Source organism: Glycine max, chromosome 2, assembly GCF_000004515.6.
Source record: "Glycine max cultivar Williams 82 chromosome 2, Glycine_max_v4.0, whole genome shotgun sequence".
Lineage (NCBI taxonomy): Eukaryota > Viridiplantae > Streptophyta > Magnoliopsida > Fabales > Fabaceae > Glycine > Glycine max.
Window position 1 is genome coordinate 17,248,236 of NC_016089.4, and position 72,089 is coordinate 17,320,324.

General features: G+C 35.8%; 2 protein-coding genes and 1 non-coding gene across 7 annotated transcripts; all 3 read left to right on the forward strand.

Moving 5' to 3' along the window:
* The first annotated feature begins 9,075 nt into the window (after window positions 1–9,075).
* Window positions 9,076–29,497, forward strand: LOC121174139 (uncharacterized). The gene is made up of 7 exons (XM_041012706.1): window positions 9,076–9,148; window positions 26,981–27,034; window positions 27,135–27,200; window positions 27,463–27,560; window positions 27,633–27,670; window positions 27,771–27,861; window positions 29,408–29,497. The coding sequence occupies exons 1-7, from the start codon at window positions 9,076–9,078 to the stop codon at window positions 29,495–29,497; spliced, it is 510 nt and encodes a 169-aa protein (XP_040868640.1).
* LOC113001076 (small nucleolar RNA R71) lies at window positions 22,296–22,402 on the forward strand. The gene has a single exon (XR_003266407.1). It is a non-coding gene; the product is annotated as a small nucleolar RNA R71 (small nucleolar RNA).
* Window positions 29,498–32,581: 3,084 nt separating the features above from the next.
* On the forward strand, window positions 32,582–44,009 carry LOC100776328 (uncharacterized). 5 transcript variants are annotated; one of them, XR_001384892.3, is made up of 8 exons: window positions 32,584–33,203; window positions 33,614–33,864; window positions 34,222–34,257; window positions 34,596–34,715; window positions 37,918–38,005; window positions 38,085–38,217; window positions 39,379–39,591; window positions 42,839–44,009. XR_001384892.3 is itself a non-coding variant. In XM_014767449.3 (7 exons), the coding sequence occupies exons 1-7, from the start codon at window positions 33,053–33,055 to the stop codon at window positions 38,414–38,416; spliced, it is 888 nt and encodes a 295-aa protein (XP_014622935.1). In that variant the 5' UTR covers window positions 32,587–33,052; the 3' UTR covers window positions 38,417–39,584. The 5 variants fall into 5 exon arrangements, 3 of the variants coding, with proteins under 3 accessions (XP_014622938.1, XP_014622931.1, XP_014622935.1); XR_001384889.3 differs by lacking the exon at window positions 42,839–44,009 and having other exon boundaries at window positions 38,085–38,714; window positions 39,379–39,584; XM_014767449.3 differs by lacking the exon at window positions 42,839–44,009 and having other exon boundaries at window positions 32,587–33,203; window positions 38,308–39,584.
* Window positions 44,010–72,089: the final 28,080 nt, after the last annotated feature.

A 72,089-nucleotide genomic window follows, 5' to 3' on the forward strand; every position in this document is an offset into this window, starting at 1 on the left:
TGATAAACAAGTGTAGGTATAAGTATTTTTTTTACTTTTACCTACAATAATTCATGTCTGTAGGCAAAAAGCCTCTGTAGGTATATGTCATTTTTCTTGTAGTGACAATTTGCAACTAGCCAACACGGTCACCTAACCTAGTTAGCATTGGTTAACATACAACAGGAAAATAATAAGCCTCAACAAACCTTCATGGAACATTTCAGAAGATAACTTTAAATATTTGAAACCTGGACCCTGAAGTTGCTATGCATCATCTAATAATTGCTCTTAGACGGGGATCTTTTGTCAACAACCTATGCAAAAAACTAGCCTCTAACATGGACGAGCTTCATTGGAGAGCAACAAAGTATGTAAAAATGGAAAAATTAGTTGCATACATGAACCAAGTTTGAGTCAGAGCAACATTAATAAAGAAGGAATTAGACAAACCAAGATTTACTAAAGCAAGAGAGGGAGGGAGTAGGGATCGACCACCCAAAAAACCCAGTTACACACACTATACCCCCTTTAGTGTAAGTAGATTCCATATCTTGGACCAAGCTCTGGCAATCAACATCTTGGCGATGCTGAAAGGAGCTAACACTCCACCCAAGGCTGATTTTTCTAAACACTGCCAATACCAGTGAAATTGAGGACACTCTGGCGTCCTAAAGGATAAGATCGAGGATATCATCAAGCTAGGACATTTAAAGGATTTTTTTCACAAGTCTTAGTCCTATTGGCTAATAGAACCATCGACAAGACCATAAAAGGGGTAGGGAGTAGGACCATAACCATCATCCAAAGATTGAAAGGCATAGGAGTCAGCCAAAAGAAAAGAAGAAAAACTCCTTGACCAACCAAGGCATATACACGATTGTAGGAGGGTTCGTTGGAGAGGGGACAATAATTTATACCCGCAAAAGACATCTTTGGGTTGTTCGATCAGTTAAGATTGTTTCCTCGTATAAAGCCCCAAAAATGTCATCGATCACCTTCACACTAACTAATTTCAAAGCAATAGACCCAGTTCAGGATGATTTAGTTTTGATTAGTGTCGAAATCGCCAACTGCTTTGTACGAAAAAAACTTATTGACCAGGGTAGTTCGATCAATATCCTATTTTGGAATACTTTCAAACAATAAAATATCCAAGAGGTTGCATAGATTTATACATTATGTTCGTCTGTGAAGGGCCTGAGCACATGGCAATAAAAATCCTCTAAGTAATAGTAACAGGGCAATACCATCCTCTAAGTTATACATAGCTATGTTTTGATTTCAAGGTCACAAACAACCGAGGCAAGTACGAGGCACTACTGGCCGGCCTAAGGCTAGCAAAATAGGTTAGGGCCTGAAAGGTCAAATGTGAAAGTGATTCCATGATTGGTTCCAGACATATTAACAAGGTATTTCTAGTGAAGGATCCTTAATTGTTGAAATATTATCACTCTTTTAAAAATCTAAAGGAAGAATTTGATGAAGTCCAGGTAGCATACATCAACCAAGACCACAATGATCAAGCCGATGAGTTAGCAAGATTAGCGAGCTCACTAAAATCTAGGCAGTTAAAAACTTTCATACAACAGATTCTCCTTATTCCTAGTGTGTCGACTAAAGAATACATGTAGGTAGATGAGGGGGAGCCAAAAACCTGGATGATGGACATCACTGAATATCTGACTTAAGGAACACTCTTAGCAGTCAGAGGTGTAAACTTGAAGGGTGTATGAAAACTTTGTAATTCTTAATTTTTTGTTGATAATGAGTTGTAAACTTTATAAACACTAGATTATTAGGATGATTTTTATTTCTTTAATGCTTGATTGTGTGTGATATCATGCATACATGCATCCTAGACTAGGAGATGTAATTCAACATGTTCAAAATGATTGGCATTGCTTTGATTCATGGTTGTTAACCTTGAAGAGTTGAAACTCTCATAACTTAGTTTTTAAAATCATTAAGTTTCAACTCTGCATCAATATAATAAACTATATGCTGATATAGTAGAAAAAATCGATCCTTTGTTAGGATAGATTCACATTTAGTTGACTATATCAGGTTTCATGAGTTTCTACTAAAATATCAACAATCACACTAGAAGGGAGGGTTGAATAGTGTGTTAATCAAATAATAACTTTTTTGCAAATAAAGACTTGTATCAGCAGCTCAAAAGATAGATGCAATGGAGTCATTCACTGATAAGAAAAACAAGTTTGGTCGTCTAGTAATAATAAAACAATATTTTCGCAAAGGTTTTTCAAATAAACACTTGGTGAGACACGATGTCAAGATAAGCTTAAAAGAGTACTCAATAAAACCACTTAAGAGAGACGTAGAAACACTTGGTTTATACTGCTTCACTTAATTAGAACTACGTCTAGTTTTCCTTTACGTAACTGTAAAGGGTTTTACTAATCAAAACTTTGATTATAAACAAGTATCATGTCTTGCCACTCTTGGCTATACAGTATTCTCATTGCCACTCTTGGCACATCCTTAGACTCTCCATGAATCTAAGACCGCCCAAGTATTTTTTTAACACTAAGTCACTCCTAGCTTTCACAAACAAAAGTTTGAATGAATACAATGATTCAACAACACTCAAAGAGTGAATAAACAGTAAAGCTCAAATATAGAATAACTTTTCCTAGCAAAGGATAGGCAATATAAATGTAAGTGTATCATCCACTGATTTTGCAAAGTTTAGCTTTAGAGATCTTTTACTTGTTCCTTTTCTTAATGATTTTTTCGTTATTTGCTCTTGAGTAGAGGTTGCCTTTTATAGACTTTAGGGAAGGATACATTATGGGATCAACGCTAAGTCTTGATATGATTGTTGTCTCATATCTGGAGGTGAGGCAACGTGGCGTGCTTTGATTAGAGAATAAAAGAATAAAAATATAGACAACAACATGCGTTCCTCTTCTGCGACAAAAGCGACCTCTAGGGGAATATTTTGTAAATGCCTTCTATTCTCTTCTATTTTTTTCTTTTCCTTAAATTTCAAATGTTAGCAATTCAGATAAAGAGAGGCAAAACCCAAATTTGTAAAGCGAGATCTTATATCTTTAGTAAAATAGGTTTTTACTTGTGACTAGACACAAACTTACAATAGTTGTAGAGGTGATGTTATAGCATGTTAGCTCATTTGCGTAGATCATCCTATTCACTTAACAACAATTTATTAGATCAACAATAATTTTTACTTTTGTAAACATCAAAATCAAAGGAAGTGGATCATCTAGTAGTTAGTGGACCGTCCAAACCTAACAATCTCCCATTTTTTTTATGATGACAAACAATATAAATTTTGATATGAGATAGAAAGGATAATGCATGATTATGAGTTATGTAACATATTATAGTAGATATATATGAAAAGATTGTATGAACTCCCCTTAAATTCCATATAAAAAATGCACGAACATATATAATAATAACAAAAAATGCTCCAATACCATTTTTCATTAAAAGAGAAGACTTTTAGTTAGAGAAAAGTGCACTTTTACAAGATAGAAAATTCATTTAACTTTCTCCCCCTTTTGTCATTAATCAAAAGACCAAGGGTTAAATGGGAAAAATAAGGATAGAACATTAGCGTCACCCTTGAATTTATGGTGGTGGAAAGGTTTGCACTGGTGGTAGTGGTGTGGCTTCAACAGACGGAGGAACATTGGTTGAGGGGATTGGTTTAGAAATAAGTGGTAAAGGTTGTACGAGTGTTGGAGGAGCAGGGGTAGCAACAGGGGCAATGGCAAAAACAACACCTAACATAAATATTTAAGCTTGTTGTAGATTTTGGAGTAGAACAACACCAAGATTGGAGAATTGCATTGTAATAGCATTCTGCATGGGTATCTTGAATTGCTCATTTACTTGCCTTTGTTGTTTGGCAAAGGAATCCATTGCTTGACCTATCATCTCTTGGACTTGATTTCCAGTCATAGCAGTGGGATGAGCATAGTTGAGTGGAGTAGGATCTGAACTGATAGAGTAAATAATGATAGTGTCAGGTGCATCTTCTCCTTGATGTAGCTTTATTTGAGGTTGCAAAGTGCTTGGACGCATGTTCTTTCTCTTGGTGTATAAACTCATCAATAGGAGTTGTTTTGGGCACCTTAAGGGTCTCATCCATAACACTAGTGTTAGTGATGTCAATAATGACCTCATGAACAATGTTTTTTGTCCACAACTTTGGCAGAAGCCTCGACTTGGACTTGAGCATCTAGCTCCTTAGCAGTAATAGAAGAGACCAATTCTTCAATCCTTACTCTTCTTTCCTTTTAAGCATTATGGATCGAAGTCACATGATCTTTGAACTTTCTTTCCTCCATTTTGGTGAGATCATAAGTGGTGGTCTCATGATACATCCTGATTGGACACAACACTTGAATGAAGTCATGGTGATTAGCATTGTCACTTCCATCATAAACAGATGAGAAGGCCTTCAATGTGTCAACCCACACATTCTGATTCCAGAAGGTTTTTGCATCATATGCATTTCAAGCTTGAACTCGCTTCTTTCCATTGAACAAGGAACTCTAGTTCCTGGAATAGTTCACTACATCAACCTTTATCCGTCTTGTGGGAATTTCATCATAGAAGTAGAGTTTGAATTGCTTCTTTTAGCAACATCCCAAATAGGTAACCAAGGACACATCTTATTTGCAATTATCTTGATGTTGGTGGCCTTTGAGATGTGCAATCCAGGTGGATAAGTAGTTGCTTGATAGCGAACATATATTTGAGCGTAGTCCTCCAAGCATGGAGTAATCCGCTAAGGTGAGGTATAGGTCAGATGGGTTAACTAGTAGGAGCTTAGTCAAGGGTGTCTAGATATTGACCTTTTTTCTAAAAGTCAACCTTGGGGTATTCTACCTCTTACGAAGGGTCCCTCATGTGTTTCTCAAACAGATCCTGAGAAATACTATTTCGTGTGCTTTTCTTGTCTTTGTACTTTTAGAGGTTTCTCAACGCTATCTTCGATGTGACCTTAGTGGATGGATGAACACATTGTTGGGTTCCAGGAGCCAACCAATGTGGTTGCATTTTGATAACACTTGGTTGCATTGGATATGTCCATTGAGGGGGATCTAGATGAATTATGGCATCTAATGATAGAGCCTTGAAGGCCTCAAATGGTGTATGCACATAGTCATGCCTCATCCATTCTAGTGCTTGAACTAAAATGGATTGTCTGGAGATGGGTTCTCCTTTAGCTTCTTTAGATAAGGGAGATGAGGATTAAGGGTTACTTGTAATAAATGCTATAAGAAATATCTGAGTTTCATTAAAAGGTGCCTTCTTTTTCATGATACTTCTGAATCTATCTAGGTGTATGGGGGATGGAGGTGGACGTTATTTTGTTGTAGTGGGTGTGGACACTTGCATAAAGGAGAGACACAAGCATCTTCAGTAGATTCATTGTCCAATGAGGATGGAGGAGCCCATTCCTTGTTGCCAATTATGGGAATAGACCACTCTTTGTCACCATTCTTGGGATTAGCTTTGGTGGCTTTGGTCTTGACTCTTCATGGAACAGTGGAAGGAATGACAACTTCTTTTGTTGTAGGTAATTCTTGCTTTCTTTGGGGCAATTCTTGCTTTCTTTGGGGCAGGAGAGGTTTGAGCTTTGGAATTTGCCTTTCTTTTTAGAACAGCAACTTGAACATGTCTTCTTCATCATCAGTTTCATTGAGTTTTTCAACCTCTGAGGAACATTTTTCTCTAGACTACTCATGTCTTCTTTTTGTTTTGTGTTCTTTGGCCATTAGTTCTTCTTCCTCTTGCTCCATTTTCTTTCTTTAGAGGTTATTTTACATACTTGGTTTGATGAATGTAGAGTCCACTACTTGTTTGCTTTATTTGCAGTCCAAGGAAGAATTTCAGCTTTCCCGTCATGCTCATTTTGAATTTTGTTTGCATTAGCTTAGGAAAATCCTCACATAACATTTCATTAATAACACCAAAAATAATTTCATCAACATATACTAGTACCAATATAAACTGTGAGTTATAATTTTTATTGAATAGAGTTGCGTCAACTTTTCCTCGTTCAAAGCCATTTTTTAGAAGAAAAGAAATCAGTTTTTCATACCAAGTTCTAGGAGCTTGCTTTAGTTCATACAAAGCTTTGTTAAATTTAAAAACATGATGAGGAAGAATGTCACTCTCAAATCTTGGAGCTTGTTCAACATAAAATTTCTCTTGGATTATTCCACCTAGGAATGCGTTTTTACATCCATTTGATACAACTTCATATTTCTATAAGCCACAAATGAAAGTAAAATTTGTACTGCCTCTAGAAGAGCCATAGGTGCATAACAACATTACCATTTTCGTCTAGTTTGTTATGAAAGACCCATTTTTCTCTAACAACCTTTTTTCCTTTCAGTAGCTCTACTAACTTCCAAACATCATTCTTTTGGAATTGGTCAAGTTTCTCCCATATAGCTTTTACCCAACTATCGTCTTGCATTACATCATCAATATGTCTGGGTTCTACCTTTGAAATCAATGCAGTGTGCCCTCGTGATGATCTTGTTTGTACACAGTCTATTGGATCACCAATGATTTGGCTTTCTAGAAGATTTCTTCTCATGAAGAGTCTAATAGGTTTGCTTGCTTCTTCTTGAGGATCATCTAGATGTTGAGTGGACGCTCCAACTTCTGAACTTTGACTGGATGCCATATTTTCTTTAATACCATTGTCTAATCTTAGATCAACAAAAGACTCATCTAGCTCTGATAAATCTTTATCACGCTTGAAATACAATAAATCACACTAGAAGGGGGGTTGAATAGTGTGTTAGTCAAAATATAAAACCTTTTCAAAATGGAAGATGTTAGAATAAAAATGTTTATAAGAACCCTCGTCTAGTGACTAAAGGTGAACTGTCGTCCAATAATGTGTAAAACTTGTTTTTCAGTGAAAACCTTGTGTGCAGAATGTGTCAATAATGGACTTTGAAATATACTTTGATAAGCTAAAGAAGAACACTAAAAATACTTTGTTTTATACTAGTTTGCTTAACATGAGTTACGTCCAGTTCTCCTTCACCAACCAGTAAAGGGTTCCACTAATCAAACTTGATTACAAGAAATAATTTTTTTGCTACTTCTAGCTTACAAGTATTCTCAAGGACACTACTAGAACAATCGTTAGACTCCTCCTGAATCTAAGAACACCCAATATTGTTTTGTCACTAAGCCACTCCTATCTTTCACAAACAAAAGTTTGACATAGAATCCAAGATTCTTTACAACACTCAAAGAATGAATTTACAATAAAGTTCTAATGTCTCACGAATACTTTGTATATTACAAAGAATGGACTCTCTTAAGCTCAGTGTATTTCTTAACAAATGCTTTTCTTGTTCCTTGATTCATGACTCTTGTTTTTCTGTATGCGATCATTGTTATTCTTCAATCCTTAATCTAATTGTTTCCTGGAATAAGTAGATCCTATGCGTTTCTGTCTGGTAGGATCAGGACTTTCCATATTTTTCATTCATAACTCAATAGTGCCATTAGACATATAAAAGGAAATAAAGGATGAATTAATAGATATGTTCCTTTTAAACAAAATCATATAAATTGGAATAAGCTGATAAATTGAAATAAAGTGCATATTCCAATTGTTGTTTGGATGGACTGGCAAGTACTTCCCACTTTCGGTAGACAGGTTATATACAAATGGATAAGTCTCACCTGGTGTTGCTTTTACTAATGGATAAGTCTTACATGTAATAGAATGGTTAGTACAAATTTATATCATTGTTTTCATCAAAACCTTAAGAGATGTCTGGGTCGTCCAATGATGGATCATCTAGTGTTTAACAATATCCCCTTTTTGATGTTGACAAATAATGCAATCATATCCCCCAAGGGCATTGGATACAAGACTCCAAGAAGATTGGGCCAGAGATGCAAGAGAAGGCGCTAGGGTTCTCATGAGCCTTAGGGTAGATTTTGGGCCCATGGGATAAGTATGAGTCCACTTATCTTTGTACATATTAGATTAAGGTTTCATTATTTTTGGATATTGTATTTAGGGCTCCATAATGTAGGTAGGGTATCCTAGAAATGTAGGATTTTTCAGCCTTTGTATTTTAGGGCACCTAGACTAGTTTTTGTATTAGAGGTAGTTTTGTAATTTCACATACATTAAGTGAATATTTGATGTGTGTGTTGGGATATAAATTTAATTGAATTGGGAGAAGCCCAATCCAATTAAATTTTAGAGGGGGAGGTGAGCATTTGCTTGCTACACCCCATTGCCACATCATATAGTCACACTTTATGCATGTCCTTCATGCTTTACATGCCTCATGACACCTAAGCACACTTAGTGGATAATCTTGGACTTGATCATGGATTAGTGGGCTGAACCATAGCTAAAATTCACTAATCATAATTAGTGAAATTTTGGCTCCACAAATTCAATTTCAAATTCAAATGAAATTTGAATAGAAATTTAAATTTTCCTCCAATTTTGTGTGACACTTAGGCTATAAATAGAGGTCATGTGTATGCATCTTTTGAACTTTGATCATTTGAGAATTACACTTCAAAAGTTCAGATCTCATTTGATGCATAAAATTTTGTGATCCTTCTCTCCCTCTCATTCCACTCATATTCTCCTTTCTTCAAGCTCTTATCCATGACTTCCTATGGTGGTGAGCTTCTTCTTGACTCATCTTCTCCTTGAAGTGGCGTCTCCAATCATTTTTCTTCCTTCTCCATTCCACTGCCATTGAACTTCAAGAAGCAAAGGACTCCATTGATGAAGAAGATCCAAGGCCTAGAGGCTCCACATGGAGCTACATCAACAAACTATATAAATTTTGAGAAATGAATATAGCATTTATATATCAAAATAATTTCAGTATGAATGCAATAGATCAGAATGCTATATGTGGTGGCTTTCAACTCCCCCTCAGTCCAATATACTTATGCATGTGTGGATGCATCTGTAAACATAAACATATTGGACATTTTCAAAACACCTTATTTTATTAATTGACTGGTGTTTACATAAAAGAATCTTTCATATACTTCTCCCCTTTTGTTATTAGCAAAAAGGCAATGCGTTTGAAGGTGAAAGAAGTGATGGAAGACATCGTTGCGGATCTTAAGTGGGCAGTGGTGGAATATCAGAGTGAGTAGGTGGTGGCAAAAGTGGTTGAGGAATGGCTATTTGTGGGGGAGGGTTAAGGCTAAGTGTTTGTGTTTGGTTAGAGGGTGGAAGAGTGGGTTGAATACTTACTGGTGGTTGAGGTTGGACGGGTGGAAGTGGCATTGGGGGTAGCAATAACACTTAATAGACGTATCTGGGCCTATTGTAGATTCAGAATGAGAGATTCACCAAGGCTATTGAATTGAGTAGCGATAGCTTGTTACATGGTGCATTTGAACTCTTCATTCTTAGCCCTTTGCTTCTCAACAAAGCTGTCCATAGCCAGTCCAATCATCTCCTTTACTTTAGTTTTAGTTACTACTTCTGGAGGAGCAAAATTGATTTGAGTGTGTTAACGTTTTAATTACGTTAGGATTTATGTCAACCAAGAGCAACATTTTAAAACCTTTCGAATAAAGATATTTTTTGTGTTTTTATATTTTAAACTATCGAAAACTAAAACTAATCAAAACATAAAATAAAAGATGTTTTTTTAGAGATTAATGTGCTAAAAATTTAATAACCAAAATTCAAAGAAAAGGTAAAAAGTTACTTGTTGATGCGATAATAATTGTAGACGAAAACAATAATGTTGAGATGCTAAGATTGTACTAAGAATCCCCCTATTTGCTGAAATTCCTCACACTTTTGTGTTGTTATATCGTTCATCCCTAATTCACTAATGTATTCTATCCCTAATCCCTTGGGTGATAGATCCTAAATCACTTGGCTTGATTCCCAATCCCTTAGCTTGATTCCCAATTTCTTGGCAAACCAACACAAGCAATCAACATTATCATTTGAGAATTAGCAAGACTTAATCAAGATTATTCTATCACTATTAAGTATCCAATTCAGTTCAGGTTTCAACAAGACTCTCTAAATTGCACATCAATTTTTGGAATCATCTATGAGGAGCGTAGACTCACAAAGCATTATGTATAGAAGGAATATAATGAACTCAAACAATATATTAATACGAGAAAATTACATCAAATAGGATTCAATCCTTTCCTCTCCTAGCTAAGAAAGAAACTAGCCACTCATGAAATACAAGAAGAAAGAAGAGAAAAGGGTTTTTCAGTGAAGGGTGGTGTGTAGAGATGTTTTTTGGATGCTGCCTATGCCTTTCTATTTATAGAATCATAGATGTGTTTAATTCTAGCTTCAAGAAGCTTCACTACTTTTTTTTGGATTTCTTCTTTCATCACCAAGTTGAGTATCCTTTGCGGTTGTACTATTGCTTTGAAGTCCTCTTCAAGGTTGATTTTGTGCATGTAGATCGATGGACTTATTCCTTTGAGGTCAAAGATTTGTCATCCTAAGTCATGCTTGTGCTTCTTTAGTACCTCCACTAGTCTATTTTCTTCCTCTTTGCGCAACATGCTACTAATGATGGCTCGTTTCTCTTCCTTGTCCTCTAAAAAGACATATTTAAGGTGAGGAGGCAAGAGCTTTGATTTGAAGATAGGTTTTTCTTTTAATCAAGGTTCTTGGATTTTCTATTTTATTTTCCAGCACTTCCTTTGAGGAATCTAGGTGCTAGATGCATTTCCCCAACTCTTCATTATGCTCTGGTGTGAGGTCTTCCACGTTGTTGGTTAAAACAAGCTCTAATGGTGTTGGTGTTACGATGTGAGTTTGGTCTTCCATTACTTCATCAATTATATCCACCTTGAAGCAAGCTCCTTTATCCTTGGGGTGCTTCATAGCTTCACTCACATCAAATGTGATCTCCTTGTCATCCACTCATAAAGTGCATTTTCCCTCCCAACACTGGTGACAACATTAGCGGTATTCGTGAATGGTCTTCCTAGAATTAAAGGGACAATGATGTCTTCATTGATATCCATGATGACAAAGTCCACTTGTATGGTGAACCTCCCAACTCATACAAGCATGCTCTCCAATATTCCAAGAGGAAATTTAGTGGAACGGTCCGCTAGTTGTATCATCATACGTGTTGGTTTCATTGCTACCTTTCCAATTTTGTTTAGCAGAGATAATGGCATTTGGTTGATTCTAGATCCAAGATTAAGGAATACTCTTCCTAATGATAGATTCCCAATTGATATAGGAATAATAAAACTACCAGGACCACCTAGCTTCTTTGGATTCTCCAAGATGGCACTGCAATCCTCTTTAAGAGTCTCTACATCCTAGTTTTTCAAACTCTTCTTCTTAGTTATGAGGTCTTTTAAGAGCTTTGAGTATTCCGACATCATGTCCATGGCATTAGTGAAAGGAATGGTGACATTGAGTTGCTTAATCAAGTCTATAAGCCTTATATATTGTCGCTCCTTGTCTTTGTTTGTTTGCGAGGATACGACTTCTCAAGTCTAATTTCTTGTTAGCTTCTCGTGTTAGTTAGCTCTTTGTCTTGATTGGATCTCGTACTATTTCTTCAACTATCACGTCCTTCTCTTGTATGTCTTCCTTCACTCTATTGTCTAACTCCATGTCCTTTCTTACCGGCTTTTTAGTTTCTAACCCGCCTTTTGTTGTTACGATATTGCAGTCAACCTTGTCGGCGATTTCTTGTATTTGCATTGCTAACTCCTTTACCTAATCTTTTAACAAATTTATTACCTCCATAGTGTTCTCGAGGTTGGAGTAGGATGTGGTTCTAAGGTTGTGATGCAATCTCAGCCCCCAAGGGCATTGGATAGAAGACTCCAAGAAGATTGGGCAAGAGATGCAGGAGAAGGTCCTAGGGTTCTCATGAGCCTTAGGATAGATTTTTGACCCATGGGCTAAGTATGAACCCACTTATCTTTGTACATATTAGATTAAGGTTTTATTAATTTTGGGCCTTGTATTTAGGGCTCTATAGTGTAAGGAGGGTACCCTAGTAATGTAGGATTTTTTAGCCCTTGTATTTTAGGGCATCTAGACTAGTTTTTGTATTAGGGGTAGTTTTATAATTTCACATGTATTAAGTGCACTATTTGATGTGTGCGCTGGGAGAGAAATTTAATTGAATTGGGAGAAGTCTAATCCAATTAAATTTTGGACCATCCTAAGGGGGAGGTGAACATTTTCTTGCTACACCCCATTGCCACAACATATAGTCACACTTTGTGCATGTCCTTCATGCTTTACATGCCTCATGACACCTAAGCATATTTATTGGAGAATCTTGGATTTGATCTTGGATTAGTGGGCTGAACCATGGCTGATTTACTAATCATAATTAGTGAAATTTTGGTTTCAAATTTGGCTCCACAAATTCTAATTCAAATTTAAGTGAAATTTGAATAATTTCCCTCCAATTTTGTGTGACACTTAGGCTATAAATAGTGACCTTTTGTGTGCATTTTTTTTTCAACTTTTATGATTTGAGAAATTAGACTTCAAAGTTCAGACTTCATTCTCCCTCTTCTCTCTCTCAAAATTTCATTCCCCTCTCTCCCTGCCCCTCTTCTCATCTTCTCCTACCTTAAAGCTCATATCCATGGCTTCCTATGATGGTGAGCTTGTTCTTGACTTATATTCTCCTTGAAGTGGCGTCTCCAAACTCCTTTCCTCCGTCTCCATTCCACTACCATTGATCTTCAAGAAGCAAATGACTCCATTGACGAAGAAAATCCAAGGCCTACAGGCTCCACATGGAGCTACATTAGGTTGATTACGACTTTTTCTAATTCTGTATTGCATTTTCTCATGAATTTGGCTTCCTTAGTTACTTCCTCCATATAGTAACAGGTATAATGGTTATCTTCACACTCTTCACATGAGAGAATTTGTTGTTTTGGCAATATCAACCGTTGAAGTTGAAAAAAACAATGGGACTAACGAAACCAAGAGGGGGTGAATTTCTGTAAAATCAAATAGTCAAACACAGAGTTTTAAAACTTTTGTTGCCCAAGGGATCGTTGTTAGACTATTGGCATGCGTACCAATGCCATCGTAGGTTACAAATTTTATAAAAGAGATCATCTCCACAGGGACTTGAGTTACTCAGTTTCTCCAGATAAAAGTAAACAATTCAATAGTTATGTACTACAAATTTAATCAAAATCTCGGGTTTAGAAAAAATAATGGAAATAAAAAAGAAGTTGAAATAATAGAAATAACAAAATTAGTGCGTTAAAATACAAAATTACGAAAACAAATAAAATGATTTTAATTAATTCAAGAGAAAAGTAGGATTGGATTTCATCGTTTGTACCCTCATTATCCAAATAATATTAATACATATGAATTATTTGCTAACATCACTGATCCACACATCAAATCACCCCGAATAGATCCCTTGCATTCGAGAATCCTAAGAATATTTACCAAATATTGATTCCTCGCATATGAAATAAATATCCCAACATTACAATCATAATGTCGTGCTATTTGCAATCAAAATGTTATCCTCTATACCTAGTAACATAATGTAAAGAGTAAATTCATTCAGTTCAAATTCTAAGAGTACTTTTCAGTCAAACTTTAAATCTAATTTCATGAAACTAGTGATCAAATAGAATCAAGCATTACAAACAAAATGAAACCACCAGTAATGAGTAGAAAAGATTCATATATATATATATATATATATATATATATATATATATATATATATATATATATAAAATACCTAAAGAGATACATAAGGGAACAAAGATTACATCCAATCCTTTGGAGAAACTAGCTGATCATTGTGTAGAGCACAAGATCAACAGAAGAAATTATGAAAGGTGCAATCCACGGTCACTTCTCTGAAGCTCTAGCTCCATTTTTCTCTTTTCTCTCTCCTAACTTCGTGTTGTTCTTCCTCTGGTTTCTACACTCTACATTTGCTGGTTTGTGATTTTGCATGGCTTTTAAATGAAATGGTCCAAGAGTTGCCAAACCGACTCGCCCAGGCGAGTTGGTTCCTTCATGCCGAAGAAATCTCACTAGCCAGATGAGTTGATTGCTAGTCTGGGCGAGTGGCACTCTGAAATTCTTCAAAAATGATCCTTTTGCTCGTCATCTTTGCTTGGTTTCTGGATCTAATAAACAACCATCAAAACATAAGAAATGCCTAGATGAATCTTCCATATTTAAATAAAAACATTTATAAATGTACAATATATAAAACAACTAGAATTAAGGGAAGTTTTTAAGAAAATTGAATCAAAAGATAAGTGCTAAGATTCTAATCGCAAAAATAACTAAAATATTGCACTTATCAAGGCCCCCAACCTAGAATCTTGCTTGTCCTCATGCAAAGTATAGAACAAAAACTACAAATAACAATAGTATAAGTATTAAAAATGCTTCAATATTTCTACACCAAAATTATGAACATGATTTGTAAAAATCAACCTCCAACATGATCTGAACAACATTCTTCAAACACTTAACAATGAGAAATGAAAGCACAAAGAGGAAATTCATAGAACCAAATGAGATTAATATCAATTTGCATTTTGTTTCTAAAGAACATAGGAGAAAACACTTGATTTAATCAAATAGGGGAAAACCCCTCAGGTGTATAATTCTCACACAAGCAAGTGTTTCATCTCAATTCCAACACTGATATGTCATTGATCGAGACCGTACCCGAATCAAGTAAGCATTAAAATGCAGTAACTAGGAAGTGATCCTAGGTCGTTTCCCAACGAGCAATGATAAACCAAATGTTCACAACAGATAGTAGGAAAATAGTAACGAATTGGGGGGGGGGGGGTTGTTTGCTTTTGTAAATTAAATAGCAAATAGATGTGAATTAGAAAATATCAAAATTAAAACACGTTGTTTCCCCTTGATTCACAAGCAAGTCTCTTATCCTAGGTTACGAGAGTTTATCCTTTATCAGTTCAACCACTTAATCCAACCCTAAATTAAATTACTAAGCGAAATTTAACATAAGGCATTCATTATGTGATTAAGCAACACATACACCAATTAATCATAAACGATCATTAAGCATGAACGTAAATTAAGCGCAGAGACAATTAATCAAGCACTAAGCATTCATGAATTAATAGCAACAAATTCAGAGTAATTAGTGAAGAGGAAAAATTGAACAGAATTTAACAGTAATAATAGAACCTCAAAGAGAACTGTGCTTGATCCTCAAGACAAAACAACGCTGGAGACTTAGCCTTCCATTAATCAATAGAGAATGAAATTATAGATTGAAGAACGAAATTTTATTGCTGAAACGAAAAGTAAAAACTGGAATTGTAAAACGAAAAAGTGTCTAAAAGAAGAAGAGAAGCCTAAAACTAAAAACGAAAGAGGAAAGAGGAGAGAAGAGAGACTAAACTAGAACCTTGGTGCTGTTATATAGTTTTCAGCCCCAAAGCTTACAAATCTGTTTTAAATCCAAGCCCATAAATAAAATAAAATCTAGATAAGATAAGATCTAGATGAAATAATATCTAGATGAGATCAAATCTAAATAATATCTAGATAAGATAAAATTTGGTAGAATAAAATAGTCTCCTCTCTTAAAGTCCAAGCCCAATTTTGGATTCAAGCCCAAGCCCAATTCTGGATTCAAACCCAATTGCTTATAATTCTCCTGAAATTAAATTAAAAACACAAAATTAATCCAGTAGGCCAAATGATAAAACTGCATAATTAATTTGACAATTAAGGCTAATCAGTAATTAAAATGGTGACAAAAATGGTTAAGAAATATGAGAAAATGATGACACATCAAATCCCCTCACACTTAGCCTTTTGCACTCCTGGGCAAAATAAATAAAAAAAACAAAGCAAGGGACAAATTCAGAGACATTAAAGAGAAACAAACAGACACAACAACAATTACATATTTCTCAATGAATCTCAAGGAATGAAAAAAATGGGTAACATCTAACATGAAGAGATCCAAAGAGTCAAGACATTCGTGAAAATCTTCCAAGCAACCCAATCATGGCAAAATAGTTAATCAGCTCAAGAATAAAAAGTGATAAAGCCTCACAAGATATACACTCTATCTCTCAAGTGTCTACGCTACTATTTACCCTCAAAGCACCCATGAAAACCAACACCACATAAACTTGGCAAGATTCTAAAATTGACAATCAACCCATAAACACAAGCACATGAGGATCAAAAGGTCTTTTAAGGTTGTAATGGGGCCAAGGACAAGGTAGGGAAAAATATGGAATAAGTAGCTAAATCCCAAAGGAATAGAGGAGCAACGGGGAATAAGTGCATATTAAGAAAAAATAACAAAACCTAAAGATGAAATTTAAACGCAAAGAGTCTCATAATTCTTTTTCCATTTAAGATCTTATTCACTCAACTTTATTGCTTTTCTTTTTCTTTTTTTTGAATTGATTCAACTAAATTTTTTTTTAGTACTATAGCATTTGAGAAATAGCATATCATTCAGAATGTCCAACATTTAACCAGTATACAATGTACATCAAGTATGGCCCAAAATACATCATGAAGCATAGCCAACGAAATATGTTATCCAACAAAACCCCCCACACTTATTACTAAAACAATTCCAAAGCTCCAAAATTCCTTAAGGTTAAGGTGAGATCATGGTTTTTCACTTAAGGCTTGTAATGAGCTTCAAAACAAAGAAAGGGAAACATAGGCTCAAAGGGCTATCAAAGGGATTAATTCAAGGTAAGTCCATTTGACTAGAGGCTTATAAGAACAAAATTGCCTAAATCATTTCCAAATATGCATGTGAATTAAGAAGCATCAACAAGAATCAAGCCAAGGCTATTGTGCAAGCAATCAATGGGGCAAAACACACCAAATGATTATGATGATGACTCAAATTCTCACAAAGGTAAACTTATCACTTCCAAATTGAGATTTCAAAACTATCATGACATGTAGAGGAAAAACAAGGACTTCAAATCACCAAATGTCAAGCGACTTTTATTTTCAAAACAATTTACCCATTACTTGAACATATCCTATAATTCAAAGAAAAATATGCAAAGTTTTACATGCAAATAGAATTGACCTAAAATATTAAACTAGAAACCCAAAAAAACTAACAAAATTAACAAATTTAACACAACTAACAAAATTAACAAAACTAACAAAACTAGCAAAACCAAAGATCGTTCCCCCCATACTTAAACAACACATTGTCCTCAATGTAGCACAAGTAAAAGATTAAAAGCAATTAAACCATCAAATAGAATCGGACAAATGTAATAAAAGTAAAGAAGGAGATAGGAAAAGAAAAACTCCCTAAGTCATGGTGGAGGAAGAGTAGGGTGGAGTAAGGAAGTCTCTTCCACCACTACGTCCACTAAAGAAGGGTTTGTGAGGAATGACTTAAGTCGGTGTCCATTGACCTTGAAGCTCTAGTTTGTGGAGTTGCTTTTGATCTCGACTGTACCATAAGGAAAAAAATTAGTAACAACAAAAGGACCAATCCACTTAGACCTCAACTTACCACTCATGAGTCCAAGCTTAGAATTATACAATAACACTTTTTGCCCAACCATGAAGTCCTTCTTAATTATCATGCTATCATGGAACTTCTTGGTCTTTTCTTTGTAGAACTTGGCATTCTCATACGCTTCTAGGAAGATCTCATCTAACTCACTCAGTTGCAACTTTCTTTCCTCACCAGCTTGATCCATAGAGAAGTTGCAGGTCTTCACTGCCCTGTATGATTTGTGTTCAATCTCAACTGGAAGATGACATGCCTTTTCAAAGACAACCCGATAAGGAGACATTCCTATGGGTGCTTTGTAGGCAGTCCTATGTGCCCAAAGAGCATCATCTAGCCTGGTACTCCAATCTTTCCTGCTTGGCTGCACAATCTTCTCTAAAATTCTCTTGATCTCCCTGTTAGAAATTTCTGCCTGTCCATTGGTTTGGGGGTGGTATGGTGTGGATACCCTATGTACAACCCCGTACTTTTTAAGCAAGACATGCATTGATTTGTTGCAAAAATGGGTTCCTTGATCACTAACGATTGCTTTAGGTACTCCAAACCTGCAAAACAGATTAGATCTGACAAAATCTACAACAACCTTAGCATCATTAGTTCTAGTGGGCTTGGCTTCCACCCATTTTGAAACATAATCAACTGCAAGGAGAATGTAAACATAACCAAAAGATACAGGAAAAGGGCCCATGAAATCTATACCCCAGACATCAAACACCTCATAGAATAGCATAGGTTGCTGAGGCATTTGTTGTCGCCATGTAAGTGCACTTCCTGCTCTCTGACACTGCTCACAAGTGCTACAAATCTTCCACGCATCTTTAAAGATGGTGGGCCAATAAAAGCCACAGTCAAGCACTTTGCGAGCTGTCCTTTGAACACCCAGATGACCTCCCGGTGTGGAAGAATGACAGAACTGTAGGACTGAGTCAGTCTCATAATCTGGAATGCATCGTCTAATGACCTGATCACTGCACAATTTCCACAAGTAGGGGTCATCCCAAATAAAATGCTTAGCATCACTTTTAATTTTATCTTTTTGAGCCTTAGATGCTAAGGGAGGAAAAACAATAGCAACTAAATAATTGACAATGTTAGCAAACCAGGGAGTAGAAAGAGAATCAGAAATACTATACAATATATATAAATGATCATTCGGGAAATCATCCCGAATGGGTGAGTCCTCATCAGACACATGTTCGATCCGAACTCAAATGATCAACAACTAAATTTTGTGCTCTGCTCCTATCACGGATCTCCAAGTCAAATTCTTGGAGCCAGAGCATCCATCGGATCAACCTAGGCTTTGAATCAGCCTTCTTCAACAAGTACTTTAAAGCTACATGGTTAGTATAAACAATAATGCGAGTACCAAGCAAATAAGAACGAAATTTTTCAAGAGTAAAAACTATGGCTAGTAGCTCTTTCTCAGTAGTAGTATAATTCGCTTGGGCAGCATCTAAAGTCCTAGAAGCATAATATATCACCCTAGGCAATTGATCAATTTTCTGAGCAAGGACAGCCCCCAATGCATAATTTGATGCATCACACATAAGCTCAAAAGGGGCTGTCCAGTTGGGTGCCTGGATGATGGGGGTGGTAGTCAGTGCTTTTTTGAGGCAATGAAAAGCCTCTTTGCATTTATCATTAAAGTCAAACTCCACCTCCTTTTGCAACAAGTTGGATAGTGGAAGGGCTACTTTGCTAAAATCTCTTATAAAGCGCTTGTAGAATCCTGCATGACCAAGAAAAGATCGCACCTCTCGCACGCAAGAGGGGTAAGGCAATTGTGAAATAACAGAAATTTTTGCAGGATCTACTTCAATGCCCTTATTGGAAATAATGTGGCCTAAAACTATACCTTGCTCAACCATAAAATGACATTTTTCAAAATTTAGAACAAGGTTAGTTTCAATGCATCTATTCAAAACCTTTTCTAGACTATCCAAACAAATATCAAAAGAGGATCCATATATAGTGAAATCATCCATAAACACCTCTATGCAATTTTCTAAAAAATCACTAAAAATACTGATCATGCACTGCTGGAAGGTACTAGGGGCATTGCACAGGCCAAAAGGCATCCTCCTATAGGCAAAAGTGTCGAAGGGGCAGGTGAATGTGGTCTTTTCCTGATCCTCAGGAGCAATAGTGATTTGCATATAACCAGAAAAACCATCAAGGAAATAGTAGTGAGATTTACCTGCCAGGCATTCCAGCATCTGGTCAATGAATGGCAGGGGAAAATGGTCCTTTTTGGTAACCTGGTTCAGCCTCCTATAGTCGATGCAGACTCTCCAACTGTTCTGCACCCGAGTAGGAATCAACTCCTCCTTCTGATTTTTTATCATGGTGAGGCCGGTTTTCTTCGGAACTACCTGGACGGGACTCACCCAATGGCTGTCGGAGATAGGATAAATGATTCCAACTTGCAAAAGCTTGGTTACCTCCTTCTTCACTACATCAAGAATTACCAGGTTGAGTCTTCTCTGTGGCTGTCTTACTGGTTTAGCCCCATCCTCTAAATTTATTCGATGCATACATGTGGATGGGCTAATACCAGGAATGCCCGCCAGGGTCCAGCCTATAGCCTTTTTATGCTTCTTGAGAACTAATAATAGCTTCTCCTCTTGCTCATCAGCAAGGGAGGCAGATATAATTACTGGAAAACTTTTGTTATCATCCAAGTAAGCATATTTTAAATTTGATAGTAGAGGCTTCAATTCTGGTGTGGGTGGCTGGACAATGGTAGAAAGAGATGGTTTCTCAGCCTGTACCTCATAAAGAAAGTCAGAGGTATGTGTACTTCCTGAAACATGGTTAGTTCTATCTGACTCTAGAAAATCATTCTCATGAGGTAAAACATCACCAGACATGTAATCAATATCAATTTCAGATTCACTCTCAACATCAAATTCAGACATATGATCAAGTACAAATTTATATTCAATGCATGAAGAGTGACAGTCATGCAGATTAGAATGAAGATCAGTCATGTATTCATCAACAATATAGTCAATTATTTTAGCATGAAATATAGAAAGATCTTCAGATGGATGTTTCATAGCATTTAGAATATTAAAATGAACAGTTATATCACCAAACTCCATAGATAGTGTGCCTGCATAAACATCTATCTTAGTTCTAGCAGTTTTCATAAAAGGTCTGCCTAGAATGATGGGAACTGATCCTTGCGAAAATCCTTCCTCCATATTCAAAATATAAAAATCAATAGGGAAAATCAGTTCACCAACTCTAAGTAAGACATCCTCTATGAAACCAGCAGTATAGGCAACACTTCTATTAGCTAAATGAATCACCACATCAGTTGACTGCAAAGGACCAAGAGATAGAGAATTAAAAATAGACAAAGGCATAACACTAACAGAAGCTCCTAAATCTAGCATGACATTGTCAAACTTATTGTTCCCTATAATACAAGGTATGATGAATGTACCTGGATCTTTACATTTTTCAGGGATTTGGGGAACAGATTTACCAATCAATGCGGAGACATTTCTGCCCATACTAATTCTTTCACTTCCTTTAAGCTTCCGATTATTAGTGCATAACTCCTTCAAGAATTTAGCATATCTTGGAATTTTCTTTATTGCATCCAGCAGAGGTATGTTTACCTCTACTTTTCTAAATGTTTCCAAGATCTCTTTCTCTGCCTCTTCCATTTTTTTGTTGGAAATTGCTCTTAGAGGGAATGGAAGAGGGATATGCTGCTTCTGTAAATCAGAATTACAAGTGGAAGATTCACCTGCATAGAAATTGTTAGGTAACTTACTCTTTAAATTTTTGTCATCATCTTTTTCTGGAGTAGAGTGAAGTTGGCCAGGTTCATTTGTGGATGAGGAAGATGTTGTTGGTTGAGGTCCTTGACACTGCTTTCCCGACCTCAATGTAATGACACTCACATTTTTGGGATTCTGGACAGATTAAGAAGGTAATCTGACAAAATTCCGGGATTGTTGTTGATTTAACTGTGTAGCCAATTGTCCCATTTGATTAGTTAAGCTCTGAATGGAGGCTCTGGTCTCTTGTTGAAATTGCATGTTTTGCATAGTCATTTGCCTCATAATTTCTTCAAGGGAAGGTTGCGGAGGAGCCTCAACTGTTTGTTGTTGTTGTTGTTGTTGTTGCTGGATTGGTGGAGGAACGTATGGTCTGCTTGGGCCAGCAGCATTCTGAAAATAAGGTTGTTGTTGTTCTTGCTGCTGTTGTGAAGGATTCGACCATCTAAGGTTGGGATGATTCCTCCACCCGGGATTTTACCTATTGCTGGAGAGGTCATAATTGTTCTATTGTGGCTGATTTTGCTGCTGAGGTTGAGGAGGTCTATTGTAGATGTTTGCAGCATAAGCTTCAGGCTGTTCAATTGCTTCAGATTGTTGCACAAAAGGGAAAAGGTCTGTGTGGTGGTCGGCAGAGGAGCATAAACCACAGAGTCTGGCGACAGGTGCAGATTTTTGATTCAAGGCCAGCTGGGTTACCAGGTTAACCAAGGCATCTAGTTTACCTTCAAGCTTCTTAGTCTCGGCTGATGAAGATGAATTCGTGGCTACTTCATGCACTCCTCTAATGACAATAGCATCATTTCTGGCACTAAATTGTTGGGAGTTGGAAGCCATCTTCTCAATTAAATTTCTGGCTTCAGCAGGGGTCATGTCTCCAAGGGCTCCACCACTGGCAGCATCTATCATACTTCTCTCCATGTTACTGAGTCCTTCATAAAAATATTGGAGAAGAAACTGCTCAGAAATTTGGTGGTGAGGGCAACTGGCACAAAGTTTTTTAAATCTCTCCCAGTATTCATATAGGCTCTCTCCACTGAGTTGCCTAATGCCTGAAATATCCTTTCTGATGGTCGTGGTCCTGAAAGCAGGGAAATTTATTCTAAGAATACTCTCTTGAGGTCATCCCAGCTCGTGATGGACCTTGGAGCAAGGTAATATAGCCAGTCCTTTGCCACTCCTTCTAAAGAATGAGGAAAAGCCTTCAGAAATATGTGATCCTCTTGGACATCTGGGGGTTTCATGGTGGAGCAGACAATATGGAATTCTTTCAGATGTTTGTGCGGGTCTTCACTTGCAAGGCCATGAAACTTTGGAAGCAAATGGATCAGTCTAGTTTTAAGAACATATGGGACATCCTCATCAGGGTATTGGATGCACAAGCTTTCGTAAGTGAAATCAGGTGCAACCATTTCCCTTAGAGTCCTCTCACGGGGTGGAGGTTGTGCCATGTTCTCAGAATGTTCAAAATCAAAATGTTCAAAACTATAATGCTCAAAATCAGGATGTTCAAAATTACCAACCACAAAATGCTCAGACTCACCAATAACAGAATGCTTAGGATGCTCAAAAGGTACAACAAGATGCCTAACTAATCTATGAAATGTCCTATCTATCTCAGGATCAAAGGGTTGTAAGTCAGATGGATTGTCTATAGTCATACACTACATTCAACATGCACAACTAGTTGTCTTCTTATGCAAGTAACAGTGTAGGTTTGAACTACAATTACCCTCAAATGATATCCAAATGACTTGAAATTTTGTGAGCAACACTCTAAAATCATAAAAAGATGGCACCAAAATTTTCAGGCAAAAATTCAAAGTCTAACTATGGAAAATACCTAAGGAAAGTTTAGACAAATAAAACAATAAAACTTGAAAAATAAAAAAAAAACTAGTAAACAGGGGATTTTGGCTAGCTAGAGACCTTAGCTGGCCTTTGGTATGGGAAATTTTTTTCTACCCCAAATACATATATAATAATAGTCATTCTGATACCCGAAGCAAAAGTTATGGCCGTTTGAAGTTTTGGTAAACACAAGTTCTCAAATTTTTTTGAATCTCTCAAATCTAGCCACACCAAGTGTTCCTGGTATTTTTCACACAAAATATGAGTCAAAAGAACCTACCACACCAAAATTCAGCCAAAAATAAAAACCCTAACTATCAAAACAAAAATTGCCAATTAAATTGTCAGCAACAGTCACTAATTCAGTCGCTAATGGATTTGTACTACTACTTTGTTTCCCAGGTCAGCAAAAGTGGTCGCTCTATCCGTCGCAAAGCACAATTCACAGCAAAACACAAAAACTGAAACAGGGGAAGCGCTGAACAAAAAAACTAAAACAAAACACCACACTAAACAAAATAACAAGACACTAACACAACACTAACACAACACGAAAGCATAAAACACGAATCACTAGCTATTATGAACCTTTGGACACTGCTCCCCGGCAACCCCGGCAACGACGCCAAATTTGATCGAGGTCGTACCCGAATCAAATAAACATTAAAATGCAGTAACTAGGAAGTGATCCTAGGCCGTTTCCCAATGAGCAATGATAAACCAAATGTTCACAACAGATAGTAGGAAAATAGTAACGAATTGGGGGGGGGGTTGTTTGCTTTTGTAAATTAGATAGCGAATAGATGTGAATTAGAAAACATCAGAATTAAAACACGTTGCTTTCCCTTGATTCACAAGCAAGTCTCTTATCCTAGGTTACGAGAGTTTATCCTTTATCAGTTCAACCACTTAATCCAACCCTAAATTAAATTACTAAGCGAAATTTAACATAAGGCATTCATTATGTGATTAAGCAACACATACACCACTTAATCATAAACGATCATTAAGCATGAACGTAAATTAAGCGCAGAGACAATTAATCAAGCACTAAGCATGCATGAATTAATAGCAACAAATTCAGAGTAATTAGTGAAGAGGAAAAACTGAATAGAATTTAACAGTAATAATAGAACCTCAAAGAGAACTGTGCTTGATCCTCAAGAGAAAACAACGCTGGAGACTTAGCCTTCAATTAATCAATAGAGAACGAAATTATAGATTGAAGAACGAAATTTTATTGCTGAAACGAAAAGTAAAAACTGGAATTGTAAAACGAAAAAGTGTCTAAAAGAAGAAGAGAAACCTAAAACTAAAAATGAAAGAGGAAAGAGGAGAGAAGAGAGACTAAACTAGAACCTTGGTGTTGTTATATAGTTTTCAGCGCCAAAGCTTACAAATCTGTTTTAAATTCAAGCCCATAAATAAAATAAAATCTAGAAAAGATAAGATCTAGATGAAATAATATCTAGATGAGATCAACTCTAAATAATATCTAGATAAGATAAAATTTGGTAGAATAAAATAGTCTGCTCTCTTAAAGTCCAAGCCCAATTCTGGATTCAAGCCTAATTGCTTATAATTCTCCCGAAATTAAATTAAAAACACAAAATTAATCCAGTAGGCCCAAATGATTAAACTGCATAATTAATTTGACAATTAAGGCTAATCATTGATTAAAATAGTGACAAAAAGGGTTAAGAAATATGAGAAAATGATGACACATTAGTCATAAATCAATTTTGCAATTCATTTCCCATCAAATTAAAGATAAATTACATAATCATCATGGATCATAAGGACTTATAGGGTTGGGCCTGGCTTGAAAGAAATCTTGGTTTTCTGGATATTCAAAAATACCTTGAGAATAGGAGAGCAAACATAAAAACAAGTTAGCAACTCAAATGAATCATCACTTCCTATCCCTTCCCTTTTCAACCAAGTTATCACTACTTCCTATACCAAAATCCCAACTTATAAAATTTACAACAACTCTGTAGAGTTTATAACATAATGTACATAATTCAGACATTTATTTATTCACAAAAGAACTTGTGTTCCATTTTCTTTTTTTATTTCCGTACCTTTTCTTTTCTATACAATATTTAATTTACATGAATAACCACATTTAAAAACAAAGTATTTACATCACATTAGCCACAAAATGATAAAAATCCCAAACCAAACACCTTTGCTCTCCTAACCTAAGGTAAGTTAGGAAACTTTTATCCTAGGTTAATGTTCTAACAAAATATCAAGTGTTTGGCTCAAAGGGCATGCAAATGGTAAAACAATATACATTGGGATAACTTTTTGGCTAGTGGATTAAAATGTAAAGAAGGAAAGAATGCCTAAATCATATCCATGCATCATATGTTATGACAATTAGAAATTCATGCAAAATCAATTGTAGAACATATCAGTGTCAAATCTATGGTTGCACCCAACCACTAAAGCTTAAGGCATGTTTCTATGTTCAAATCAAATTAGTGTTTTGAAAGTTGTTTTTTATCAAGTCCATGCAAAAACTTCTAAATTCATTTGGTATTTGGGAAAGCCATTCATTGTTTTTCATTCTCAATGTTTCCAAAAATCACTTTGTTGTGTTTTGATCCAATTCAAAAGCAAGTTTCAAAATCACTGGTTGCTGATTCTTTCCAAAACATGTTATGTCCAAGAAAAATTTTCTGTTTAAGTCCCAAAAAGAGTTATATATATTCTACAACTACGCTAACAGAACAAAATTATTTAGTGGTGTGTACTACCAAAAAGAGGGTGTCAGACCCTAATTTCATCCGGGGAATGTTTTTATCGTTCGACACAACCCGATCAATCATATGCAAGAACCTTGCTCGAGTGAATGAGTGTCTTCTTGAACTCAGGAGAAATTCACAACTCACTTTTTACCATGAGATCATCAAAAATGAAGTTTAGAAGTTGTGAATCACACACTTTTTCTAAGCACTTAATCTTCTCTTTCTTTCACTTAGCACAAAAGATTTTTCCACACTTAGAAGTGAGAACACAAGTAGGTTATTTATAGAGAAAATAGTTATAACCACATGTAATAGATTATTTTGAAGAAGTAATTGATTATATTATCATTTCAATCGACTAAAGTGTTCTTCCAATATCTGGAAAAATTTCAAAAATAATGTAATCGATTAAATTCTTGATGAATTCAATTAAAGTGTTCTTAATCACTTTCAGGAACACTCTTAACAGAGAAGTAATCAATTACGATTATCTGGTAATTGATTAAAGCATAGACTCATGAAAAACCAATCATTGTCTCAACTGAATTGTGCAACCAATTACAATTAGCTTGTAATTGATTAAACCGAAACAAGAATCTCTTTATAGGATACAAACACTTGTGTAATTAATTAAAATAGAAAATTTTATGCATTAAAGAAGTTTCTAACTTTAGAAACAATCTTCTTACCTCTACATGATGATGGATGATGCACATATAAAAATATAGAGACTAAGATGCAACAATCAGTACAAATGACACTCAAAGAGTTGAGCATGCAAAAAGACAAAACTTCTTCAAGCTCTATCACTTAGTCTTCATGCCCCTATCTCTAACAATTTTCAGAAAAGAATGAACACTAGTTTATAACAGTGTGTTGAACACTGGATGAACACTGGATGTTACTCTTAATAAAACAAGTTCCACTATGATTGGATGTAACTAATAAGAGCATTAAGATAGAGAATTATTACCTTGTTTTCTCATATTGTTGAAACCTATTAAGCTAGTTGTTGGAACTAGGACAGCCAATTGGGCACACTAAGACGGGCATAAGTTCCAGGAAGTTCCAAAGCCAAAATATGATTGTCTTTTATTTGGTAAGCTTTCACGATCCATGCTGAATTTGTTCTCTCTTACTTCGCTTTATTGTTCTATGCTATATATATGCATAACCTTTTCTTTTTTATTTAATTTCAGATCTTGATGACCCCATTTATCCTTATAGTTCTGGAGTCTCAGTGCAAATAGCAAAAAATATTGATGGTAATGAATTTACCAGACAATTATCTCTATCTCTCGCTTTCTATGTTTTATCCTTTTCATATACATATGTCTGAAGAATATGCTGCAAAATTAAAGGGAATAACAAAATGTTGTCCAATTTTTGTTATCCCATTTTCATAGACATGAATCATACCCTTTACCCAATACCGGCCTTCTATATGCGAGGGTTCAAACGTGGGTAACATTATCTGGTATCAAAGTTGAATTTAATTTTAAAAAAATGGGTTTATTTTAATATTGCAGTGTATGATTCAAAAGTTGGGGATGGAGGCTGTCAAAGTTACCGAATTGAACTATCCATTTTATAAGACTTATGGGATGACGATGGCTGGTCTAAGGGTATGATTTAATTAACATTTCAAAACTGATGTTTAACAAGAACCATCATTTTGTCTCTTATTCTCTCACCAGGCAATTGGCTATGACTTTGACTATGATGACTTTAACAGGTAAATTTCCTCTACACATATTTATTTATTTTTTTCTATTTGGGTCATTCATTTCAATCAAGTTCAAACCATGTTAAATGAGGCATTTTGTTTTGAGCAGTTTTGTTCATGGGAGATTGCCATATGATGTGCTGCTGAAACCAGATCATGTTCTCAGGGGCATTTTGCAAAGCCCGCTTGTTAGGAAAGTTGTAAGTTTGTGTGTTATCTTTTAATGGTGAAATTATTACTTTAGAGAAGCCTCTCTTCAGTTCACTCTTGATGTATGTATGGTGAAATTATTACTTTAAAGAAGCCTCTCTTCAGTTCAATTTTATTATTTTTTTAAGCCTCTCTATGCAACTTTTCAAGCTTAGGCTTCAAGCCAGACATGTGGTGAAGAAATGCAACAGAAGAGTACAAATTTGGAAAGTCAAATGGCAACATAAAAAAGGTAAAAGCACGTGTATTCATGCATTTGGGTCTAAGGTTTCTCATGCTTTGCTGGAATTTGTGACGCCCTGTTGGTGAAATTATTGGCCATTATATTAAAACTAGTCCTAACTAGTTGGGACATTGATTTTATGAATGTGGATTATTCACTTGAATTGCACCGCAACTTGTTGCAAGCCACTTTGTATAAAATAATATATAATAGTATAAAATTATATAGGTTAGATGGTAAAATACGAAAGCAAAAATATAGAGATGTGTCACAATTATTATAGTAGGTAACTAACTTTTCATTTTGACCCCTTAAAATTGGTTAGTCTCTTTTTTAATTTTTGTGGTTATCATGTACTTTTCTCTATCCATTATATTATTTTCTCCCACCTGCTCCTTAATCATCACTCACATAAAATTCACTGTTTCATTATCTTACAACTCACAATTATTAGATTGAGTCATTCTCCAAAACCAAAATAAAATGAAACCTTTGGTTGTTGCAGTTTGGGAGTAAACCAGAGTGAAAGTCTAGTTATTTTTTTATTACTCTCGATCTTTCAATCTCTCACAAATGACAATAATAATATATAGAAAGAAATAGACAACTTCTTTATTATATATTTTTTATATAAACAAGTTCATTTAAATTGAAACTAGTTAATACATTATCCAATTCAATTTTAATTGGATACACTAATTAAAAAAAAAACTTAATATGTAAAAATGTAATTTGTGTTTGTAGGTTAGGCATAACCCGCTTACATCCCTATTTCTTATTATTTATAAATAGGAACATTATTAATCTCATTTCTATCTTAAATGATTTACACACATATATATATATATGTCTCATGTAGTTATATTGATAGGCTCAGATATTTCATCAATACTTATCAAACATATAGACGTATCCAAAAATATAGATATTGAATACCTAATGAATACGGATAAGTAAAAGAAATTGATGTATTGATAGTTCATAGGTCAACACTTTTCATATTGATAGAATTTTTTAATAATTAGTGCAAAATAATATTTGTCCTTTTGTCTTATATTCAGTGAAATAATTTTTTTTTGTTTATGTAATTTTATATTCATTTGCATTATTGAATTTGTTTCTTTGCCACGCCTAGAAAATATTTTGTCTGTAGATTAGACCACCAAGGAACGGGCATACAATGTGAAAAAGAAAAGAAGTGTAAGTAGGGACGTAGCCAATAGAATGATTGGACGTAGAATTAACGTTTTGCAAAACTTAGATAAGCCAATAGTATACTGAATTTTTGTAATGTTTGTTTTGTTTTATGTCAGGTGTTAAGTATTCCACAAATATATCGTATAGGAACTATGTTATGTTCTGGGATGACAAGTTTGGAGCACATGGATTATCTGCAGAAGTAAGTCCTTGTCTCCTCAACCTTACTTAGCTCTACTGGTTTTTTGTGCACAGCTTTTCCAAGCTTAAGATTATTCCTTGAATATATGAATTACGTATGTCCATCAAAAGGCTTAGGTGCTCCACTTTATCACCAAGGTACTTAATCTTTTGGTGGCTAGATTACAATAGAACAATTCAATAACCTTTTGGTACTTAATCTTTTGGTGGCTAGATTACATGCAATAGAATAATTCAACATCTATATTCCAATATATTGGTTCATCTTGGTTTACCCTTAGTGAATGTCGATATGTCAAGAAATGTCTAGAATTGGGAAACTCTTTAGCCATTTGTATGTTTTTCTCATCTCGATTTATGTCTCATTTGGATATCCTGGCAAGCCATAAAAGAATCAAACTTTGTATGAAATTTTCTTATAAAAAAAGCATATGTTGAGGAAAATTTCAATAATGTTTAATTTTTGAAATTTCTTTGATTTTATATACTTATTGATAGTGTTAAGTACTTGTGTGTGCCTTGCTTTGTTGTTGCTTATTAGTTAAGAGCAAATTCGTTTCCCATATCCTTGTAGAATATTAATTGTTATTTAGTTTGATTTGATCATTTAAAATTGTTTTCTAAGGTAGTTATTACTAATAACCGTCTTAGAATGTATATTTTCTAAGACGGTTATTAGAAATAATCGTCTTAGAATGTATATTTTCTAAGACGGTTAAATATAACCGTTTTAGAAAATGATATCAGACATGACTTTCTAAGACAGATATTACTAATAATTATCTTTAAAAAAATTTACTTTCTATGACGGTTAATTTTGAATTGTCATAAAAAATGTTTTGTCTTTAATGTCATTACATATAACAATGGTTTAAAAGCATCGTTAAAATGTCTTTTTAATCGTCGTTAAAAAGCCTTTTTGTAATAGTGATTATTGCGTCGCACCTATTTGTCCATATTTTTACTTCGCTAGTGCGTTTCTTTACTTTATGATTCGATTTTTTTTTATTTCCTTTTCTCAGAATATGGGAATTTTTAAATCTCAATCTTTACTTTTAAAAAATAAATGATTTAAAATTATAAAAGTCGTTTTTTAAAAAGTAGGTTTATAACTATGTTACCTTTCAAGAGAATTTTTTTTTTTGCTTTTAGTTTTTAAAATTTATTAATTTTTTTAAAACAAATAATTTTTTAAAAAGAATTCTTCTTTTATTTTTCTAAAATTTATTATATTTTTGTAAAAGAAATAAATATTTTAAATTTAATTTTTCTTAAAATATTTCATTTAACCAAAATGGTGAGTTTATGTAATTTAAAAAAATTAAAACTTGAAAGATGGATTAGATAAAGAGGTAGTTTTTCTTTATATCCTGTTTCAGTTCTAAAATTATGTTGCATTTCAAACATCTTTTTTTTTTCTTTCTTGATTCTAGTTTTGTAAAATTTATTTTTGTTTCAATTCTTTAATGACATCCAACATCCATTATATTTAATTATAGTTTTTGTAATAAAATTATATATAATTGAATAAACTGAGATTATGCATAGAACTAATAAAGAATTTTTTTCCCACTTAAAAATATAACAAGATTTTGCTATCGACCTACAATTCTTAGTTTCTTCTTAACTTCAAATATCACATTTTGCTATGAACTATGCATCACGAAATGACACAAACACATACGAGAGGAGGGTTTCAGGTATGATTCTTAATTCCTTATCTTCCCATCCAAGTAGTCTTGATCCACCTAATCCTCATCTTATTTTCTTCGTTTTCCTTGGTAGAACTGTCCTTGAGTCTGCATGCTTCTCATCACCCACATCCTTTTAGTTTCATTCATCACTTCTTCACGTCTAAACATGATAACATAAAAAAAAAAACTAAGGAACATATAATGAATGACTACTACCAATTTGAAAACATAAGACTCTTTTATGAGAACTGTGATCTCACCTTCTTATTATTATTATTATTATTATTAAAACTATGAATACAAAAAATTGTTTACTAAGTTTGTACCCCACTTCCCATATCAAGGACCTTTACATCTGATTTCATTTATTCAAATAGAAGAATTGATATCATTATTTCTAGAAATAGAAGTTGAAGCAGATAAATATGTAAACTAAAACTAATGAATGCAATATTTAAACTACATAAGATCTCACATGTTTACAAATTCACACATGGTAAGTATCCATGATTTTAAGTGTAATACTCAGCATCAAAGAAGATGTGAAATTTGTAAAATTTGCACACTCATTCAGAAGATGTGTCACATCAGCTTTGTAGTAACACTTTTTTACAATTAGTAAAATTTGCACACTCATTCAGAAGATGTGTCACATCAACTTTATCATTGCATAACATTTTCTTATGGAAAATACATTTACTTGCATTAAGGATGTTACCTAGAGAAGTGCAATGAGGACGGAAGGAGGGAGATGTTGAGGTACATCATGTACGAAAATTCCATGCGGTGGGGGAGTGGTTGTTACACAATGGGGAAGTTAATAGCGCCGAAAACAATTATAAAATTTAATTTACTGCATGTTAAAAAGGGATTTTGTTGTCGGAAGCAAGCTGGTGCTAATGTTACTGTGTTGTTAGGGAATGGTTAGTTACACTTCTTACAATGGAGAAAGAGAAAAGGAGTTTCAACGAAGCATATAGATATACATATAGAAAGAGAGAGTCAAAATGAATGAATGGAGAAATATATCTGATGTAGTATGGTCAATGAGTTGGAAGATATCCACCCGCGATAGAGAGAAAAGAAAGACAAGGAAGGAAGGAAAAAGGGGAGAGAAACAAAGGCAAATAACAAAATAAGGATGTAGGGGAGAAACAATGAGTGGAGTGGAAGAAAAAATGAGAGTGATGTGAGAATAAAGAGTGACAGTAACACTACTACAAAACATTGTTTCGCGCAATCTACGATGATTCTCGAGAATCAATTTAGTATATGGTGAGGTGGCAATTTTGTAATTAGAAATACAATTTTTTTACGTTGTACATTTTAAGGCGGTCATAAATAACCATCTTAGAATAGATGGTGGTGTCAATGTTGTAATTACCATAAATTAAGACAGCGACGGTGCTGCCCTAGGAATGTCTTTGTATACGATACTTATAATTACCTAAACGGCGTCGCTACTCCCTCACTCATTCTCTCAGCCATCGTTGTTCCTCTCAGCCATTCTCTCCCTCACCTAAACGGCTCACGCACCTAAACCTCACGCACCTTACCTAAATTTTGGTTGTTTGAAAACTCTATGCTCTGATTTTGAGAACTACCACTGAGGTTTTTTTTAACCCTGCTTTTTGTTTTTGTTTCATTGTTTGGATTCTGAAACGTTTTTGAGCTGGCTTTGTGGCCTACAACGTGATTTGAACCTCTGAAAGACATCGTACGTGGTGAGGATTGAGCGAATCGAAGCCGACACGCGTGGCGCCGACGTGAAGATTGACGTCTGGTGGTACTATCGGCCGGAGGAGTCAATCGGCGGCCACCGCCAGTTTCACGGCTCCAAGGAGGTTTTCCTCTCCTATCACTTCGATGTTCAGAGCACCGACACAATCAAAGCCAGGTGTACGGTCCACAGCTTCAAGAGTTACACGAAGCTCAATGTTGTCGGAAACGATGATTTCTTATGTCGTTTTGAGTACAATTCCTCCATCGGCGCCTTCAATCCTGATAGAGTTGTTGTGTGAGTCCATCACTACTCAATGTCGTTTTGGTAGATTCTCTTATAATCTCTGCTGCGCTAAATTCGAAATATAAATTGTTTTTGTTTTTGGTAGAATTTCATTTTGGAATGGAATTTGCGTCTTTATTTTATTCAGTAGCCATATATGATTAGCAATTAATTTAGAGTGTGTTTTGGTTAATGGCTCAGGTTACTGTGACTGTTCTAAAATATGTAGTGCCTAATATGTTATTAGGATTTTTATTTGTTTGTTCAGTTGGAAAATGGTAAGCAGTAGGTTTTTGTCAGAATCGAGAAGCTGTGGGATCTTATCTTGATTTTGACTTGTGTGATGTAAGTTGTTTAAAATTTTCATTGCAAGTATTTTGGGATCTTATCCTGTAGCTTTTTTATTTGTTTTGTTGAAAAAGTTATGGGTTTTCTCCTTGCTGCAAATGGTCTTTTGGTTCTTTACATTGCCATCAACTTGTTCAAGATTTACTATGGTGATGATTGGGGTGGTCTTTTTGAGGCCATCACTAGTTATGGTCTTGGTGGGTCTTCTATGGCTTTGTTTGGAAGAGTTGGTGGAGGTATCTATACTAAGGCTGCTAATGTTCGTGCTGATCTTGTTGGAAAAGTTGAAAGAAACATCCCCGAAGACGATCTAAGAAATCTAGCTGTAAGAAATATAATCCTGGAACTAGGCCCCCTTATTTGGTTTTTAAACATTCTCTAGTTAATCCTTTTGTATTTGTCTGAATAAATTACTGTGTAGACAGGTGATTGCTGATAATGTTGGAAATTCTCAATTAATGTTTTTGTCTTTTTTTTTGTTTAAGCATTGTTGTTGCTCATGCATTGAAACCAAATTATTCAGTAAGAAGCCACAGTCTATTTGTCTTGCCTTGTACATATTTATTGGCTTTATGCATTTTTTGGATTAGAAAGATTTTTAATCTAGTTAATTTCTTCCTCCAATTTTAATCATGCAATCAGCTCATTATTATTATTATTATTAATTTGGTGTATGTAACAGGTTTATAGAAGTGCCTTGGGGTTGGTGCGTTCTATGGTGAGTACACATTATTCTAAATTATGTTAGTGTACCAGGACCAACATTGCAATATGCAACACAATTTATCATTTAAATGACCTAAAAAAATTTGCTCTATCAAACTTTCTGAATTTTGTTTCACAATGAGTAACCATGCTGTTGTATTGGATTTCACCTCCCTTAAGTAGTACTTATAGTGAGTTAACCTATCTTCTATTTATTAGAAGTCAACTATGTCTTCTACTTGAATTGATATATGTCATCTGTTATTGTTGTTTCATTACTATGCCAATGGAGTGTTAGTTGATGGAATCATTCATTTAAATACTAACTTAGACAGAACTCAATTTTCACAGCTACCATTACCACACCTTAAAGTTGGATATTTAACTGCACCTCCTGTGGGGACATCGATTGCACCTCATAATGACTGGAAGCGATCAAATTTCCTTTTGGATCACGAAAAGCTTCAACAGGTAAGATGTGGCTAAAAGGTTGAAATGTTTTAATAGGCAAAGTCACATTTAGTATTAAAATCATTGCATAACCTCTCGGATCTAGTGTCACAACTGCGAAATTAAAAAAATGGAAATTTTATGTATGTTTTTTTCCTCTATAATATAAATGAGAATATTTATTCTTTTTTTAAAAAAGTTTACCCTTTACAGAGGTGAAATTCTTCTTAACTAGATTGTATTTTTAGTTTAATTTTTATATATTATTAATTATTAATGGGAAGTTTTTTTCTGGATAATAATGGGAAGATTTTTATATTGGATCATTAAATAAATGGGAATTATTTTGTATATAATTTTCAAATAATTATTATAAAATTAAACTAATTTTAAATATATGATAATTTATTATTAAGCACAATATATTAATTATTAGTTTCGAATTAGATTTACTATTTTTATGGGGTTTAGCAATTTAATACATATTCACCTATTTTATGGACCTTGAATTGCTCTTTTTTTCACAATTATGATTTTTACTATTTGATTTGTGATAATGAGGGTTTTAAAAAATAGTTTATCTTTTTGTTTTCTTTTAAGAAGTCCATTTAAAAATTAATAACGAACACTATTGTTGAAAATTATGATAAAAATCAGTTAAAAACATTAAGTATTATATATTTGATCCTGATAAAGAAAATATTATATATTTGGTATATTGTTGAACTTTTTTAACATATAAAAAATTAAAGATACAACATTTCCCTTATTTTAATTATTATTTTAATGTTGTTGTTGCAGTATTTAGTTTGAGCTTTACCATATTTTCCCATTAAAATTTTCCAACTTTCAAGTTTCAATTCAAGCAGCTTTGGAAAACCCAACCAGCCAACAGGTTTTTTTCAACTCTTGAAATTTCCAAGTTGTTTTAAATTTCTAGAGCAAACGGTTTTTCACTTTTTTCTACTCTTTTTCCTTTTTCGTGTTTTTTTGTTTATTTATTTATTTATTTCATTTTCACTTTCTGGGTTGAGCAAGTTAAGTTCTGGAGGGAACTGAAATGAAATCTTTATACAAGATTACACCTTTAGAAGAGTCTTGCCGAAGTGTGTGGAATCTTTGTGACAGGTCATGATCTTTGTATTCTGAGCAGTATTCAGAGTTTGATGTTGGTATGTAAAAAATAAGTTTTTATATATATATATATATATATATATATATATATATATATATATATATATATATATATATATATATATATATATATATATATATATATATATATATATATATATATATATATATATATATATATATATATATATTTGTGTACTTAATTTTTCCTTGAGTTTCAGCTTCCTGTCTTTTAAAAGTTTAGGTAAATGCGGGATACGAAGCAGGTTTATGCACAAGGGTGTTTTTTTTTTGCTCCTTTAGAAAAGCCTTTGGTATTTTTGGTTGCTTTTTCTCTGTTCAAAGTTCAGGGTCAAGAAATATTTGAATTAAATGAGTGGCTTTTTGACAAAATTTATGAGAGTTTGAATTTGCTATTTTTAAGCATTTTTCAAAATTTTCTTACCAAAGTATGTTTTGAGGTTGTAATAATATGGCAAAACATTTTTCTATTTTTGTATTTATTTGAATGTCTTTTTTTTTAGTCCTTTTTGTTACGAATCAAATTTCTGGTTTCAGTACTAGAAAGTTGAAAACTTGATAACTGAACAAGTACCCATTTTTCAGAGATGGAAACAGAAGGGAAAAAAATTAACTTTGTTAGAAGATAAATGCATTTCTTCCTCGTATGATTTTCTACTCAAACCCTAGAGTGTTGTGATCAGTGATTTTTGCAATTTAGTGCAAAGTTAAAAGTTTTAAATGAATCAGCTAATTCAGCTAAACAACTTTAAAAAAATCCAAATTTTGTGTCTTTGTTTTCTTTCTTCCTAGTATCTGGGTATCCTTTGATGAGTTTTCATTTTGGTTTCCTTGCATGTTTAAGAAGATTCAAATTTTTGGTTTTGCTAAAATACTCAAATTTTTGTTATGGCATGTTTTCTAATGAATCATTTTGTTTTCTGAGTACATTGTTTGTTGATCTCTGGCTTGTAGATGTTGGTTTGATTGTGTGGACTTAGGAGTGAGTAGTTTGATATATGTGCATGGAAGGAAGAGAAGGCTTCAGTTCTGGGGTTACAGTGATAGGGGCAAAATAGCTCCATCAGCCTATCATATGGCACCAAGGAGTGAAGCTCCAAGTCAGGTTCCTCCTCCTGTTCCTGAAGCAACAGTTGGAGCTATTGGTGTCTCACTTGTGAGTGTGGGATTGGATGGAACAACAGCTAAGAAGAAATCTGATTCTATTTTAGCAAGGGAGTGTTGAATTATGGTCTGCAACCACAATTTGTGGTTGCAATACCACATCAGCTGCACTTTGTCTGCCATTTTTCCTCTCTCACAATTTTAAGAGGTTTTGGAAGTTTTTGCTACTGCGACAATGATGACAATTAAAACCTTGAATTTAACATTTGTTCTCAAAATATATTATTTTATTGATTTATTGTAATAAATTTTCTACTAACTCCACTTAACATAGGAAAATACCAACATACTAATTGGTTTTTGTTTAATTTTGCTCAAACTAAGATAATTCATAATATATGTAGCCTCGGACAAATGTATGACTACTTTTTGTAGATATTATTATATTATGAGTAGTACTTGTTGAAATTATTAATTACTATAAGTTTCTACTAATTTCTGTTAATATCTATTGTTGATCCTATCTGCTAGTGGTGTAATTTCAAATGTTACACTTTGCCAGCCTGATTCTTCTGGGGAACCTTAACCTATGAGGTGTTGCAGTAAATTATCTCATAGTACATGTTTTATTTTATAATTTTTTAACTTGCCTTTTTTGTAGTTACATTTTCAATTTGTTTGAAATTTTCCTTGTCATGTTTTAAATGCTTGATGAGAAGTTCTTTGATGAGAAGTCCTTGTCATGCTCTAGTATTCTTGCCATGGCTGCTAGAGATGCAGTTTTTTTGTAAGATATTCAACTTAAATAATACATTACTGTTTTCTTTGTAACTAATTCCCCTTTTTCTCTTTTGTGGTGCAAGGAGATTGTCAAGCCACCTCAATTCTCTTCCAACATAACCTTCCCCATCTCTCTTTTCAAATTAATTTTTTTTTTTTTAATTTCATGCTTTAAATTTGGCAGCCTGGCCCGAGGGAACATGTACTTCAGTGCTTCATTAGGCGCAACAATGCCTCACAGACATATTATATGTTTCTCAGTTTATCTAGTGGTTAGTATTTAGTTAATACTACTCGAGCTTATTTTTTTTCTTCTTTTTGAGGCTTTGTTTGTGTTACTGTTAATTGCAGCACTAGTAGCTGATGATGGCAAGTTCCTTCTGGCTGCACGCAAGTTCAGACGCCCTACCTGCACAGATTATATTATCTTCGTTGATGCAGATGATATGTCCAGAGAAAGCAATGCCTCTGTTGGGAAATTGAGGTCCACTCTTAATCAGATACTGTTGCTAGCTATTCTTCTTTTCTTGTTTCTTAGTGCAAAGACTAACCCTTTATCTTCACATTTCATTAGATTGCTATTTTTGGGAACCAAGTTTACAATCTACGATAGAAAAAGTTGTTCCACTGAGCTGGTGGTGAATTCAAAACTTATATTTAATGTGAAAAAGTTGTTCCACTGAGCTATTTTTGGCAACCAAGTTGGTTGTTTCACCAGAAAATGGACATGCTGGACTGCAAGAGGATGAAGTCATCCTCCAATTTGGAAAAATTGGGAAGGACTTGTTTACAATGGATTACCAGTACCCTATCTCATCATTTCAAGCATTTGCAATCTGCCTCAACAGCTTCGCTACCACGGTTGCTTGCGAATGATGCATGTTTGAACATGTATTCATCTGAAAACTCAAACATTCTAAAATTAGAAACTATCTTTGGACAAGAAATGGATAGAGAGAAAACAAATGAATGGTCACGGAAGTAAGAAAGCTTAGATTAGTTCATTAACTATTTTTCCTTTTCTATTAATCACATGAACATCTTGTTACTGTTGTTGGTTTCCAACTATGTTGATAACTTCTTGATAATCCCATTTCCTTTAAAAATCAAACAAGAAATATAATTTTCCTGGCTGATGATTTGTTGAGTGCTTAGTTTTGCCTAAGTTATAAAATATACATGTGGATTAGAGAGGTGTAGTATACATGTAACAAGTAATATTATAAGGTGTAGTATCTACATATATATCATTATTCTTTAATGTGGATTGAGCAAAAACCTTGACACATTCTTAGAAGGAAAATGGTGCATGACAACTATGTCATCCTATTTTTACACTTTTAGAGAGATAGAAACATGATCCGGTAAGAGAAAGGGTAGAGAAAAAAATAATTAGGAGTGTCAATTAGGCATACATACTTTGTAGATGTTCATGTATTATTACTCATACTCATGTAGTAGTGATACCTAATTTTCTTACATCCAAATAGTGTAAATATTCTATCTCATTTTTTCTTTATCTTTCTCTTATGATCACATTTCCTAACCAATCATATCAATTACTTGTCACTATTCTTTTCTCATCTCGGGTATCTCGTTGGTTGTCCAAGGAATTTTTATCCCTATAGTAATCTGTTTTCATCAGGTCACATCATCGTACGAAAACATTCTTCATCATATGGAGAACATATCAATTGGTAATTTCGTCTTCACAACTCGAGAGAGTGGAAACTACTTAGCATGCTTCTGGGTGGGTCATAGTGAACGAGCTGGTGGAGACGTTAGTATGAACCTTGATTGGAAAACTGGAATTGCAGCCAAGGATTGGGATTCAGTTGCTAAAAAAGAAAAGATTGAGGTAATTAAACATTTCATCAATATTAATAATCTATTGACATGCCTGATGTTTTCATCTAGAATTTTTTTAGTTCTACCTCATAAGAGTTATACCATAACAGATACTTGAAAGGCCTATTGATTATTATAGAACGAGTCTCTGTGCTATTTTTATAAAGAATTCCATGATTTGTAATTTAGTACTTCCTTGAATTGAAGTCTACCTCTTTTCTTTCATTAACTTTATAATCCTCAATTTTGCTGATGGTCTTGGGTTATACCATGTACTTGGGTGTGTGCATTGCAATTTCAGTTCTGCAGTTGTTGCATTTGAAGCGATACTTTCCACAAGAAAAAGCTTATCTAGATGGTGCTAGTGTTGATTTAATTTTAAAGTAGGAATTTTATAACTCAGGCATTTTTATGAGCTTTGCGTTCTTAGTTACACTACTAAAAAAAGTGCATTTTTATGATTTATACAACTTTACTACACCGCTGCAACTTATTTCTTGTCCTCCTGAGATGAAGAATGGTGACATCGATCCAAACCAAAAATCAGATTCAAATTGGGGTTTATATAATAAGTCTTTATTGCTGAAATTTACTATTTTCATTTCTGAAATTTGACCAATGTTTATAAAATAAGTGTTATAGGAGACATTAGGTTTAATTATATTTGAATATTGTTATTGTCGTTCACGAAAAAAATAAAAAAAATAGTAAATCTACATCGGTTATTCAAAAAACCGATGTAGTATCCTGACAATTCTACATGGGTTACAATCAAAACCGATGTAGAATTCTTTATCAAGAGGTATCCTTCTACGACGTTTGTTGCCAAAACCCGATGTAGTATCATGGTCATTCTATATCGATTATCAGCACAACCGATGTAGAATTGTGGAATTCAAAGACAGGTTTAGAGATCAACCCATCGTAGAATGAAGAGAATCTACATCGGTCCTCTTAATAACCGATGTAGAAAGGTCAGGATGCTGATGCAAGCTCCATTGGAGCTTGTAGGCCTAGGATCTTCTTCATCAATGGATTCCTTTGCTTCTTGGAAGATGAATGGCAGCGGAATAAAGAAAAGAAGAGAGAGAGGAGACGCCACTTCAAGGAGAAGATGAGTCTAGAAGAAGCTCACCACCATAGGAGGCCATTGATAAGAGCTTGGAGGAAGAAGGAGATGAGTGAAGGGAGAGGGAGAGAAGAGCACGAAATTTTATGCTCCAAATGAGCTTTGAAATCTGAAGTTTAATATTCAAATGATCAAAGTTCAAAAAATGGCACACACATGACCTCTATTTATAGCCTAAGTGTCACACAAAATTGGAGGGAAATTCAAATTTCACTTGAATTTGAAATTGAATTTGTGGAGCCAAACTTTGGAGCCAAAATTTCACTAATTATGATTAGTGAATTTTAGTTATGGTTCAGCCCACTAATCCAAGATCAATTTTAAGATTCTCCACTAAGTGTGCTTAGGTGTCATGAGGCATGAAAAGCATGAAGGACATGCACAAAGTGTGACTATATGATGTGACAATGGGGTGTAGTAAGCAAATGCTCACCTCCCCCTCTAAAATTTAATTGGATTGGGCTTCTACCAATTCAATTAAATTTATTTCCAACCACACACATCAAATATTCACTTAGTGCATGTGAAATTACAAAACTACCCCTAATACAAAAACCAGCCTAGGTGTCCTAAAATACAAGGGCTGAAAAATCCTATATTTCTAGGGTATCCTACCTACATTATGGAGTCCTAAATACAAGGCCCAAAAATAGTGAAACCTTAATCTAATATTTACAAAGATAAGTGGGCTCGTACTTAGCACATGGGCCCGAAATCTACCCTAAGGCTCATAAGAACCCTAGGGTCTTCTCTTGCATCTCTGGCCCAATCTACTTGGAGTTTTCTATCCAATGCCCTTGCGGGGTAGGATTGCATCAGATGCTACATCGGGTTTTGGTTGAAATCCGTCTTTGAACACTACCCATTCTATGACGGTCTGTTACCGTCGTAGTAAGACGACGTACTTTCTACATCGCCGACTACGATGGCACGTCAAAACCGATGTAAAAAGACTTATAGAATCGATATAAAAAACCTACTTTATAGTAGTGTAAGCACAGTTTATTAGCAGATGTGTGCGAGTTATTTTAATGTATCAATTCCACCTTTTGTACCCATTATTCTTTTTCCATTTTATCCTTTAATTAATAGATATTATTGTTGCAATTGAGAATGAGTGAGATATGGAATATAATTGAGAAGCATAAATGTATACCAAAATGTGGAGATAAAAAAGAAGTTATAAAGTTGCATGCTATTTATCTATTGTTATAGATGTTATGGATACCCTCCATACTAAAACTTTACCCTTCTTAGTTCCTTTTATTGGTTCTTTTCTGGCAACCCATACATTGTCTCCAATTGCTCCTCCACCACCTCCGATGGGTCAGTCGAGACTCACGACCCCAAACGGTGCCATCCCCCACCGACCCTCGACTTCCCTCTTTCCCTTCAGTCCCAAATCCCACAATCCCATTGTAGGGAAAAGAAAGTGGAAGAGAGAAGAACTGTGTGGAACCCCACGCTATGTTGAACTTCGATACCACTGGCGAGTTCATATATTGTGGAGCAGGAGAATTCATATATTGTGGAGCAGGAGAATTCTTAAATTGCATATGCGGCCTGATTTCTCAAACTGCGGCTATTGTAATAGAAGCACACACTGCACCAATGTCACCTTAGATCAATCTTTAACGTGCAAAAAATTGGTCTTTCTTTGTTGAATTCAATTTCTTTAGGTTCCTTCATCCTTACATCCCCACCAGCATGCAAGTTCCACCCCCTTCTTCAAACAAACACAAATCCATATTCGACTAGTCTTTGTGCCAATGGTCTCATTCTCTCTCCAATATCCCACTTTTTTGCAAGCCACCAACTCAAGCGTTGACTCCTTTGTTGCTAGATGGCTCGATTGCGGCAAACGAAATTGTAAAGGAGTGATTTTGATTGTAATCTTTTTATTGTATTTTTTTAACCACAATTTCTTTGTTGATCGCGTTTTGCGATTTTTGATTCCTCAATCTAATTAGTTCACTTCATTAGGGATGAATCTTTGATTTTGAGGGTTTGAATGTTATTTGTTATTGATTCTGGATTTGTTTACTGAACCAGAGTATGGCTTCTCCATCTGATTTTCATGAATGATTGGATCTGATTTATTATTATCTTTTATCTAAAACAATTTTAGATATGATTTTGAGGGAGGAGATTCATTTGCATCGTTTGGGGATGATTGTGAGCGCATCTCAATGGAGCAGCCAAAGATAGTGGAGGTGCAGTCAGAGAAGGAGGGGAGAGTTGGAAGGATAAAGTTTCAGTATGAAAGGTATATAATATAAGGGCCATTATTAATTAATGATATATGGTGGACCACTTACAAAAGTTACCGGTAAGTGGCCCACCTTAAAAGCAGCCATTACAAAAGATGAGTATAATTACAGAAGAAAATAGAAAGAAACACAAGTATGTCAAAGGCAAAGCCTAAAACATTTGCTTAGGTCGATCTCTAAAATTTTTGCTAATGATTACAACTTTTATTTACAAAAGAAATTGAAGCAAAGCTATTCATTAATTTGTCAATAATATTATTAGTAAATATTTTTCTTCTAAACATAAGTCAAGCATCTTATTATGACTCTCTTTTTCTTAAATAATATTTATTTTATTTGTTTAATAAATTAAATTTTCATCTCCTATTAATCTAATTTAAAATAAATATCTTTCATGATTTAAAAATGTAAATTTAGAATAGATCTAACTCAATATAGCATAAATGTTATTTTCTTCCCCCAAATTATTGTATTTTCATAATTAAAACTCATAAATGAAATTTGCTAATGAATAATAATATAAATGAATGAGAGAAGAGCCTATGCACTCCAATCTCAAATATATATATATATATATATATATATATATATATATATATATATATATATATATATTAAATTTGTTAACATTTATGATAAATTTCAATGTAACAATTTCAATTATAAAATTCATTTTTAAGTTGGGATCACACGCCTTTTTCTTTGTTGGTGGTTACTCGCTTGATACGAGGGTTTAAGAACTAAACTTGTTTAGATATACCACCTCTTAGAATGTTTAGAAGTGGTTGGTTTAGCGAGTTATCTGTGAGGTGCTGGAATGGATTGTGTGGTGCATTGGGAGGGCTAAGGCGAACAAGCTAGGTCATTACATGGTGTTGCCAGAGAGTTGATGCAGAGGCAGTGGAAAGAAAATACAAAGATAATACATGGATGGTCACTCATTGTATTCAGGTCTTTGTGATCAATTAATAAACAATCACTTCTTATCAACAGCAATGCAAAATATATGTACTTGTTTTCTTTGTGATATATAGATGATTACTCATTGAACTTTTTATTAAGAAAAATACTAGTATGAGTAAAAGTGGAGCACCATTTAACACAATATGTGTCAAGAAGAAGCACATAGAGATACAAACCAGAAGGTATATGGAAATGAAGCACTAATTACAATACCCATCAAACGCCCACATAAGAGACTACTAAAGACTTATACTCTGAAAAAAATGCTAACTTTACAGTCCTTGACCCATATAGAGCCTTTAATTTGGTTACTTGTAGCTCATTATATGACCTAATCAAACCCCTTTAATTTGGCACAATGTGCAGTGTGGCCCCACCAGCTTGAGAGTTGCATTCATGACAAATTGGTACACTCACCATTAAAAGGACTGCAAATAAAGTACACCATACAAAGCTGTAACGTCTTAGCACAAATAATGTTGCTAGATTAAACCATGTAGAAAGCATTTAATCTACAATCTTATGTTGTTTCTTAAATATTATGGTTTTGCTGATTTAAGTTTGCTACTCCCAGCAATTTGTTCGCAATACTTTTCACAAGCTGGGCCACATACCTCGATGGTGGCACCCTTCTCTTTCAAACACACAGGCATGCATTGTTTTGCACAGTCAGATAGAGTTTCAGCGCTTTTAACACAGGCCATAGTAATCACCAAGCAGATCAACAACGAAACTATTGTTTTCTTTGAGACCATCATAGTTGATTTTTTTTTTCTCTTTAAGGTTTCGAAGCAGGTAATTAAAATTATTAAGTACAAGAGTTTTGATTAATTTGCCAGATTTATATATAGGATAAAAAGGTTGTGCTTTGCAAGGAAACTTTTGGGGAGAAGTGGGGTTGTCCTCTTGTTTGTAAGTGGTGAAGAGAAAACTACGGCTATATTTTAAACTTTTAAGGTTAACAAGGAAATACATGAAGTGCATGACATAATTTTAGATGGTTAGAATCTTTCAAGGTCTTTCTCTCACCTAAATAGGAATGCTATATTAAGATGTAATTTTCCCTGGAAATTAATGCTTTATATAGATAACATACTACGTAACTCATTTGTTGTATGGTTGTACCTATGATTATTGCTCATTAATAATTCCTATTTTAAAGCACTTTCCATGCATTGTATTTCCTTAGTAATATGGTAAAGTGCATGTGTCTATAGCTTTATACATTAGTCATGTTTTAAAGGTTAAGGTGCTTGCATCTATCCTCTATACTATATACTATATATAAAGTAGAATGTTTTTAAATAGAAAAGTTAAATATGCCAATCTTTTGGGTGATTCTTCAAAGAATTTTTTCCCATTTAGCACATAGAGAAGTTTCCTCTTTTTTATTTTTAATTGTGAGTCTCACATTTATTTGCAGACAATTCAAATTATGCATAATTATTTGCATACAAAATAGATTATGAACAATTATGACATACAAAATTAGGACATCAATCTTTCCAGTATGTTCTGATTGAGCACCATTTTAAAATAACTCTTATACACAAATGTAGATACCCAATTTTGTTTAGACTAGAAATGTGTAAAAGCAAAAGTTGCAAAAGTTTCACAGAAAATGTAAAAGAAATGAAATATAAATTAAGAAAATTTCAAACAAAAATAACAATGAATATCCATAAAAAAGAGAAAAAATAAAAGTAAAAAATGATAAATAAAATAAAATAAAAATGACAAAAAAGGCCCAAGCCATAATCATGAGCTACAATGCAAATGACATGTTTCAGTGTGTGCATAAGGAAACAAAAGCTCATTTGATGAAGTTTGATTTCCATAACCAATGGATAGCTGTTGCTTCAACAAGAAAGCAAGCACTCGATTGATCTCTAAGCATACTTCTTAGGTCCAAAGTTGTAAGAAAAAAGTGAACAAAGAAAATGCAGGTAGTGATGGATCAAATGCTGGTCAAACGTTACCTTGTTTGGTCTCGAGGCATCTTGCAAGTTGTCCTATGCCAAAACATATGCAATGAGACTGTTAGTGCTTAGCTCTACTGAGTTTTAAAAGATTGGCTAAGATTTTGTTAAAACATAAGCACTTAGACAATGAAGGAAAGCTGGAGTTGCTGCACATGATGTCCAACGTTATGTCAAGGAATCAGATCGGGCTGCACAATGCACAAGGCAAGATAAAATGTCAAATGAAGAATTGAAGCTGCAGGATCCACGATGTCGGATACAATGTCCTGACATCCTGCCCGAAAATACTGGACACATAAATCTGTTATATCTTTAACAGAGTGAGCAGGATCCACGATGTCGGACACGATGTCCTGACATCCGGCCCGAAAATACTGGACACATAAATCTGTTATATCTTTAACAGATTATTGTGCAGTTAGCAACAGATTTGGTGATCTATCTTTAGGAACGAATTAAAAGATAATTAAAGTTCGAATTACAAATTTGAATAGTTCGTTCAGGGATTAAAGATTAAAGATAAAAACTGAAAGATCAAACTTGATCTTTTAGATCTCTAAGTGCAGATTTTCAGGAAAGAAGATAGATCTCATCCAGCATCAAGAAGTTGCAGCCCAGAAACGCACACTGCTATATAAACATGGAGGCTGCACGAGTTCTGTACCAAGTCCGGGATTGAAGAGTTATTTTGTGAGTTTTGGGACTTGAGTCTTTTGTGAGCCACCTTGATGTTATCCTAACATCAAGTGTTGGACCTGAGTGTGTAGAGTTGATCTCTAGTGTGAAGAGTTGATCTCTAGTGTGTAGAGTTGATCTCTAGTTTGTGTAGAGTTGATCTCTATTGTTCAGAGAGCAATCTCTGGTGTGTCTTTGATTTGTTTGTAAACACGGGAGTGTGATTGAGAGGGAGTGAGCGGGGTTTCTCATATCTAAGAGTGGCTCTTAGGTAGAGATCGCACGGGTAGTGGTTAGGTGAGAAGGTTGTAAACAGTGGCTGTTAGACCTTGAACTAACACTATTTTAGTGGATTTCCTCCCTGGCTTGGTAGCCCCCAGATGTAGGTGAGGTTGCACCGAACTGGGTTAACAATTCTCTTGTGTTATTTACTTGTTTAAACTGTACACACTGTCAAATATAATCTGCATGTTCTGAAGCGTGATGTCGTGACATCCTGTACGACATCTGTCCCCAGTATCAGAATTTCAATTGGTATCAGAGCAGGCACTCGAAATCACTGAGTGAGATCTAGGGAGATAAATTCTGATGAACATGGAGAAAGAAGGAGGACCAGTGAACAGACCACCTATTCTGGATGGAACCAACTATGAATACTGGAAAGCAAGGATGGTGGCCTTCCTCAAATCACTGGATAGCAGAACCTGGAAAGCTGTCATCAAAGGCTGGGAACATCCCAAGATGCTGGACACAGAAGGAAAGCCCACTGATGAATTGAAGCCAGAAGAAGACTGGACTAAAGAAGAAGACGAATTGGCACTTGGAAACTCCAAAGCTTTGAATGCTCTATTCAATGGAGTTGACAAGAATATCTTCAGACTGATCAACACATGCACAGTGGCCAAGGATGCATGGGAGATCCTGAAAACCACTCATGAAGGAACCTCCAAAGTAAAGATGTCCAGATTGCAACTATTGGCTACAAAATTCGAAAATCTGAAGATGAAGGAGGAAGAATGTATTCATGACTTCCACATGAACATTCTTGAAATTGCCAATGCTTGCACTGCCTTGGGAGAAAGGATGACAGAGGAAAAGCTGGTGAGAAAGATCCTCAGATCCTTGCCTAAGAGATTTGACATGAAAGTCACTGCAATAGAGGAGGCCCAAGACATTTGCAACATGAGAGTGGATGAACTCATTGGTTCCCTTCAAACCTTTGAGCTAGGACTCTCGGATAGGGCTGAAAAGAAGAGCAAGAATCTGGCGTTCGTGTCCAATGATGAAGGAGAAGAAGATGAGTATGACCTGGATACTGATGAAGGTCTGACTAAAGCAGTTGTGCTCCTTGGAAAACAGTTCAACAAAGTGCTGAACAGAATGGACAGGAGGCAGAAACCACATGTCCAGAACATCCCTTTTGACATCAGGAAAGGTAGTGAATACCAGAAAAGGTCAGAGGAAAAGCCCAGTCACAGCAAAGGAATTCAATGCCGTGGGTGTGAAGGCTTTGGACACGTCAAAGCTGAATGTCCCACTCATCTCAAGAAGCAGAGGAAAGGACTTTCTGTATGTCGGTCTGATGATACAGAGAGTGAACAAGAAAGTGATTCTGACAGAGATGTGAATGCACTCACTGGGAGATTTGATTCTGCTGAAGATTCAAGCGATACAGATAGTGAAATCACTTTTGATGAGCTTGCTATATCCTATAGAGAACTATGCATCAAAAGTGAGAAGATTCTTCAGCAAGAAGCACAACTGAAGAAGGTCATTGCAAATCTGGAGGCTGAGAAGGAGGCACATGAAGAGGAGATCTCTGAGCTTAAAGGAGAAGTTGGTTTTCTGAACTCTAAGCTGGAAAACATGACCAAATCAATAAAGATGCTGAATAAAGGCTCAGATATGCTTGATGAGGTGCTACAGCTTGGGAAGAATGTTGGAAACCAGAGAGGACTTGGGTTTAATCATAAATCTGCTGGCAGAATAACCATGACAGGATTTATTCCTGCCAAAAACAGCACTGGAGCCACGATATCACAACATCGGTCTCGACATCATGGAACGCAGCAGAAAAGGAGCAAAAGAAAGAAGTGGAGGTGTCACTACTGTGGCAAGTATGGTCACATAAAGCCCTTTTGCTATCATTTACATGGCCATCCACATCATGGAACTCAAAATAGCAGCAGTGGAAGGAAGATGGTGTGGGTTCCAAAACACAAGACTGTTAGTCTTGTTGTTCATACTTCACTTAGAGCATCAGCTAAGGAAGATTGGTACCTAGATAGCGGCTGTTCCAGACACATGACAGGAGTTAAAGAATTCCTGGTGAACATTGAGCCCTGCTCCACTAGCTATGTGACATTTGGAGATGGCTCTAAAGGAAAGATCACTGGAATGGGAAAGCTAGTCCATGATGGACTTCCTAGTCTGGACAAAGTACTGCTGGTGAAGGGACTGACTGCCAACTTGATCAGCATCAGTCAGCTGTGTGATGAAGGATTCAATGTAAACTTCACAAAGTCAGAATGCTTGGTGACAAATGAGAAGAGTGAAGTTCTATTGAAGGGCAGCAGATCAAAGGACAACTGTTACCTATGGACACCTCAAGAAACCAGTTACTCCTCCACATGTCTATCCTCCAAAGAGGATGAAGTCAGAATATGGCATCAAAGGTTTGGACATCTGCACTTAAGAGGCATGAAGAAAATCATTGACAAAGGTGCTGTTAGAGGCATTCCCAATCTGAAAATAGAAGAAGGCAGAATCTGTGGTGAATGTCAGATTGGAAAGCAAGTCAAGATGTCCCACCAGAAGCTTCAACATCAGACCACTTCCAGGGTACTGGAACTACTTCACATGGACTTGATGGGGCCTATGCAAGTTGAAAGCCTTGGAGGAAAGAGGTATGCCTATGTTGTTGTGGATGATTTCTCCAGATTTACCTGGGTCAACTTTATCAGAGAGAAATCAAACACCTTTGAAGTATTCAAGGAGTTGAGTCTAAGACTTCAAAGAGAAAAAGACTGTGTCATCAAGAGAATCAGGAGTGACCATGGCAGAGAGTTTGAAAACAGCAGGTTCACTGAATTCTGCACATCTGAAGGCATCACTCATGAGTTCTCTGCAGCCATTACACCACAACAGAATGGCATAGTTGAAAGGAAAAACAGGACTTTGCAAGAGGCTGCTAGGGTCATGCTTCATGCCAAAGAACTTCCCTATAATCTCTGGGCTGAAGCCATGAACACAGCATGCTACATCCACAACAGAGTCACACTTAGAAGAGGGACTCCAACCACACTGTATGAAATCTGGAAAGGGAGGAAGCCAACTGTCAAGCACTTCCACATCTTTGGACGTCCATGTTACATTTTGACAGATAGAGAGCAAAGGAGAAAGATGGATCCCAAGAGTGATGCAGGAATATTCCTGGGATACTCTACAAACAACAGAGCATATAGAGTATTCAATTCCAGAACCAGAACTGTGATGGAATCCATCAATGTGGTTGTTGATGATCTAACTCCAGCAAGAAAGAAGGATGTCGAAGAAGATGTCAGAACATCGGGAGACAATGTAGCAGATACAGCTAAAAGTGCAGAAAATGCAGAAAACTCTGATTCTGCTACAGATGAACCAAACATCAACCAACCTGACAAGAAACCCTCCATCAGAATCCAGACGATGCACCCCAAGGAGCTGATTATAGGAGATCCAAACAGAGGGGTCACTACAAGATCAAGGGAGATTGAGATTGTCTCCAATTCATGCTTTGTCTCCAAAATTGAGCCCAAGAATGTGAAAGAGGCACTGACTGATGAGTTCTGGATCAATGCTATGCAAGAAGAACTGGGGCAATTCAAAAGGAATGAAGTTTGGGAGCTAGTTCCTAGACCCGAGGGAACTAATGTGATTGGCACCAAGTGGATCTTCAAGAACAAAACCAATGAAGAAGGTGTTATAACTAGAAACAAGGCCAGGCTTGTTGCTCAAGGCTACACTCAGATTGAAGGTGTAGACTTTGATGAAACTTTCGCCCCAGTTGCTAGACTTGAGTCCATCAGATTGTTACTTGGTGTAGCTTGCATCCTCAAATTCAAGCTGTACCAGATGAATGTGAAGAGCGCGTTTCTGAATGGATACCTGAATGAAGAAGTCTATGTAGAGCAGCCAAAGGGATTTGTAGATCCAACTCATCCAGATCATGTATACAGGCTCAAGAAGGCTCTCTATGGATTGAAGCAAGCCCCAAGAGCTTGGTATGAAAGGCTAATAGAGTTCCTTACTCAGCAAGGGTATAGGAAGGGAGGAATTGACAAGACTCTATTTGTCAAACAAGATGCTGAGAACTTGATGATAGCACAGATATATGTTGATGACATTGTGTTTGGAGGGATGTCGAATGAGATGCTTCGACATTTTGTCCAACAGATGCAATCTGAATTTGAGATGAGTCTTGTTGGAGAGCTGACTTATTTTCTGGGACTTCAAGTGAAGCAGATGGAAGACACCATATTCCTCTCACAAAGCAAGTATGCAAAGAACATTGTCAAGAAGTTTGGGATGGAAAATGCCAGCCATAAAAGAACACCTGCACCTACTCACTTGAAGCTGTCAAAAGATGAAGCTGGCACCAGTGTTGATCAAAGTCTGTACAGAAGCATGATTGGGAGCTTACTATATTTAACAGCTAGCAGACCTGACATCACCTATGCAGTAGGTGTTTGTGCAAGATATCAAGCCAATCCCAAGATAAGTCACTTGAATCAAGTAAAGAGAATTCTGAAATATGTAAATGGCACCAGTGACTATGGGATTATGTACTGTCATTGTTCAGATTCAATGCTGGTTGGGTATTGTGATGCTGATTGGGCTGGAAGTGCAGATGACAGAAAAAGCACTTCTGGTGGATGCTTCTATCTGGGCAACAATCTTATTTCATGGTTCAGCAAGAAGCAGAACTGTGTGTCCCTATCTACTGCAGAAGCTGAGTATATTGCAGCAGGAAGCAGCTGTTCACAACTAGTTTGGATGAAGCAGATGCTAAAGGAGTACAATGTCGAACAAGATGTCATGACATTGTACTGTGACAACATGAGTGCTATTAATATTTCTAAAAATCCTGTTCAACACAGCAGAACCAAGCACATTGACATTAGACATCACTATATTAGAGAGCTTGTTGATGATAAAGTTATCACACTGGAGCATGTTGACACTAAGGAACAAATAGCAGATATTTTCACAAAGGCATTGGATGCAAATCAGTTTGAAAAACTGAGGGGCAAGCTGGGCATTTGTCTGCTAGAAGACTTATAGCAATTACTGTTATTTGAATGTGCTCAAACGTTAATAGCACATTCACTACTGGGCCAAAACAGATTCGACCGTTGCTTCACACGCCCCTCTACATTCCTCATTCAAATTTATATTTCAGTGGTAATATCGTTTTCAGCACTCCACAACCGCTCTCAGATTTTCACGAAATCATTTCAAAAGCTCTGCTTCTCCATGGCTACCGCACCAAAAGAGACTTCATCTCCTGGTTCACCTTCTGTACCATCATCTCCATCATCCACCAAAGCACCATCAAACCAGGAACAACCTGAATTCCATATCCAACCCATACAAATGATTCCTGGTCAAGCCCCTGTTCCTGAAAAACTGATTCCTAAAAGACAACAGGGAATGAAGACCTCTGAAAACCCTAGCCTTGCAACAAGTCCTAGGGAAGTAGACATGGAGATGGATAAGAAGATTCGCAGTATTGTGAGTAGCATTTTGAAAGATGCCTCTGTTCCTGATGCTGAGAAAGATGTTCCAACATCTTCCACCCCAAATGTTTCTGTGCCTGATGCTGAGAAAGATGTTCCAACATCCTCCACTCCAAATGCTGAAGCCCTCCCTTCACCCAGTGAAGAGGAATTAACAGAGGAAGAGGATCAAGCAACAGAGGAGACCCCTGCACCAAGGGCACCAGAACCTGCTCCAGGTGACCTCATTGACCTTGAAGAAGTAGAATCTGATGAGGAACCCATTGCCAACAGGTTGGCACCTGGCATTGCAGAAAGGTTACAAAGCAGAAAGGGAAAAACCCCCATCAAGAGGTCTGGACGAATCAAAACTATGGCCCAGAAGAAAAGCACTCCAATCACTCCTACCTCATCCAGACGAAGCAAAGTCGCAATTCCTTCCAAGAAGAGGAAAGAAATTTCCTCATCTGATTCTGATGATGATGTCGAACTAGATGTCTCGACATCAAAGAGGGCCAAGAAATCTGGGAAAAAGGTGCCTGGAAATGTTCCTGATGCTCCATTAGACAACATTTCATTCCACTCCATTGGCAATGTTGAAAGGTGGAAATATGTATATCAACGCAGACTTGCTGTTGAAAGAGAACTGGGAAGAGATGCCTTGGACTGCAAGGAGATCATGGACCTCATCAAGGCTGCTGGACTGATGAAAACTGTCACCAAGTTGGGAGATTGCTATGAAAGTCTAGTCAGGGAATTTATTGTCAACATTCCCTCTGACATAACAAACAGAAAGAGTGATGAGTATCAAAAAGTATTTGTCAGAGGAAAATGTGTTAGATTCTCCCCTGCTGTGATCAACAAGTACCTGGGCAGACCAACAGATGGAGTGGTGGATATTACTGTCTCTGAGCATCAAATTGCCAAGGAAATCACTGCCAAACGAGTCCAGCATTGGCCAAAGAAAGGGAAGCTTTCTGCAGGGAAGCTGAGTGTGAAGTATGCAATCCTGCACAGGATTGGGGCTGCAAACTGGGTACCCACCAATCACACTTCCACTGTTGCCACAGGTTTGGGTAAATTTCTGTATGCTGTTGGAACCAAGTCCAAATTTAATTTTGGAAACTATATTTTTGACCAAACTGTTAAGCATTCAGAATCTTTTGCTATCAAATTACCCATTGCCTTCCCTACTGTATTGTGTGGCATTATGTTGAGTCAACATCCCAATATTTTAAACAACATTGACTCTGTAATGAAGAGAGAATCTCCTCTATCCCTGCATTACAAACTGTTTGAGGGGACACATGTCCCAGACATTGTCTCGACATCAGGGAAAGCTGCTGATTCAGGTGCTGTGTCCAAGGATGCTTTGATTGCTGAACTCAAGGACACTTGCAAGGTGCTGGAAGCAACCATCAAAGCCACCACAGAGAAGAAGATGGAGCTGGAACGGCTGATCAAAAGGCTCTCAGAAAGTGGCATTGATGATGGAGAAGCAGCTGAGCAAGAAGATGAAGCAGCTGAGGAAGAGGTAGAAGCAGCCGAGAAAGAAGAAGAAGCTGCTGAGGAAGAGGAAGATGCAGCAGAGGATACTGAATCAGATGATGATTCTGAAGCCACCCCATGACCATCAGAACTTTATTTTTGCTTTTTACTCTTAATAGCTATAGGGGCATGTTCCCTTTGAACAATTGATTACTATTGGTCTGTAATATTTGCATGCATTCTACTTTTGTCAAATTATGTCTAAAAAGGGGGAGTAATAGTATTAATAGTATTATGCATGATTCTGAGTAGTAGGACTCTATGTATAGTAGTCATGATGTATGAGGATACGGTGTATGCATGATTCATGATTTTGAGGGGGAGTTGTATGATACGATGTATGCATGATTCATGACTTTGAGGGGGAGACTGCTGCTGCTGATGATGACTGATGTAAGCTACTGTAACTACGAGTAGCTGATAGAAGATGTTGCAGCTAGAGCATGAAGAACAAAGGGAGCAGAAAACTGATGTCACATGAGATGTCTTGACATCCTGGTAAAGACTAGTAGCTGATAGAAGAAGCTGCAGTGAACTGCTTCACAGCAGTAAGAGCATGGAGACAGGGGGAGCAGAAAGCTGATGTCACGTGAGATGTCTTGACATCCTGGAAACGACTTGCAACTTACCAATTCCGCTGTGCTTGATTACTCTGATAATGGAAGTTGCTGATCCCACTTGCATAACTGCTCGAACCTGCTCAAGAAGTGTCTAAGTATGTTTTAGACAAAATTTGCCAAAGGGGGAGATTGTTAGTGCTTAGCTCTACTGAGTTTTAAAAGATTGGCTAAGATTTTGTTAAAACATAAGCACTTAGACAATGAAGGAAAGCTGGAGTTGCTGCACATGATGTCCAACGTTATATCAAGGAATCAGATCGGGCTGCACAATGCACAAGGCAAGATAAAATGTCAAATGAAGAATTGAAGCTGCAGGATCCACGATGTCGGATACAATGTCCTGACATCCTGCCCGAAAATACTGGACACATAAATCTGTTATATCTTTAACAGAGTGAGCAGGATCCACGATGTCGGACACGATGTCCTGACATCCGGCCCGAAAATACTGGACACATAAATCTGTTATATCTTTAACAGATTATTGTGCAGTTAGCAACAGATTTGGTGATCTATCTTTAGGAACGAATTAAAAGATAATTAAAGTTCGAATTACAAATTTGAATAGTTCGTTCAGGGATTAAAGATTAAAGATAAAAACTGAAAGATCAAACTTGATCTTTTAGATCTCTAAGTGCAGATTTTCAGGAAAGAAGATAGATCTCATCCAGCATCAAGAAGTTGCAGCCCAGAAACGCACACTGCTATATAAACATGGAGGCTGCACGAGTTCTGTACCAAGTCCGGGATTGAAGAGTTATTTTGTGAGTTTTGGGACTTGAGTCTTTTGTGAGCCACCTTGATGTTATCCTAACATCAAGTGTTGGACCTGAGTGTGTAGAGTTGATCTCTAGAGTGTGTAGAGTTGATCTCTAGAGTGTGTAGAGTTGATCTCTATAGTTTGTGTGGAGTTGATCTCTATTGTTCAGAGAGCAATCTCTGGTGTGTCTTTGATTTGTTTATAAACACGGGAGTGTGATTGAGAGGGAGTGAGCGGGGTTTCTCATATCTAAGAGTGGCTCTTAGGTAGAGATCGCACGGGTAGTGGTTAGGTGAGAAGGTTGTAAACAGTGGCTGTTAGACCTTGAACTAACACTATTTTAGTGGATTTCCTCCCTGGCTTGGTAGCCCCCAGATGTAGGTGAGGTTGCACCGAACTGGGTTAACAATTCTCTTGTGTTATTTACTTGTTTAAACTGTACACACTGTCAAATATAATCTGCATGTTCTGAAGCGTGATGTCGTGACATCCTGTACGACATCTGTCCCCAGTATCAGAATTTCAGAGACAAAAGAGGACTAATTTAGGCAAGAGTAATACACGAAGTGGGTAACACACAAGAATCTCTTTCTTCCTCAAAACCTATATAACAAAAAACATGCAAGAACACACCACTTATATTCAGATTTTCTCTCCTTCTTGTTAAACATATTGCATTAAAACATTTCTTATTTACTATTGTAATGATCGATGTTTAATTGTCCAAAATGCTTACGTGTCAAGAAGTAATGTTCCAATTGGTTGGATTATGTTTGCTTCTATTTTGGGCAAAATTGCACTTTATAAGTCACTAGTTGCATGTATGTCTTTTGATAACATGTGTAGGTGTCATAATGGATTGTCATTTCTCATGTATTTTCTCTTGAATATGAATGGAAACATGCAAAACAGTATGATTTTACAACAAATATGAAAATTGCTCTGCTCTCTCATCTTCTCTACTATTTATGTTTCTTGGTTTTTATGTTCATTGTTGTCTTCATTTAACAGTAGTATCTAGGTCTTTGTTCTTATAGGTTGTAGGTCTAAAAAAATTGAGAGGAGACCATGAAGAAGGAGAAAGTTGTTACGTGTCTACATTCAGCCTTAGTGGATGATGTATTTACCAATATTATGCATCTGAAAACAACCAAGCAAATATGGGATGAACTAAATGAGAGGCATGCAAGTGATGAAAGGATATGATTTATCAAGCTATTAACTCTTAGAAAATAGTTTGAAATGCTGAAAATGAGTGAGAATGAATCAATTAAGGAGTACTCAGAGTTGTCCCGTGTGTGGATGACAACAAGGTGGTTGAAAAAATGCTGATGAACCTACCCAAAAATTTGAAGCCAAAGTTTCTACTATTGAAGAATCATGTGATCTTAAGAAACTAACTATTTTTGAGATGGTGAGTAAGTTGCATGCTCATGAACTAAGATTTTCCATGAGGCTGTATGATGTAATTGAAGGTACATTTCAAGCTAGACACAAGGGGAAACAACCTATTCAGAAGGATCAAAATAAGCAACAATGTAAAAGAGGAGGTGATCAAAAGGAAAAGGCAAACAAGATGGGAGTTCAACCTAATTTATATCAAGGGACAATTTTCCTCCTTGCACTACATGCAAAAGGACAAACGACTTGTCTAAAGATTGTTGACATAAGGGGAAGCCTCAAATTCAATGTAACAATTGCTAGAACTGCAGATATAAAGAGAGGTACCACCGATTTAAGAAAAATCAATCTCACCCACAACCTTGCTCATCAAGTCAACCTCACTAATGAGCAATCTAAAGCTTGAAAACACTTCTTTATGGCTACCCAAGCAAATAGTTTAGGTTCAAAGGATGTATGGTATGTTGATAGTGGATGCACAAACAACATGGCAAGGGATTCAAGTTTCTTCACCTCTTTAGACAAAGCTATTAAAACCAGAGTCAAGCTTGAAAATGGAGAAATTGTTCAAGTTGAAGGAAGAGGTATTGTTTCCATTCAACTAGCAAAGGTCCTAAATTTATTCATGATGTTTTGTTGATTAAATATTTGAATAAGAATTTGCTATGTGTTGCTTAGTTAGTGAGAGGAAATTCTCTCTCATTTTAAAAGTAATGGTTGTATCATATTGGATTCAAATGATTCTAAAGTTATTAAGGTCAAAATGTATGATAATAGTTTTCCAATCAATTTGAATCAAGTGAAATAATTTGTACTTGCCCGTGATAGGTAGTCTTGATGATTTATGTGATGCTTTTCAACTAGGGAAAATGCACAAAAAGTCTTTTCAAGCCACAAATGTTACACGAGCAAAGAGCAAATTGGAGTTTGTTCACACTGATTTGTGTGGTCCTATATATGAGCATACCTTCTCTAAGCCAAAACAAGTATTTTATCTTATTTGTTGATGATTTTACAAGAATGACATGGGTGTATTTTTTATTAAGCAAAACTTAAACTTTTAATGTCTTTAAGGAGTTTAAAGCTATGGTGGAGTCTCAAAGTCACTATAAGATTAAAATGTTGAGAGTAGACAATGGGAAGGAGTATATCTCTCATGAATTCAACTTATCTTGTGAAGATATGAGCATTATTCATACATTAAAATTAGCTACACCCTAAACTGAATGTAGTTTCTAAGAGGACAAACATAACGGTCATGAAGATGACAAGATGCTTAATTGCAGAAAAGAAGCTACCAAAGAGCTTTTGGATTAAAGCTATTTATACAACAACATATCTCTCAAATAGGCTTCCAACAAGAGTTGTTCAAGAGAAAACACCAATTGAAGCTTGATTTGAGTGAAGCCCTTTGCCAAACACTTGAAGGTTTTTGAATTAATATGCTATATTATTGTTGTAGTGACTAAAAGATCCAAATTGAATGACAAAGCTAAAATGAGGATTTTCCTAGACTGTGCAACACGTTCTAAATGTTATAAAGTGTACAATTTGAAGTCAAAACAGATAATTATTAGCTGGGATATTCAAAGAAGCATGAAGTTTGAACAACAACAAGATACAAATGATGATGAAATTCAGATTGCTAAATCTAGTTCTTTGGTGCTAAAAAAAAGTCTTTGGCTAAAATTTATGAAAAATGAAATTTTTTTGGTTCATAAGCCTTCTTGCTTTGGAGAGGCTTCAATGAAAAATGATAGAAAGATGAAATAACAGCAATCACACTAAAAGGGGATTGAATAGTGTGTAAATCAAAGATAATAACTTTATATAATAAAATGTTTATCGCAGTATCATATATATATATATATAAGTATGCATGTATATACTCGAGTCATCCACTAATAACAAAAAAAAATTTGGTCGATCATTGATGACTTGATCTACTAAGAAACAGATGCGGAGTTGATCTTGAACTGAAGCTCTAGATGCCAATTTGTTGGGAAGATTAGAGAAATTCTATTCAGATAGGAAAACATGAATGATAGAAGGAGAAGAGAGATATCATGCAAAATTGTTAAGTTTATTGTGAATTACATAATTTACAATGAAAGGGTTCAAAGCACTCTCCAGCTCTCTAAACCCAAAATACAAAGCTCCTTCTAAAGGAGACTACAGATAATTGTCTAACCAGTTATAGCTACAACAATGTTTAATGTACGATCAGACTGGATGCTCCCTTCTGTGTGACTGAATGCTCTACCAAATTACAATAGATTGCACGACCTATTTAGAAGACAAGAGTATTGGACCAGATGACCAATATTGTCCACCCTATCTCTATCGTCCATCGTCCAACAATCAATACAAGTTACTTAGTTGCCACCAATGAAGTGACTGATTGAGCATTTTTAGTTTAGTATTTCTCTATTTCTCTTAGCTTATTTGACTTCTCTTTAACTCTTATTTTCTCACCTTAACTCAGTTTTGGTCTTAACCAAATAATTGGGCTTAGTTGATAATTGTTGCTTATTTTTGGATTTTGTGCTTACTTGACCTATCTGTCTTGTGCGAGACAAATGGAGCATATGAGTAGTCCCTAGAAAGACAAGGAAAAGTGATACCATGTTGTTAGAAATAAGCTTGGGACAATTCTGCAGTTTTGAGGGTCATTTTAGGTTTGAAAGTCAGAGCCTCTGCACTTGGATTTTGGGCTGCAAAATTGGCTTAATTAGATAGATTAGTTGGGCCTAATCAAGGCCTATCATTTCCTTCTGATTAGTCACAATATACATTAATGCAGTTAGTTAGTTAGTTACTTTCATTTTGTACAAAACAGATTTGAGAAACTTTTTGTGCAAATTTTAGGATCAAACTCTTTTCTTTCTTTTTTTGTCAACTTTTCTCCATTTTTCTTCCTCTCTTCAACTTTTTTCTGTTCTTTTCTTGCACAAATTTTTTTGTTCTTCCACTAGTGATGATCATGGAAGGCTAAACAATCAATCAATCTAAGGATCCAGTCCAAGCAAAGAAGAATTTCAATCTTGGTTTAGTATTTCAATTTTTGTGTGAATGTTCATCTTCTTCAATTCTATTTTCAATTTTCATGATTATGAATGTGCTTAGGATTGGAAAAAAAATTAGGTTATGGATTCATTTCCTAATTTTGAATTTAACCACAGATTGTTTGGATGATATTTCAATCTGATTTGTGATCTTAATGAATTTAGGGATTAATTTGATTGAACTACCTCTAATGACAGACTGAACTTTGACAATATGATCATTATCTATAGAACTGTGACAATTCAAATTACTAGGATTTGGTGAACTGGATTAATACTATTAAATATGTTTCATATTTTGCTTAAATTTTGCACTTTTGCTTCTATGTTTTTGCGTTCCTTTTAATTGCTTGTAACTTGTTTGTTGAAATTCCCCCTGCTATTTATGGATTGAAGTAGGAACCAAAATGGATTGTATCTCTGAGTCAACCTAGGTTATTCCTGTACTGTAGAATTAATCCTAATTTTATTTGTTTTCAAACGATTCAACAATCGTTATCAGTGACATTTTCCACTGATGCTTTTTCTTTCATGTTTGTCACTAGCATAGTCAACATCACAATAGCTTATCAGCCTAAAATCTTTCGTTTTCATAAAGGAAAGATCAAGGTTAGAAGTACCAATAAGATATCTAAAGATTTTGTTAACAGTAGCTAAGTGGACTTCCATTGGTTGTTTCTGAAATCTTGCACACAATCATACACTAAATATGATGTCCAGTTTGGACACAGTGAGATATAGTAAAGACCCAATCACGACCTTTATTGGAATCCACCCACCTTTTTAGATTACTCATTCAATTTAAGATATGTGGTTGGATGCATTGAAGTCTTCATTTCCTTTGCATCGTCTATATTGAATTTATTCAATAACTCACACATTTACTCTAATCAATGTATATTTATTCACTGGTTTGCTTGCTTTGTAGACCAATGAAGAATTTCAGTTCTCCTATTATACTCATTTCAAACTTAGTCTGCATCAGCTTAGAAAAATCGTCACAAAAAGTTTCATTAGTAGCACCAAAGATAATATCATTAACCTAGACTTGAACTAAAATCAACTGTGGGTCATAATTTTTGCAAAACGCAGTTGTGTCTACTTTTTCTATTTCAAAACCATTTTCTATCAAAAAGGACCTAAGATTTCCATACAAAGCTCGAAGAGCATGTTTTAGTTCGTATAAAGCTTTGTTAAGTTTGAAAACATGATGGGGAAAAGTGCCACTTTCAAACCTAGGGGGTTGTTCCACAGAAACTTCCTCTTGGATCAGTCAATTCAAAAATGCGTTTTTTACTCAAGGGTTCTAATAGTTGATGTGTTTCTACAAATAATTGAAATTCAATTTTTGATCTGTATCCTCAATTTTTGGAAACTTAAAAAGTGTCCATTTGATATAGCTTCATATTTTTATAAGTAGCAAATGAAAGTAAAATGTGTATTGCTTCAAGATGAGCTACAAAAGCATAAGTTTCTATCTAATAAATATCTTCATGTTGTGAGTGACATTTAAAAACTAACCTTGCTTTGTTCTTCACAACCTTAGATTCTTCATCCAGTTTGTTTTTGAATACCCACTTAGCTCCAAAAACCTTTTTATCCTTGGGTAGCTCTACTATTTTCCATACATCATTTTCTATATCTAGTTGAGCTCGTCTTGCATGGCCTTAACCTAATTTTGATCTTGCATTGCCTCATCTATGTCTTTGGGCTCAATTTCTAAGATCAATGCATTATGACCTTGAAGCCCGAGAGATGCTTTGGTTTGAACTTTTTATGTTTGATCACCAATGATTTGGCTTTTTAGATGGTTCTTTCTCATATTGCACCCAGTTGGTTCCCTTGTTTCTTCTTCAGGACTATCCAGTGGTGGATTGGATGCTTCAACTTCTATGTTGCGACTGAATGACAGAGTTTCTGATTCCATCTTCCAGTCTCAAATCTGCAAAAGACTCATCCAACTCTGATAATTCTTTATCAAGCTTGGTGTCCTTAAATCTCACATGGATAGCTTCTTCAAAAACTAAGGTTATAGAGTTATATACTCTTTATGCCTTAGAAGTTTTAGAATACCCAAGCAATATTTCATCATCACATTAAGAATCAAACTTTCTTAAGTTGTCCTTAGTGTTTAAGATGAAACAATGATATTCAAAGGGATATAAATATGATATGTTGGATTTTCGTCCTTTCCAAAATTCATAGGGAGTCTTGTAAATAAAGGGTGGTGTTCACTGCTTTATCCCAAAAGTACTTATGAGTAGAATTATCATCAAGCATGGTCCTTGCTGTTTCCTATAATAATATGTCCTTCCTCTCAATCGAACCATTTTGTCGAGGTGTTCTTGGAATTGACAAGTAGGGAAGAATAATGTTTTCTTCACAAAACAATTGAAAATACTCATTTTCAAATTCTCCTTCATGGTCACTTCTGGTTGAAGTAATGCATACACCTTTTTCATTTTGAACCACTTTACAAAATTTAAGAAGACACTAAAAGACTCATCCTTGTGGGTTAGGAACATAACCCAGATCCATCTAGAGTAATCGTACACAATGACCAAACCATACCTTTTACCACTTACTAGGGCCATTCTAGTTGGGCCAAACAAATATAAATGTAACATCTCTAATGGTCTTGAGGTGGAAATAATGTTTTTGTTAGAAAAGGAATTTTTAACTTGCTTCCTCTTTTGACAAGTTTCACAAAGTAAATAATGTCTGTATAACATACTAGGGTTATGCTTTTGTAGCTTTGAGATTAACCTCAGGCTAGAATGACTAAGTCTTTTTCATACCCAATGATTTTCTTTGACAGATAGCAAGCAAGAGACATTTTGATCTGATAGCTCTCCTAGTTCTAATCTTGTAAAGATTACCTTGCCTCTTGGCAAAAAAGAGTAAGGACCAAAAAATATTCTAGAAGATACACTCATCCTTGTTAAAGGAACATCATATCCATTGTCACATAATTGACTTATGCTCAAAAAATTGTGTTTTAAGCATACAACAAATAAAACATTATCAATAAGTGGATAGGGAGTTATAGCTATCTTACCTACTCCTGTAATCAGCCTTTTTTTATTCCCTCCGAAAGTTATAGTTCCACCATGCATTGGGGTTAGGAATTGGAACATACACCTTTCTATTGTCATGTGTCGTGAGTAGCCACTATCTAGGTACCATGATAAGTGTGTCTTTCTTGTTGTCAAGGACATCTACAACATGAATAATTTTGTCCTTAGGTACCCAAATCTTTTTAGGTCCTCTCTTATTAGTATTGAAGGCATTGGGCACACCCTTCTTTGGTAGGTCCTTGCACTTGGACAACATATGTCTTACTCTTTTTCTAATTTTGATTCTTCAAAAGTTGTCTCAATCATCAGACATAGGTTGGCTTCCTTTTTTCCTTCTTGATCGGAGGTGGTGTCGTCTAGCTCCTTCCAAGTCTTATTAGACTTTTCTTCTCTATGGATTTGTAATTCTTATGTCTGTCCTTGAACTTCTCAAGTTATGAGCACTCTGACTTGAAGTGTACATGCTTCCTACACTCATAACATACTATAGATCTCTTTTCTCTGTCTTTCTTCTTTTAAAACACCTTCTTGGAGGAGTTCTTCCATCTATACTCACTCTTGTTCTTCCGCATCTTTTGAATCTTCCTCGAGATGAAAGCCAACTCATCATCCTCATCACATTTTTCATCAAAACGTTTTCCATACTCAGCACTTGGGATACATCTTTGAACTAGATCTCGATAATGATTCCTTAGATGATGGAACTTTCTTTGTTTTCTAGACACTAAGAGAAAAGAACTTTTCCTTCTTGATTATTTTATCTTGTTGAAGTTCATGTTCATGGACCTTTAAGGTTTCAACAAGTTCTTCAAGGGACATGGTGTCACGGTTTTTCAGAGATCTAAATGTTGTAACCTATGGTTTCCACTTTCTAGACAAAATTCTCAAAATTTTGCCAATACGATCATAATTGTCAATAGTTCTTCCTAAAGATTTTAGTTCATTCAATATGGTTTGGAAGTGTCCAAACATACACTTCATGTCTTCACTTTCCTACATAGTAATTAACTCATACTTATGTGTGAGGAGACTCAACTTATTTCTCTTTACCTGTGACATCCCTTTATATGTTGTGGTCAGCATGTCCCACATTTACTTTGCACTTTTGAAGCCGTGGACCTTGGTGTATTCCTCCATAGATAGAGTAGAAAACAGAACATTTTGAGCTTTGGAGTTGAGCAGAAATCTTTGTTTTTACTCTTCCATCCATTGGCTTTTGAGGATCTCATTTAGCTCAACATCATATGGAATATATTTTTCATTTTCTACAACATCCCACATATCAATGTGTAGCAACTCAAAGTATGCAATCATCCTTTCCTTCCAGTAGTCATATTTGACTCATTTGAATAATGGTGGTTTGTTGGTAGCATATTCTTCTTCTATGTCTTTATTTGACTATATCTTTTCCTCATCTGTATTATTAAATACTCTACCTAAGAGGTCGAGTTCTGATGCCAACAAAAATAAAAAATATCACACTAGAAGGGGGGTTGAATATTAGGTAAATATGTAAACTTTTTCCCAGAAGGGAAGTTTTTCACAGGAGGATATGCTTAAGACCAAGTTGCCAAAGATGTTGTCTATTGAATGAAAAACAATTTTGTTGAAAACAAAAGACTATCCTCCAATGCTTGATAAAATAGAGTTTTCACAAAGGTTTTTCAAAAATAGATATGTGTGATGAAATGTATCAAAACCAACACAAGAGAATACTAATAAAATAGCTTTAGAGAAAAGTAGAAACACTTATGTTTGTACTCATTCACTCAAACAGAGCTATGTCCAGTTCTCCTTTACAAACTAGTAAAGGGTTCCACTAATTAATGCTTGATTAGAATAAGTATTTCGTCTTGCTACTCCTAGCTACAACACTATTCTCAAGGCCACTTTTGGAACACCTTTAGACTTCCCCTAAATCTAAGACACCCAAGTATTGTTTAATACTAAGTAGCTCTTGGATATCACAAACAACAATATTTGAATGAATACCCAAATTCAAATCACTCAATAGAGTGGATAAATACTTAAGCTTGAGTATAATGAAATAAATTTTCTAAGCAAAATGAACAACTTAATCACTATAATGCATCGTCCATTAATATCATAGAATTTCACTTCAAATGCTCTTGCTCATTTTTCTATTCATTTTCTTGTGTTGAATAGCAAAGCTTGAGTTGCCTTTTATAGACTTTAGTGAAAAGAATTGTTACATTATTAGCTCTTGCTTTGATGTAACCATTTTCTCGCAGCTAGAAGCATTGCCATGCATCACGTTCTAATGGAGATAAAAGGAATAAAAGTACATGCATGTGCTTCTATCTCTATAGTGCTAATGACTTGGAAGAATATTCTTTTGGAATTCTTCTATGCCCTTATAGTCTATGCCTTCTTACTTGAAATTCAAATGTTAGCAGTTCAAAATAAGAGACGAAAAATGAATTTACTAAAGATGAGTTTGTGCACTTCCTTTTTTGTAGTTTAAGTGAATAAGTGCATTGGATGCGAGTAAAATGAACACAAAATATAGACACTGTCATACCCTAATTTCGTTCGGGGACCATTGTTTGTGGGCATGCGACCTTCGCTTGATCGCCTCAAAATGTTTAACACCCATCGTTATGTAATCCGTAAAGTTCCGCAACATTCCAGAAGTAAAAAACAAGCATTGTTGCATAATCCGTGATGTTCCGCAATATTCTGGGAGTCAAAAAGAGCATTGTTGCGTAATCCGTAAAGTTTCGCAACATTCCGGAAAGAAAATGGATGTTGTTACGTAATCCGTAAAGTTCCGTAACGTTTCGGAAAGGAATCAACAAAAAAAAAAAGGGTGTATTTAGTATAACGGGGGGTGCAAATAGCAATTAGCAAATCTGGGCCCTTCTTGAGGATTTTGGGCATTTCTTTGCTTAAGGTGGAAGCAACCTAGCTCGCCTGGGCAAGCTGGGCGGCAACCACCTCCCTCGTTTTGTTAAAAAATGGCTTCCGAGACTTCCGTAATGCTTTCGTAAAATTTCCGAAATCCTTGGGTAAGCATATTTCACTTGATATTGCTGAAAGGAAAGTGGAAAAAGAAGAAAATCAAGTCGTATATGCTTCTGTAAGGCTTCCATAACTTTTTCATAAATTACGAAATAAAGGAGTGAACTTATCAAGATGGGGGTGCAAATAGCCATTTTAAAATTTTTGAATTTGGGCCTTCCACAACATTTTGGAAGCTAGGTTACTTAAGAAGGAAGCAACCCAGCTCGCCTGGGTGAGCTGAGCTTGCCTGGACGAGCTGGGCGGCAACCTCCTCTCCCTTTTCCTATAAATAGGCAAAGGGAGACTTTTCCAAAGGGTCCTTAACCCCCTTGGCTATGCATTTCAGCTATTTTGGGTGAAAAAATTGTTTCCGTGAAGAAAATCAAAGCTGAGGTGCTTCCGTTATGCTTCCGAGACATTTCCGTGAGCAAATCCGTGAAGGTTTTCCGTTGTTCTTCACCGTTCTTCATTCGTTTTTCGTTCTTCAACCGGTAAGTTTTTGAATCCGAGACTTTCAATTCATTTTTTGTTTTGTTAGCTTTTATTTTTCTTTCGTTCATTTTCGGTTTTCTTTTCTTCCATTTTTAACGTGCTTTAACCAATCGTTTAAGCCGTTATCTCGCCTAATAAATGATAAAATGAATTTCAACCGATCATTTGCGTTGTAATCTCGTTTAATCACTATTAAAGCAAAATCTAACCGATCGTTCACATTGTAACCACGATTAAACAAAAAAAAAGGCAAAATAATAATAAAATAATCAAAATATCTTGAAAAAATAATAATAAAATAATCAAAATATCTTTGAATAAAATAATAAAAAAAATCAATCAGACGTTTTTCTTTGGAAGTTTCCTTGAATGAATTGACTAATATCCAAAGTGAAACTAAAGCTAAAATCAACTCACAAATCAAGCTTTGTCCGCAAAAATCACTTTTTATCGGTTAACATGGACCGTTCAAAAGCATAAAATCAATCCATAACTTTACCGCTGTTGCAAGAACTACGTAGGTCTTATTTCCTCATCGCAATTGAGGATATGTAGGAGCAAAAGCCCCGCTTTTGTTGACCACCCCAAGAGATCGTTAATGGTCCAATGCCTTAACGTTTTTCTCCTTTCAAAAACAAGAGATCGTTAATGGTCCAATGCATTAACGTTTCACTCCTTTCAAAACCAAGAGATCGTTAATGGTTCAATGCCTTAACGTTTCTCTCCTTTCAAAGAATCAAAAGATCGTTTAATGGTTCAATACCTTAAACGACTTTTGTTCGGTCAAAATATATCTTGCGTAAAAAGATAAAAACAACTTAACCAACATTCAGTTCTAAAAGAACTACGTAGGTCTGATTTCCTCATCGCAATTGAGGATACGTAGGAGCGAGGGAAACACCCTTGTCGACCACACCAAAATTTAAAACATAAAAAGCATTAAAACACAAAAAGACATAAAAAGGGAAAATAAAACATTTTGAAGTCATATTTGCACACTTGATTGAAGGCTTCTATCCCTTGTGACGGACGCGTCGGGTGCTAATACCTTCCCCGTGCGTAAAAACAACTCTCAAACCTTTCACGATTAAATTTCGTAGACCACACCTTTCCGATTTTTCCGACGTTTTCCTCAAATAAACGTTGGTGGTGACTCCGCACATTTTCCTCCAATGGAAGACGCACCCGTGAGCCCCGCGTCGCCCTCCCGCCGAAGGGTAGGTTGCGACAGACACTAGTTTTCACAAAAGAGTGAAACATTTTACCAGAGAGGAAAGTAGAGATATATCACACTGAGCTAGATGAGTTTAAGGCTGAATTAGAGAGGCATAATTTCCATAAATGTCTCACCAATTTAGTCGATGGGTGCATAGACTTGGCTTTGGTGAAAGCGTTCTATGCAAATTTATACAGTTCAGAGGACCATCCACCAAAGCAGTCTAAAGTCAGAGGTCATTTGGTGAAAATTCAAGCTGAGAGTCTCAACACATTACTGGAGACACTTGTGGTATTAGCAGAGGGGGAGACCTTACCCGCATACTCCAGATACTGCAGGTTGCCTATAGGCTACAAAGAGATAGAGGTTGCCTTATGCATACCTGGACGAGGGTTCATCATGAACTCTGAGGGCCATCCTGGGAAGATTCTAAGGAAGGATCTGACTACACTAGCTCAGGTGTGGAGGGTCCTCTCATACTCCAAGTTGGCCCCCACATCACACACTTCTGACTTGACAGTGGATAGAGCTAGGCTGATCTTTGGCCTAGTCTCTCGCATGGATATGAACATAGGAGCACTGATCTCTGGCCAGATGACCTCTATAGCCCAGTCTAGCACTTCTAGACTTGAGTTCCCTGCTCTGATCACCGCATTATGTAGAGACAGAGGGGTTGTCTCTGATAGCCTCACTTTTGAGCGCCTGAGCCCGATCATTAACTTGGCCTACATCAAGAAGAACTGTTGGAACCCCGAGGATCTAACAGTTTCTATCCAAGGGGTTAGGAGGGCGAGGGCTAGGCCAACTGAGCTCCCTTCCACTTCTGCGGCTCCTACTCTAGCATCCACGTCAGTAGCTCCTTCTATTCCAGCCCAGACAGATTCCCGGCGCTTTGAAGCCATCCTTCAGAGTATCCATCAGGGACAAATTATTCTTTTACAGAGTTTACAGGTGGTGGCGTCTCCAGGATCTATTCCCTTAGTCGAGCAGTTCAGAGAGTTGGTAGCCTGGCCTAGGACTCAGTCTTCTCTTCACAGGGAAGATGAAGGTCCCACAGCTCAAGTACCATAGCATATGGAGGATGAGTCCTCTGAGGCCACTATCTCAAAGCCATTTACTGTAGAGGAGGAGGCAGGCGACACACAGATGACACAGGTAGCTGCTGCCACTCCTGAGAGATCTCTTGAGGCCATTTCAGAGCCCCCATCACCAACATTGGATCCATCTTCACCTCAGCATGCAGCAGACCCTTCCACTCCTGTCTTAGAGATACCTGAGGGCCAGACCACACCAGTCCTGACTCTGGACACTTCTCCTCCAGCTACTCCAGTGCTTCATCTGACAGATGAGGAGGATGTGCAGACACATGACACTCAGGACCAGTCACAGGAATTTTGAATTCCTAATGATATTTGTTTTTTTTTTTGCTTTGTGGTTTATTATTATTATAATTATGGTTTCAGTACAATATTTGTTTTATGTTTATATACACTGCTAGTTTTATTTTTGGGTAGTTGGTTTGCTTATTCTGAAGCATATGGAACAGTTTGACTTGATTTTGATGACATGGCAGTAAAACACTTTTATTTTTTTTGTGAAAATTGGTGTATGACTTGGTTTTGAATTGAATGCATGATTGTGATGGAGTTTGTGTTTCTTTTCATGAGTTTGAGCAAGTGTGTAAGTTAGACAAAGAAAGAACAAGAATGAGAACTTGCAATTAGAATTGTTAGTCAGTAGACAGATTGATTGTGAAAGAAAAGCTTGAACCAAAACCAGTGAGAGTGTGAACTTAAACTGTGAGTGAACGACTAGCTGTGAGTAATAATCTTTGCATCAATCTCTGAATTTTAGAATGAAATCTATAAATGAGGACATGTTGAAGGCCATGATTGTGCATACACAAGCCTTTTGACCAAAAAGCTCACCTTGAATTATAATTGTATCATTTGCACCATTTGTGAGCTGAATGATTTTATCAATAATTGAACCCTGAACCTGAAAGATTATCTCCATATACCTTGTTTAGATTCTAAGAGAGCATATGGTTCAAGGCAAATTTACCCCAAATTTGGGGGAATGAAACTAATTGGGATGCAAAGAAAGAGAGAAAGCATCAGCACTCACAACACATAAGTTGTGTATAAGAAAATAGAAAGAAAAAGAAAGCAATAAAAGGAAAGGTGTGTTGATGTAATAAGGTAAAAAACAAATGAAAGTGAAAAGCTAGTGAGCAAGCTAATTGTATTAAAAAGATCACTTGGATAAGTCTAGGATTTGTGCTCTCTTAGAATCCTAGAAAAACCAATGAATTTTTGTAGCCAAGCCTCACTACAAGCCTGGGAAAGTCTTTCTGATTTTGTTTATACATTTTTGACTTTATGGCATGAGATGAAGTGCAAAGATTGGACCTCTTGCTAGTTGTTATTAATGAATAACTTAAACACTTGCGTGTGAGTGAAACAGTGGCCGTGAGACTGTGGTTTAAGCTACTTTCCTTGATATCTGTCTTATGCCTAACTTTATCTAATTGTTCAAGTTACATTTTATTCTTCTCTTTGGATAACTGTATGCCTTGTAAAAGACAAACGATAAGGGCATTTTGCTTCATTCTCTTCTCATGAAATCAGTGACTTTTGTTGCATACACCTTTGTACATAGTAACTGCATGTTATTGTCACTTGGGGACCAGTCAACTGTTCTTTATTTTCTTGAGGACAAGCAAAACTGTAAATTTGGGGGAGTTGTTAGTCAGTGTATAGACTAACTTTTGTGTTTAAAACTTGTGTAAATTGTATCAAACTTCTCCAATTTATGGTTATTTTGTAGTGTTATAAGTTTTTTTAGTTAAAGATAGATAATAAATACTTAGTAATTCTATTTTGTGTGTTTAATAATCATTTTCTCTCAATTTCAGGTTAATTAAGCAAGTTTGTGAAGTGCTGATTTTCACCTTCTCGCTAAGCTAATCTGCTGGCTTAACGAGCCATCCTCTGAGTGCAACCCTCCTCGGCTAAGCGCGAGGAAGAATCTAGAAGAAGGATGAGTTGTGCATGTTCGCTAAGCGAAGGGTCATCCCGCTAAGTGCACCGCCTCAATTCATTCGCTAAGCAAGAAAAGCACGTGCTAAGCCGATATTCACTAATGTGCGCTAAGCGGATCAGATTTGCGCTAATCGCACGAGCACGAACAAAGCCACCTATTTAAGCCTGAAATCAGATTTAGAGGTGGAGTTTGGCCATTTTTCTTGAGGAGCTTTTGCATGTCTTCAATTCTAGAGAGAGAGAGAGAGGTCCAAATTCCAGAGAGTTTGAGAGATTTTGTGGTGCGAAGATCTACAGAGACCAGAGCTGGAAAAGGAAGCCGTCCTGAGAGCGTGAGCTGAGTTTGTGAGTGATTGAGAGGTCCTAGAGGTGGAGGAGACATCCCCACCATTTGTATTTCTATAATCTTTCATCTTTCTCTTTTCTTTGTGTAAAGGAAGCTTCCCAGTTATGGAAAGCTAAATCCTCTGTTGGATCTTCCTTCTAGGTACTTGATGTAAATATCTTTTTATCTATTTAATGATGTTTTGTGTGTTCATTGTGCTATCAGAACTTCATTCTACCATGCCTTTACCTTGATCACGTAGATGCATGTGTCCTTAGGATCATTCAACAGTGGAAACTGGTCTGATTCTTAGAACTTGATAAGACAGGGCTAGTTTGTCGTATTTTCACGAGGAATCAGGGTACAGTAACCTAGTTGTTGCATGTTTGTCTTAATGCAGTCATGGTTGAGTTTAGTCCAACAAGAGGAATCTGCGGACGATGTTTGATTAGGATTAGGCTAGACTATCATGAGGAATCGGGGTTTAGCATTTCAGGAGACATCATAGAACACATAAGCATTGTTAAATAGAGAATATCCTTTGAGCATCAGGCACCTACTAGGAAGACGAACATGTCACCTTCTTGTCTTCATGCATCATTTCTCACGTGATTTTCCCTTTTTAATAGTTAGTTTGCACATTTGTTCATATAAATACATTTCTTTTCACACTAGACACTTGTTTACTGAAATAGCTTTACCAAGTAACACAAGTTCCCCGAGAGTTCGATACTCGGTTCTTACCGTTTTATACTACTTGCGCGATCCGGTGCACTTGCCGGAAGCGAACAAGTTTTTGGCACCGTTGTCGGCGATCTTCTTTTTATTTGGAAAGTTAGATCGTTTTTAGGTGTCTATTCTTTATTTGTTATTCTTTGATTATATGTGAATATTTGTTCTCAATTCCTATTTGTCTTGTCTTATTGGATTGGATAACCGTTGTGTCTGTTAGTATTTTATATGCATATATCTCCCACAGGCAATTTAGTTCCTCTGGACTTAGAAATTGAAGCTACATTGAGAAGGAACAGGGCTGAGAGGAAAAGGAAACTTCTGCAAGACAGAATAGTTGCATCCATTCTTGAGGAAGAAACTCATTTTTCTGATTCATTATCACCTGATTCACCATCATCAAGGGAATCCGCTACTCAATTGCTTGAA

Excerpts from the sequence above, each read along its gene's own strand:
- LOC121174139 (XM_041012706.1), top strand. The coding sequence starts at position 9,076 with ATGCGTTTGAAGGTGAAAGAAGTGATGGAAGACATCGTTGCGGATCTT. Across the intron at positions 27,035-27,134 it reads ATATGATTGTCTTTTATTTG|ATCTTGATGACCCCATTTAT; the intron begins GTAAGCTTTCAC and ends ATTTAATTTCAG. Across the intron at positions 27,671-27,770 it reads GACTATGATGACTTTAACAG|TTTTGTTCATGGGAGATTGC; the intron begins GTAAATTTCCTC and ends TGTTTTGAGCAG.
- LOC100776328 (XM_014767445.3), top strand. The coding sequence starts at position 33,053 with ATGTTCAGAGCACCGACACAATCAAAGCCAGGTGTACGGTCCACAGCT. Across the intron at positions 34,258-34,595 it reads TGGGGTTGGTGCGTTCTATG|CTACCATTACCACACCTTAA; the intron begins GTGAGTACACAT and ends CAATTTTCACAG. Across the intron at positions 34,716-37,917 it reads ATCACGAAAAGCTTCAACAG|CCTGGCCCGAGGGAACATGT; the intron begins GTAAGATGTGGC and ends TAAATTTGGCAG.